Source organism: Pseudopodoces humilis, chromosome 14 (genome assembly GCF_049639895.1).
Source record: "Pseudopodoces humilis isolate 2021_Gansu_Grassland_sample_001 chromosome 14, ASM4963989v1, whole genome shotgun sequence".
In the NCBI taxonomy this organism is placed as follows: domain Eukaryota; kingdom Metazoa; phylum Chordata; class Aves; order Passeriformes; family Paridae; genus Pseudopodoces; species Pseudopodoces humilis.
In genome coordinates, this window is record NC_142213.1 from 11587242 (window position 1) to 11659330 (window position 72089).

Genomic DNA, 72089 nt, shown 5'->3' on the forward strand with positions numbered 1-72089 from the left:
TGTTAAAATGGCTTCCCCAGCATCGAGGCAGAGAAGAGCTTCATTTCTGTCATTTACCTTCATTCCTCCTTATGGCTGTGCTTGCCAAGTCTCTAAAATGTCAGTCTACCATTACTGTATGTCCAGAATAAATAAGAAATAAGTTGTTGTGGAAAACAGATTTTTTTTTTCCTTTAAGTCAGTATGAGAATACAGAAACATTCACAGGAAGAAAGAGCAAAACTTTCGTGTCAGTGCCTTTCAATGTCCATTGCAGAAGGCTTTTGGCTTACTAGAATGTATCTAACTGTAAAATAGAGAAGAATACAGACATTTACAATCTGTCTTGGAGGTACAGATACAATTGGCTTGGAGATACAGTTAAAAATGTACAGTTCTTATATTTCCAGGCTTTAAAAATATCAGTGATCATATCAAGGAGAAGCCATTAGATGTCTTGGAAGAGGAGATTGCCATTCCCTCCTTCTTCCCACTCTGTCTAGTGTTGTTCGACTGTCATCTGCACTGCAAATACAGACTGAAGTGTACATGTTTCTGTTTCTGCTTGTATTTCTAGAACTTTTTGGCTCTATGAGTGTTCTGATATAAGCTTGGATTTGGACCACTAGATCTTGAAGACTTAGTGTTTAGAAATTTAGTTGCTCATCCTGATTCATTCAAACTGTAGTGTCATTTATCTGTAACAATTTTAATGCAGTGCCCTGTTATTGTGAGCATGCTTATTAGAACAAGAATGAGCTCTATTTGTCTTCAAATAGGAATCCTGCTGGTTTGTTCATGGAGTCTCTGAGGGGTCTCCTTTAATCCCAGTGATTTAAATGCATGTTCAAAATTGAGAACTCCAAATTCCTTCAAAATGGTGTACTTCTGATGTCCAGTTTATACGACAGGGGAGTTAAAAATACAGCTTCTCATGATTCTAGTCCTGAACTTCTCAACCTTGAGACCTGTCAGCTATGACAGGAAGGAACAAAAGCACTGCCTTGCAAATTCATGTTTTACTTGTGCCTCAATGTCATGCAATGGACTCTTTCTATTTTTTTTATATTTTTTCCCAGGAGATGCATCTAAGAAGTTTAGTGTGAGTCTGCAGTTTGGTGGTGGTGATCCCAGAAGTTATGAGTTGTGCCCTGGGAGTAGAATAAGGCATCAGGTATTTTTGGTGCTCTCTAGAGAGAAAAACTGACAATCTAATTATGCAGATTCAAAAAAAACCCGAATGCTTCCAGTCAGCATGGTGTGATGAAATGTCTGCAAATAGTCTGGACAATCACATACCTGAACACTGGAGATCCCAAAAGACAGATCAAGACTTTCTGATGTTACAGCCTATTTCATAGTTCCTGGAACCTTCCCTGGGATGTTACAGAGGTTGTGGCAATAAAAACTGCATTGCACAACAAGGAGAACAAAAACTCTGGTAGTATTTATAATTGTATCTGCATGCATGCATGCAAGGCAGCTGAAGTATGTGGAGACAGCTTTAATGCGGGTGTAGCCCACACTGTGTGCCCTACTTAGCATGCTTCAGAGTTTTTTTGGATAATTTCTTGTGTGCCTGTCTAGACTGTCTTGAGGCAACCTAAGTGGAGTATAAGATGTAACTTAACATAAACTTATTTATCTGCCAAAAGCACACTCTGCAAGTAGATTATTTTCTCTTCACTGGTTTTATCTGTCTCCTTTACCCACTCCTAAAACAAAATTCAAAGCATGCACAGGCTTAAAAAACAGAAAATGGTTCCATAAAGAGGCTGGAGATGTGACAATGGCTGAAGGATGGTTATTTAAACACTATTCTTTACCTCCTTTAAACTTATTCAGTATCTGTGCTCCTAAAATATTTATTGAACGCAATTCTTAGAGACTGTCAGGAAGAATTATCTGTAGGAACCTTTCTATTTGCAAAAATACTGATAGCAGGCAAACAAAAATCCAAGAATGAGAGGAAAGAAGTATAAAATTGCATAAACACCTAGTACTTTTTCAGGCAGCTCAAGTTTTTCCACAGAAATTCTTCATGTATTTTAGGAACAGTCTAGAAAAGTGGACAGGGCACACTGATGGCATGGAAAATCATCATGGTTGAGATCGGGGTTGTTTGGTTTTGTTTTTCATTTAGAATGTGGTGTTTCTAAAATTTTGATGAATATCTCTGATCTCATCTCTCTGTTGAGACAGAGAGATGTCGTACTTTCTGAAAATTTTTTCATGGTAAATGACAGCAGTTATTAGTTTTGTTTCTCATTAAAAAGTAGCATAATTCAAAGTCTCAATTTTTCATGAAACAGATGCTTTGTCCCCCACTGAGCCCTGCTGTTAGAGAGGAGTGCTTCTTTCATGAGTTCCACTAGCATCCAAATGTCTCTTTTTGGGTCTCTCTAATTTCTGACATAACCTAATGGTTTTGTGTTTTGAAGAACTCCAGTGGATATACACAAAATTAACAAACTCCTTAGGTATTTCTTAAATTCATGTGATTTTGACACATTTTAGAAGTTTTTCGGGTATTTCCTTTGTAATCCATTTCAATGTACAGAAACTTGCAGAAAATGGTGCAGTGTAAGGGATGTAAGGATCTCTTCAGCTTCAGCTAGAGAGCTGAGAACGTGGAATAACCACAAGCTGGAATTTTGTGTTCCAATTTCTCCAGCTCTATAGATAAAAAAAAATAATTAAACCATAGCTCTAAACCATATTTCACAGTCCTGGTGTAGCACTGGGAACCAGCCTCACAAATGCCCAGAAATGCTGTCTGCTGTTTTAACTTTGTGGATTTTGTGCCTGTCCCCTGGCACTCCGTGCACACCGGGAGGTGACTCGGTCACATCCATGGCAAACACAGATGGCTCTGCAGGGTGTTCTTCCCCACACTGTTTCTGTGTGATGCTTGTGGGGATGGATACTCAGGTTGGCAGCAGGAAAGTCTGGTTTTCCATTTTAAAGATGAAAAGCTACTTTCAGGGTTTATGATCATACTGTATTAGAATAATTCAGAAGTAGAATATAAATGTACTTGGCATTGTACAAGAGAAGGAAAAAAAAAAAGGGTTTGGAGATAAAGTGCTGAGCCAAACCAAAAACTCCATCTCCTTTTACTGAAAAGCACTAAGCATACAGAAAATGTGACAGCCTCAAGTTTCCACTGGTGAGAGAACTTTTAGGTGTTTGCTTAGCTCTATGGAAATTATTCTAAAACAATGCCAAATATGCACTTATATTCAGAAGTGTAATTTCATATTTCCCTGCATTACATCTTAAGAGCATTTTTATGGGAACATTTTCTTGGTTTTTTTCCTCTCTCTGCTTTAAAGAGGATAAAGCAAATACATGAAACAAATGTTTAAATAATATATTTTTTCTACCAAAGATGAGAATCTTTATGCAGAATCTTTATGCAAGAATTGCTCAAGAATGTTTCTGATAAATAATGTCATAGTGGCTTGTAGTAGATATAAAGTAGCTGACAATGGACTGAATGTTAGGATTTGGCCAATAAAATTCCAGGCATGAGTCTTCTAGCTGAGGAATTGCGGCTTTCACTTCAGCAATCTTTTTGTTTTGGGGGTTTTTTTCTAAAAAGTTAGGAGGGAAACTAAAAAATAGTTAACAGTGATAAGAATCTCACCCTCTGTGTTTAAGCAGGAGTCTGAACCTTAGAGCAGACTCAAAAAGTTGATAGTTTTAAGTTTGTCCAAGGAAACAAACTTCTTACCTGCAATTTTTTTATATATTTCAATATCTATCAACTATTTTACTTTGTAAGTGCAAAGCAATTCTTACAGAAGCTTTGTTATAGTATTATTTATAAATATTCTTCTTGTTAAAGCAACATAATCTAGGACTAGAAGAAATAAAATGTCACATATTTACACATACCAACCAGTGTCAAGGATCTTAAATGAGGATGTATTTGGTCTGTATTTTTTTCTACTGCTGTAGTAATTCTGCAAAAACCTCTGAAGCATGACATTCAAAACTAAGTTACATTAAAATTATTATATTTTCCATAAGATTTGAAACAATTTAACCCTTTGAAACAAATGGTATAAGAGTATCAGGATGAACATATTCCAGACTATTTTGGTGTGATACATTATCTAAATGAGTGAAGACATTTCTGATGTCTAGGTATTTAGCACCTTACAAAAGTGTAGCAATATCCATTGGTTGAATATTCATCTAAACTGAAATTAAATGAAGATTGCCTGCAATTTTTTTTTTTTTTTTATCATAAAGATGAACTGCTGAAGCAATTTTAGCTGTTGACACAGCAGGTGTCAACAAAGGTGTCACAGTTAGTTTTGGTAAGTCAGACATTGCAATTCTTTTTGTTAGTTTTGGTAAGTCAGACATTGCAATTCTTTTTCTGGTTTCTCATTTTCATATTGACCAGATCTTATCTGGGCACTGACGTGATTACACCGACACAGGGACCTTAAAGAAGTCATTCAGCATCACCAGTATTAAAGTGGGGAGGAATTAAACCATGACAAGTGAAACAACTTGCTTTGGTTGAGAAATCACTTAGCCTGTCATCATTTTACACAACCAAAAACAGTGCCGGCCATAATCTGCCTGCCTTTCAAGTTGAAAAAAATACATTACTTATGCAGAGAATGTTTCTAATGTAACAAAGAGAAGGAATAAAAATGCCTTACAACAGTTTTATTAAAAACGAATTCCCACAGTAAATACATATACACTCTAGTACCATGGTGAAACAGCCAAAGACATCACTGTTAAGTGCTATGGGAAGTACTTATAAATTACTTGAAATAAAAAACATTGTTGCCTGGACATCAGGGTTGAAATGCTGCAGTTTGTAATAAATTAACACAGAACTTCACTTCCCCTCCTCTAACAAAGCAGCCATTTGTCTGAATAACCCACATTCAGCTGTGAGTTATATTTTCACAACTGCAACTGCATTCATTTGCAAATCATTCTCCAGTTTTAATGCTGAAGTTTTAAATACCTTAAGAACTAATAAATAAAGCAAAGTAGAGCAAACAGTTGGCTTGTAGCCTAAAAACTGGCCTAATTTCTGGGGGGTTTTCTTTCTTCTTTTTCCTCTTTCACAGTAATTTTGTACATGTCTGACATTTATTTAAGCTGTGTTTTGTTTTTAGTCTGAATGTTTTTTCACAATATTTAAATTTAGTGAGAACATTTCATATTAGCAGCAAAAATAAAGACTATAGTTATTCAGGTTTGAATATTAAAAAGCTTGTAAGGATTTAATTCCTTGGCAAGTTGCAAATAATCTTTGAGTTACCTTGAGATTTTTCTGTTGTAAATCGCTTTTATCTCTAGAAAAGAGTTTTCTATTTGTATTGATTCTAAGCTTTATGCAGAAATTTTACTCTAGAGTATGAGTCCCTCATTTTCCCAGATTAATTTTAAATATACATCAGAGAACCATTCCAATATAAGGGAATCTGCTTTCAGTACTTACTGGGTAAAAATAAAATGCAATACTTTATGGATATTTAAAATAAACTTAAATAAATAAATAAATAAATAAATAATTTTAACTCTATTTAAATAAACTTAAATGAAGTATTAAGATAGAAGCATTTATTTACAAAAGTTGTGTTCTGAGGATATTTTCCTGGCATTATTGATGGCTGGTTTCTATAGATAGAATCTTAGGCTTTGTTCCACTTACTCGTTTTGTTTTGAATAAATTCCTGTGGGCATGCCTGAAAGGGTTGGTAGTCATTTTCAGGAAGTGAAATTTAGGAAACAAAGTTCTTTGCCGGGACTACTTGGGTTTAGAATTGATCAAGTTTTCATAAAAGAGGATTTGAAACACTTCTAAAATCTCTTTTCTCCTTTTGTGAGAGTAGCCGATCTGTATGGTGAAGTGTTTCTTAGTGTAAACTGTGTTCCATGAAAAGAAAAATATAACTTTAATGCAAAACCTCTATTTACAAAAATATCTTGTGTTCATCGGTTAGCATTGTACCCACTACTTCAGAACTAAGAGTATCAAGGTCAATTATTTGAAACTATTTCTTTCAAGAGTAACTGCTTATTTTTAAAAGTTTACAGCAGTTTTTGAAGAAAAAGCATTCTGGTCTGAGTTCTTTTCTGTATATCCTGTCCCCAGCCCCCCATTCCCCCAGTTAAATGCGTGTAAATCAACTGTACACAAACCAAACATCTGTGTGCTCAAAACTGAAATCATCTCATCTCTTTGCAGATTGAAGCAGATAAGTTTCAGTGTTTTTCTTCACAAAACATCTATGCTAATGTGAGAGTAAAGAAGGCAGTTCTAAAAACCCCTTCCCTCTCACCCTCCATTTAATTTAGATGTAAACAGGTCTTCTTGCTGATTTGATTTAAAGCTATTCTATTTTTTCTATCAGCAATTGAAAATTTTCTATATTTTGCTGAGCCAAATGGAAAAGGAAAAAATGAAAGTACCTATCTGACACGATGGGAAAGGAAGAGACTGTCCCTTTTGAGATTAAATTACACAGAGTGCTTTAGCTGTGGCACAAAACTGCTCCCTGTAAGATCCATTGTGGAACTGAAGATGGGGTGAGAAAGTGAGCTCATCTTTGAAACTGGGTTTATAGGTGTAATGCTACAACTTCTCAGGCATTTCTGTAACCCCTCCTTTGAGGAAATTGTCTGCAACTCTTCAGCTAAGAGATTATTTATTTACTTATTTATTTATTTATTTGGGAAATTAAATCCATTAATCATCCATTTTTTGGCCTTGACTCTGGTAATTTCCAGTTATATCCAAGGCTATCTTAAGCAGGCAGCATTTTTTTCCTAAAGAGAGTGAAGGATCTGCAGGTAGCCTCCCACCTCCACAGAGCACAGATCTCTGTGAAGTGGGGTAACCTGCCATGTGTAGTGAGCAACATTTTAACGTGTGCAGCAGCAATGTGTGGTACAATTATCAGGCACAGACTACAGAGCCAAGCCTTGCTTACTTATAGATCCAAGTAATTCCATCAATTAAAAGGTTTTTTTGAAAATAAATAAAGGCTTGCCTATGAAATTTGAAAGAAGTTTTCCTATTGCTTACTGACAATTAACAGAGATGAATACAGCCCTTGATGTACACCTTTCATAAATTCTTAAAATCAATAAGGTAGAGTTACTAAATCACATGTACATTTTCCTTATGCATATAAATGTTCATAACAAGCAAAAATTGAGTTCCTTTTATTTGTGAAAGATTTGTATGAGGATAAAAAAGATTGGGGTTAAGATTAAGAGGTAATGATGTGACAGGCTTTAGCTAAGACAAAATCACTTCTCTAGTTAGCAGAGTAATTTCAGCAATACATCTTCTGTAATTTTTTTAATCACTTAGTGATTACTTGTGTGGTGCTATTTGATTCATTGGCCATCAGTACCTGATTAAGATTCTATGCTTAGGCCATCATTACTTTTCAACAGGCCACCCATATGGTGTTAGTGTTGAGCCAGTGCAAATCCCCCAGCTTAGCACTGTATATTCTGTTAAAGAAGACTACGTGAAATGCTGACATTAGCATATGTTCTCCTCTTATTCTGTTGACCTTTATCCATGGCATTACACTAACACTGGATCTTTGGAATTGGTCCAGTAAGAAATTGGGTTGAAATGATAAAATTAGCCATCTGTCTATTAAAAACTTTACTGAGCCAACAAGTTGGAACAAACGAGCACAATGATGCAATGAAATGTAACTATCAGATATAAGCTTTACTTTGGGGTTGATTTTCTGTGTGTTTTTTTCTCTCAGCTATAAATGGACTTTCTTCCCCTATCCATGGTAGATATGAATTTTTGTGTTCAAACTTCAAACTTATTAGGAAATCTCCCTCTGATCATTAATAACAAAAGTATTTTTAAAAATTAAATTAATTACATGCACTTGATATTGCTGATATTTTTCTTAAGTTATTTTCCTTTTCAGTGTAGTTACTGTGATTTTGATTTTAGAAGTACTGATAAAATACTTAGCTTAAAACATGATTGGAATAGTGATAATTAGTAGTTCAAGAGCTACAATCTCCAAGAGTTTGAACATTTTCCCCCTTTGATTGCAAATTCTCTGTTAAAAATAGGAACTACAGTAGCTTGGACTATAAAGAGCCTAGTGGAGCATTTTTGAAAAATAATTCATTTACTAATTAACAAAATGGTGTTTGTTTATTTACAGTACATAAAATGTTTCTATCAGGAAATAGCCTGCTAATACTCTGCCTCTACCCCGCTGTGCTGACAGCAGAACATCTGCAGTTTAATTTAATACATTTACTAAATGAAGTGGGTAAATAAGGGGATGCTAAACAGCTACTTCCCAGCCTCTGATATTTTTGCTTTTCTCTGGAGGTCAGAAGCGCTGATGAATGATTCCTCATCTTCCCCTTTGCTGCTGTTCCAAGAGGTTCCCACGTGCTGGTGCTGTTCCAAAGGGTGCCATGTTCCAATTGTGATTGATGAAATTACATTGGCCCATAATACCTCACTTTATCTGCTCATCAGTCTCTTTAAATGCTCTCTATGTTACTGTCAGGGATTATTTTACTCAGAATATTGCTTTATGCATTTTCAAATGTGTATTTTTGAGTCACTCTTGGTTCTGCATCCTGTTCCAGGCTGTAGGAGGGTAGATGATAAACCCAGCATAAGAAAAATGTTTGGATTAGTACCATACCCAAAGGTGGATATTTTATCAAATATAGCACTTGAAACAGAGGTGTCTTTCAAATGTTCATCTTTGCCTCATTATTTTTAGCTCAAATTCAGTTTGCCAGGTGAATATCAGAAACAGCAGTAAGAGAAGCACTGAATTGAGTAATAAGTGCTTAAGCCACTGCTTCTTGCTAGAAAAACTCAGGAATTTATGGTTTGAATCAAAGATTTATAGAACATTATTCATGAGCTCTAGGACAAAGCATAGAGGAGAATGAAATTTTCCTCCTTTTTAGTCAGATATCTTAACAAAATTCCATTCCTATTAAGTACTCAAATATTTTTCATGGAACAGTTGAAATGCCAATTTATCTAAGGCTGGTCTCTTTCTGTTATACCTTACAATAACCCTGTAATTCATTCTAATGATTATTTGTAAACTTTGTCCTTGTTCTATATGAAATTCAATTCTATACCCACAGGTTTTGCAGGGTAAACCCCAGTTCTTCCCTTAGAGCTGGTAATGGAGTGGAGGGTACCAGAATGATGCTCAGATGAGCTCCTGGTAACAGATTCCTTCAGCCACTGCATGGCTCTCCTATGTGGATTTTGAGTTTAGGATTTAGGGAAGAGCCCTTGCCTTACATTCTACTTTCTCTGTCCTGGGCTGAATCATGGTATCCTGATGTTAATTCCATGTTTTACTGGCAGCATACCTTAAATGGATACTGAAAATACTTTTCTGTTGATACTAAGTGCATTAAGCCAATAATACACAGGTTTGTAATAACTGTGACAAAAAAAAAATCTATTGGAACACACAAAATCTAATTTTGAAGAGTGAGTTAACATGTTAACACCTCCTTCCCCTCCCTCCCTTTAAACAAGGAATTTAGCAGGTTTGCAAAAGGGGTCTCTGTTTTTGATAGATGGTGAGAGGGTTAAAGGAAGTATGTTTTCATCAGCTAATGTTAACCTATTTCAATGTCATAAGTAGTACTGGAATAATTAAAGATATATTATATAAAAAATACATTGGTTGTTGCCAACAGCTCACAATTAATCCTTGTGTGCCTCCAGAGGTGTGGGAGTTTCACTGTTGAGAAGAGACAACAGCAACATTTCACAGCTGCTTCTTTGAGTTTCCACCACAAGAACTTACCTTTACATTTAATGTGTAAGGATGTCATGAACAGTTGTTTTCTGGGGGGCAGAGACTCAGATCCCCCACAAGCACGGTCTTTCCCCTGGTTTCCACCACCTGCTCCAGGCAGTTTGGTCCCTTGGGACAGAGGAGTGGTTCCATCAAGTTTGCTACTAGGGCAGTTTCTTATATTGACTTCTGACATATGGAACTTCCCAGAAAATGAACAGCACCGTGACTCAAGTAGAGAGTAAAGGTATCTATTGCTGCAGCATCTGTTTGTCAGAGCAAAAATAAAAGTTGTTTATTTAGCAAAGCCTGACTTTTGCATATTCATACCAAGGAAACTATTTAATTCAGACTCAGTTGTGTGCACACACATACCTATATCAAAGATTCTCCAAACATGCATATGCATTCTTTTTTATTTTAAAGGAGTGCATAAAAGTTTTCTAACCATGCTTTGAACTTATTCATAAGATTTTATGTGTCTACCTGGAGCAGATTTGAAATTGCTTTTTATAAAATATGCTGTATTTATAAAATGTTTTTTTGGATGCCTTTTTATTTTTCGGTGTTTTTATCAGCCCCAACTCTAGATTTCATAGAGTCTGGGGAATTTACAAAGGAGCCAACTTGGAGTAAACTTAAGTCACAGATATTGTACATACAATAGTCTGTCTGCAGACGCCAAGCCTCACTTTCCTCCTCCACTAATAAAAGCCAGTAACAGTTGTCTGATCTTTTGCATCAAAGACAGTGTTTATGAAGTGGCCTGTATCGTTATCTTAAAATATACATATAATTCCTGCATTGAAAGCTTGAGAAGAATTATGAATCAACATTTCATAGTAAATTGTACACAGATTTGAGGACTGAAATAATATGTTTCATTCATAAATACTGAGCCTTCAAAATAGGAGCACCCATGAAACAGACTTCCCCTGACTAATGGTATTTACTTGCCTGATTGACCTTTTGTGTGCATGTGTGTGTGTGGACTGTGTATCCAGTATTTTAAGGTACTGGACTGTGTATCCAGTATTTTAGTGTACTGGACTGTGTATCCAGTATTTTAAAGATTTAATTAATAATATTCCTTAGTTTTCCTGTTCACTGATTTTGGAATATTGGATTCTGATTTAAGTTGGGTCCAGCTCTTTGCATAAACATCTTGCAGCTTGGAGTCTTCTGATGGTCAATGGAGAAATACAGAGCAGAATGCAGGAGGGTTATTCCAGCAGTGTTTTTGCAAGGCTTAGGGGTCACTTGACTGCACCTCAAAGGAGAGATGTTGTGGCCAGTTGGGACTGTTTGGTCTGGCTGGCAATTTACTCCACCATGAAGTTCTCTAGAGTGTGGGCTGTGGTCTGGGCAAACTCTCATGGTTGGACTCAACTGCAGCTGAACTCAGAGCCCTCCTGCCCCTTATTGATGTGGACTGTGAGCATGGTCCAAGCTTGCCATGCTTGGAACTTTGGGAAGAGACTGCTGGGGAGCAGCCAGGCAGCTGCAGCAGCCCGAGGGGAAGGGATCCCAGTCTGCCCAGCAGCACTGGCCCTGTCTATCCCCATTCCATGGGCACTGCCTGTGTGGGAGCAGCGAGGATCAGGATCAGAAGGGACACAGGAAAGCCTCAGCTGGGACCTGTGTGTTTCAGGAGCTTTCTGCACATGCAGGTGGTTTGCCTGTGGCTATGGAACACATCAGCTCCAGAAAAGGTGAAGAAATGTAGCTCATTTCAAATATTATTTTGGTTCTTTTGTGATGTATCTTTAAAACACACAATCCAAAGGGAATTACGCTCTGGATACTTTGTTACAGTAATTATCTGGGTACACCTAAAAGCAACAATGAATTCAGGTTAAATTTGATGAACATACACAAGTAAAAAAGACATGTTGAAATATCAAAATAAAGTTTTTGTATATATTCTTGAATTTCCAGCCTGCAAATGCCTTTACTTTTTATAAGTAGTTAAAATGCTCTAAAGAAGACATTTCATTTTTTACCAAACAGAAATTTTTATTTTGGCTTCTTTTTGTTTAGTTTGTTGGAAAAGAAACTTTTTTTAAGAGTAAAAAAATATTACACAAATCCTTAACTTCTTTTCCGGATTTCTTTTTCTTTTTTTTTTTCTTTTTTTAAATGTTAAGCAGGACATCTGCAGCTAAAAGAATTCAAAATTTATTTGAAATTATAGGTTGATTTGAAGGTGGAATAGAACAAATGTTTTGGAAAGCTTGACCTTTATTTACTTTGATAATCTCTATTATTTATGAATAGGCTTCAATGTAGATCTATTATGAAATTATATACTCACTTATAGTCACAAATATGGTAAGTGCTGAACAAGTTTGGCAGTCATTTCAGAAAAACCTTCCAGAAACTTTGATATTTTTGCCAAAGTTCTGCAAGACCTCCAAGCACTTTCCTTAGCCAGAAGGGTGCATCAAGAAGCACAGGGCAAATCAAATTAAGAGAAACTAATGTTCATGAGAAACAGAAATCTATCTTTTACATTTCTGTTCGTAAAATGTTGAATTGGGAATATTTTATGAACAAGGGATAATGGTTAGCAGAGGGATGAATCTAGGAAATGTATGTTGATCCCTGAAGTATAGCAAAACAGCAATGCTAGAGTGTATTTCCCAGCTAATTTCTAGGCTCCAGAGTTTGTGGGCTATCAGCATTTACTGAAATGATCCAGTATGTCATTAACTGTTTCAGTGTATGAACTTAGTTCTTTCACTTTCATCGTGGCAAATGCAATATTTTTCCTTTGAATGATTTAAAAAATATACCTATGGTTAGAGAGGATGACTTTGATCACTTACTGGTATATATTTAATATAAAAATTCACAAAGTACTTAAATTAGCATGCATCTGGTGTTCCTGTTTCATAGCTCGTGTTATAGTTTACTTATGTCTCAGTCATTTGCATCAATTAAATTGAATTGGAATATTTTTCTCCTCCTACTTTAGCCCTTCATCTTCAGCTGTCAACATGCATATGCCAGTCAGCAGTGTAGCTGTCAAAGCTGACATCAACATCTGTACTTGTATTTTTCTGGTGTCTGTATCTGTCTTAATTCTGAGTATTTCTTAATGTTTTTCTTGCTGCTGATAAAAGGATTTGCAGAGTTAAGTTTCTACTATTCTTGTCTTTAGGGGCCGGTGGAAATTTCACTGTAGAAACCTGACTTCAGCAGAGTCACTGTATTCCCATAATTAGGATCAGAATCTGGAGGGTTATAAGCTTTCAGCAGTTTTTTTCTTGCTATCAAGAAATCCTGCCTTCACTGAGGTTAATAAAAAAATGCTTATTTCAATTTAACCAGTTATTCCATAATTTCATAATCTCCATAATTCAGCTAACACAAAAGCTGTGATATTTCTTCTGAAAAGTAAAATTGGAGAGTATGAGGATAGGCAAATGTGTTTACAGAAATCTTCATAGTAGTTGTTCAACCAAGTTGTGAGAACATTATTGCTTAAAATACTTCCAAGTGAAATTCTGTGACTGAAATTAAAATCTTCCTCATTTGCTTCAATGGATGCAGTATTTGTATGTTCCAGATCACTGAATAAAAAATGAAACATTTTAAACTTAAAATTCTTCATGTAGAGATTAGGACAATGTACAAATTAGGAGGAAACAGTGGAAGCAGCTCAGCAATAAAGCTTTTATAAATAAATAAAAAGCACCTAATTTTCAGAGCAAATGAGAGCATACGATGAGTGATGTGCTCCTAACGAGTCCTGAAAAGCTTCCAGTGTAAATAAACAGATGGTAAAAATACTTAAGTTACAAATTTTTCAAACCACAAATACCTAAGTCACAGGTCTGTGCTGCAGACTTCAAAGAAAAATATTGCATCCAGCTTTTCCAGGGTGTAAACATTTCCTTCCTCTTCAGAGGGAGATAATAAATTGGTACTTCCTCCGCACGGGAAGGTTGTGAAGCTTATTGAGCAGCTCAGGATTTGAAACCTGATGGGTGCTCTGGCTCAGCAGGTGCTAGTAATGCTGGAAGAGAGGAGGATTGGTGTGAGGATTTGCCAGAAGTAACTTCAAATGAAATAACTGCAAAATCAAGTTGTGTTCACATGAGCACTCAGCTCGGGGATTATCTTATTGGCCTTCAGAGACATTTGGTTGGTGTAGAAATGAGTTGGGAGACAGGCATTAGTGTGAAATACATCTCACTGTGTGTATTAATCTCTGAGTTACTGCACAGTTTTATTCTAAGGTAGCTCATAGAAAAGTCAGACACCCTTCAGAAAATAAAGGTAAGATCTGGGAGACATGGATACATTTTGTTGAATAGTTAAGTCTATATTGAGCATCAACACAAACAGAAAATGGAAAAGATTTTTTGTTGTTATTTAGGAATCACACAGAATTATTTCTAAACATCAGGGTAGCTCAAATAGTGCTCAAATCAATATTTCACTTATGCCTTTCAGGAGTAAGCTGATAAACTCATGTCCATATGTTCCAGTGTGCCTATCATGCTTACATAATAATATCATATGCTCTGAGATGGTCTTTGTGGGGTTTAACATGTTCCATATTTTGATGAAAAAATAAATATGGGGAAGTCAAATGGGATTTTGTTTCCGTTTCCAGGACTGAGCCCTCAGTCTTATGACCTGGTGGATCAGCAAACACTGGTTTACTCCTTTTCCTGGTAGAAACTGGTGTCTCTCTCAATTCAGGGAAATGACTGAGTCCTTAATTTGTGCTTAGCCAAAGATGGTATCTCAAGAAATCTTTCTCTCATATTTTTTCCAAGATCTTGAGTTTGACATTTCCACTAGAAAAAAAAATGGGAGTAGGAAGCAGTTTCAGGCACTCAGTAGTTGTTTAGATTGTTTTGACTCAGTTGTTTTATATACCAGCTTAATCTTGTACCTAGTGCTTTAGCCAAAATCAGAAATGAGTGGCGTGCATCTAAGAAACTTGCTGTTTGTCTTGATTTGTTGAGCTAATCTTAGTGATGCTTAGTTTCAGAAGAGTTAGAATAACTCCCAGGGCATAAAAGCAAATTCCTTTCATGGTGACTAGGACATGACTATGTTTTTTTCTCTTCTCAGGAGGCCGGTATGTGAATTTAAGGAACTTTTCCTAGTTTCATGGAAATGGCAGAGTTTAGCTACTTTGAGTTTACATGTTGGGTATCCTGAGTGGGTCAGATCCTGTCCACTTCTAAATCCTATTCCAGACTTTCTGATCTTGTCTTGGTGCTGATGGATTCCCTCCAGTGCACTTCAGACGCATTTGTGCATCACTTCTCTCACAACCAGATACCCCACACAGCCTGCTGTAAATAATTCTGCAGCTCCCAGCAGGAAAACTCTGAATTGCTCCTGGTAATTGCTTCAAATCTGCAGCCCCGACAGGTATTTTTAGGTCTGTCTTGAAGAGATATCAGCTCCCATACACTTGAGCTTCTTTGTCTGGAGTCAGTGCAGCTCCAGACATATCACTGGAATGGGGTGTAATTGTGGTCTCATGCCTTCTCTATCCACCCACCAATCTCAATTGCCTTAAAGCAGCCTCCTGCTGTGCTACAGGGAGCATTCAGAGCTTTCTGAGCAAAGCAAACTTGAACTGTGGGCTGTGCCTGAATTTAAAGGCTGCCTTGGAGGAGGAGGAGTGGAGATGTGTTGTGAAATCCCTCCTTTAGAACAACATGAATTATAACAGTGGAACACTTCAAGCTATGAATTTCATTGGAATTGTATGATTTACACTGCTCATCCTCCTGAAATGTTGATTTCTCAGTATTTTCTGTCATTATAGTACAAGTGGTAAGATGTTATAAAGCTGATTAACAGGATAATGGAGGTTTAAAGTGAGTAGGATTGGGTGAGAAGTAGGGAAAGAATCTGGTAGCACGTAAATATTCAAAGAGATTTTACCAAAAAGGACAAGAGAGAGGAGAAGAAAAACCCTTTCCACTGTTCCATATAGATCAGGTTATGTCCATGCTTGAACACCAGAACATTTATTCCCAGAAATTATTCCTTTGAACTCAGCAGAGCTAGTAATTGAAGTTTTGTGTACAGACTCCATGCAGCTTCACTGGGCAGCTGCTGGTTTGTTCATGCAGCTTCAGGTTTTTTCTTTTCAACAGCTTCTAGATGCTTTATAGATGATTCCCAATAAAATGGGAAAGGAGGTGGAAGGAAGGACTAATAAGAGAAGTCTAGAAAGGAGGCTAAGATAGGAAGGAGGGTTTTTTTTCTTATTTTTACTACTTTTATGCAACCCAAAGGATAAAATTAGCAAGACTGGAAACTTTTTCAACTGGTGCTGTATCCTCGCATTTAAAATACTACTTTTAATCTTCTGTAGCTGTTGAAAGATGTGTCTCTGGCTGGCTCCTTGCTTCTAATCAGTGAATAAGGTACAAATACCACCAAGTCTGTCTTTCATCAAGCACGTGAGAAATCTGTATGGTCACTCTAACACATCTTACCAGCTGGGATATGCTCCGTGCTTTGGCAAACAGAAGTTTTTTTTAACTGCTGGAATAGAGTTGATTGAATTGTTGGCTTTTTGCAATACAAGTTTTTATGACTTCTCCTAATATAAAACAGAAGATAAAGGGGAAACAGCACAAAACAATATATCGATCACAGATAATGTTAACCTGATAGTGTATTCTATTGCATAGCTTCAAGAAATATTTCAGACTATTCAAAATGCCTTCCCATCAATTCATATTATATTTGAAGAAAGCAATATTAAAGTCAGGAAAGTATCAACTATAAGTCAGTGCACTTAATACAGACAGCAAATGGATAATAATGTGGATAAATATTTCTGAAGAATGTAATGTATAGGAATCCATCTCCTAATTTATATCAACTCCATGTCAATCAAATAAGTCTGATCACTTTTTGGAACAGTATATTAAGAGGGAAAATGCACAAACATTAAGATAAGCCAGTAAATTAAAGTGGTAAAAGGACGATGTTTATTTTTCCAGTATGGAAAATGTAATACATTTATCTCTTCAGTTATTTTTAGAACTACAGCCACAAAAAAAAAAAAATAAAAGCAAACAACAGCAGCATGTTTTACATAGAGTCTTACATAGAGTGGAAATACTCTGTTACAACTAAAGCTGGACTATTTTTCTCAGGAAGCATTCTGTAGAAACAAAAACATACAAAAACAATTCAAAGAAAATATTTGCTCTGGTAAATGTGTTCATACTCATTGCAAGAACAATTGAGTTATTTAGCTTAATTGGCACAAGTACACATAGAGAAATACAATTATGTCTATCAAAATTTTCAGCAGAAATAGCAGCACATGAGCAAAACTGGGAAAAAAAAAATCAAGTAATTTCAGTGTCAAAGAATATTTTCAGCAATAGAAATACCTAAACAGAAAAATTATTTTCTTATTTGAAGATAAGTAACATCTACTTCCTGTTGAGGTAAATTGCCTCTGTGCAGGAGCCCACTGTGTTTAATGTTAATTTTTCCATATGTTTCTAGGGGCTTTAATCAGGCTTGAGTTTTCAGTTTGTCTGTCTGCATCTGTTTGGCTGTCAGCAACGGCCTTTGTAGCTCCTTCTGGGCTCACTTTCTAAAGGTTTTACAAATCTGAACTGGGAAGAAGGCACTTGTTTAATGGCAGTTCAGCTCAAAACAGACTCAGCTGTCAGTCTGAACTTCCCCAGTCCCTGCAGGGCTCTTTGCTGGGTTAGGGCAGCCAAGGCTCCAGCTTTGATCTACTGTGGCTTCAGCTGGACTAGTCCCAACTTGGGCCGGGACATAAATGGGAAGAAACCCTCTCAGGGAAGCTGCATTTAAAGGGTAACAAAAATGTCACCATCACATCAGTGAGAATATGTCTTGTTCTTCATGGTTTGTCCCCTCAATATCTTCACTCTGGAAGATCTCCTAGGCAGTGATTGCTTCTTTGTGTGGGTCTATGTGAGATTTGAAAGGGTACTCATTGCACTAATGCAAATAATATTAATGCAAAATTTAAAGTGGAAAACTATGCTGTGATATGAATTTGGGGAATTTAAAAACAAATATGCCAAAAGAATAGCTTTAAATTACTCCTATAATAATACATCTGTGTTTACATGCAGTATAGTCTGTGTAAATGCACATTCTATTCTCCCTTGCATGAATTTAAGTCAATGCAAAATTGACAGATCCATTCATGTCTATGAAATTAAATCCAAAAAGGTTAGTATAAGCACTAGGTTTAATGATCACTGCACAATATAATTAAAAGATGATGTTACTTGAATATCAGATTTTCTGTATGTATGCATGTTTATTTGGAGATTTTAATTGAAAATAAACAAAATCAGAAGTGCAAAAAAAAAAAGTAGAAAAGATGTGTGAAATGTAATGATAATGGTTGACTTCTAAACAGCCAAGGAAATTATAGTCATCTTATGTGTGGGACAGGAACAAACACCTCTTAATTGCACTTCATTATAACGTACCTTTCTCTTCTCAGTTGTATATATTAATTATAAAAATCATGTTTCAGAGACGAAAAGCTGTACAATAGTTTTTTTTTCCTTTCCCTCCCTCCCTTGTGCTGTCTGCAGCAGGATGGAAGAACAATATCAACTGTCATCCACAGGAAGAGCTTAAGAGCTTTCAAAGACAAATCATAAAAAGAATGAAAGGCTATTATAAAAAAAGGAGGAAAATGCTTTGATTTCACAGATTTGCTACTTATTAATGTTTAAGGTTCTCTCTTCTTCTTAAAAATATCTTCTCATATTGTTTTGTATGTGTTATGTGCAGGTACATCACTTTTTGATGACTATATCACATGACACGTGGATTACGTAGATCATTATTAACGGATGGAGGTTGAGGGATAAGACGGGAAAAGGCACAGTAGCAGCCCTCCAGGGCTTGTATCACTTCTCCAGGTAAATGTAGAAAACATGGGCATGGATTTTGTGACACAAGGTGACACTGAATTTTGGGGTTTGGGGCTTTTTCCCTTTCCAGTTCCACCCATGTGTTCCACTGGAGCAGTACTTAGAGACCTTTGAAAGTAAGGACATGATGCTCTCAACACTTTTGTGGTCACCTGGGACCAAACTTTCCTGTGAGTGCAGATTGCCTTCTTGGTTTGGATTTTCAGTTCTGCTGTTTCCTATGTGATTAGCCCAGATGTTTCCTTAAAGCCTGCCTGCCTGCTTACAAAGCTGAGTATTCTCACTGGTTTTGTTAAATTTGGGAACTTCCTTGCTGAGGAAGCTTTTGTGACTGCTGGATGTCACCTTACAGCATAACTAACCACTGCATGACATTTGGTGTGCAATACCTGGGTGAGAAAGCAGTGAGCAATTACCTGGTTATACTGGCTTTTATTATCCATCCTCTTGAAGCTTTTCCCATTTATTCCATTATTTTCTATTTCCCTCTATGCCTTTCCTGAAACAGGAGTCTGTGGTGCTGGGTGCTTCCTCAGGCTGATGTTTTGTTTCTCCTGAGCCTGACAGCATCTCCTGCAGCCTCTGAAGTTCTTACAGATGCAATGTCTCTGTCAGAGTTAGACACAACCCATGGCTCTTTGTTGCATGCATGGCCTATTGATAGCAGGTGCAGACCTTCTGCTGCATGTATGTTATATATAACATATATATCCTTGCAGGGAAAAAAAATAATCAATGAACAATATTTCATTAGAAGGTATGTCTGTCAGGGTTTCCTGAAAGGTTTAGTGCTCACAGAGATACAGGTGCTGAGATTACACTCCGTGGTTTTCTGTATGTGCCTTCCAAAATTTTAAACTCCATCTCCTCCGGAGAATAAAGAAAAGGAAAGACATTCCTATCCAAATGGCAGGTTTGTTAATTCAGTACATTCCTGGGGGTGGATGCTGGCTTCTGGCAGTTGAAGTTTTCCTGCTAATGTATTCACATTTCAGGTGTTGTTTTTCCAGGTAGATGAGGGAACTCTTCCCAAAGCTGCCACATACTTTTCTAGACCTTATGCTTGTTCTGGTGGGAGGGAAATCCTCCAAGTGTGAGAACTTGAAGCTTATTAAATTTAAAGTGGATGTAAAATAGGTATGAAGGAGATAGGTACTATCAATAGCTACTGTTCTCAGAATGCAAACTTTTACTTTACTGATTAATTCTTTTTTTTTTTTTCTGCCCCCTGCAAAAAAACCTACCAGTTATTACTGAAAATGGAGATAACTGTCAAAGGTAAAACTCCTTTCCCTCTCTCATGAATAGTTACAGCTCAAATATTTTTCTCAGTAGATTGCTAAATTTATTAAAAGTAGATTAAACAGTAAAAAAGAAAGATGATTTAGTTACAGAATGACTCTAAATTGTGAGCAGGAACTAGACTGGCTAATAGACCATCCTGAGAGAACAGCAATTAGTTCTCTTTTTTTCTTCTCTGTTATGTGCAGTTCCAAAAAGCAGCGTATGCTTCTCTGAATTAATTTTCTTCATTCTTCCTATTATGTACTTTGGTCTGTATTATTTGTCAGAGTAATTCAAAGACACAACAGAATCAGTGGAAACTCTCTGCACTCCTCTCTGGTTTAGTGTCATTTCTGAAGTAGTTTAACCATTAACAAGTATAAAGCCACCTAACTACATGGAGAATAATCACATGATACAGTTTTTTCCTAAGGAAATATTAACTTTAAGCTGGGATAACCAACTTCCAAGAATTCACATAAAAACATAATGAAGTTAATATTAAATAAAAGGCTTGTGCAAGCTTTTAGTTTTACAATATGTGCTGATGTGTCTCTGATTTAATCATGTTTTGTTTATGATTAATGAATGATTCACCTTGAAGATCAAAGTTTTATTCATATCTCATTAAGAATTGGAAGAAATCATCTGTTTAGAAAATAAATCTGCTTTGTGTCTTACCCAGTACTACAAATTTAGCCAAATACTGAGAATTGAAGCTAAGAGCAAATGGGGAAGACTTGTTATCAGACCTCAGACTGTTCAGGAAATCTTCATGTATAAATTGTGATAATTCAAAGCATGAAAAATTATCTTTTTTCTCTACTGTGTTTTATCATAAATGTTGACTTATGCAACTGAACTAAAAATTTAAACATGTGGAATTTTTCAGTTTATTTTCAGTGTATTTATAAGGCAAAATGAAATACATTCATAAAGAAAAACAGCTAGAAATGTGACCAAGTTTCTTTTGAAAGAGAAAATGCACAATTGTGCAAGTTTCAGTTTATTTTTCACTAGGGGTATAGCCATTGCTGTGACACTTCACCTACATAAAATATAACTAGGTAACAGATCTTAGGAAGGATCTGAAGAAAGCTGCAACACTAAGGAATATATATCTATTTAAATCCAGAGCACAAAGTTATTTGTCTCTATGTTATAAGTTTATCTGTCTTAATGTGTTGGGATTTTTCTGCTCACACAACAAGGATTATTTTGTAAAGATCCATATTGGAGTGTGAATATGTAAATTTTCAGAAAGTATTATTTATAAAAAAACCTGATATAATGGGAAAGTTTTCATGTGCCAGTGACCTGAGATCTACTACGTTGTATCTTTTAATTTTTAGAGGAGAAACACAGTCTGAAGGTTGTCTGGGGTGGATAGATAATGGTTAATTTGATAGCCTAGAATTCATTGTATCTAACAACCTTTTCTGACAAAATGGTTTTATTACAATGATAGACAGATGACCATTCTGCTGTTATCACTGAATGACAGAAAATTGTTTGTGCTCTAGAATAGTGATATAGCAGAATTATTGTCCAAGTATTAATGCAAAATTCATGGCAAAATTCAACTCTCAACTCATATTTATCTCTAGTTTTCTAACGAAGAGTGAGTGAGCAGGTTTTACATGTTAGTTCTGGCCTGTACTGCATTTAACTTATAATAATTCTTCAGTGGTAATGATGCATGAGCTACAGGATGACCAGTTGAAAAACACAATGCAAAACCAGACTGTATGAGTGGGAGTTTATGCAATAGCTCAAAATGTGTCTCTCCAGAGAAAAGTGTTGCTGTTTTCCTGGCAGAGGAAATATTTCTGTCTCTTGCTTTCTTCATCTACTGATAGAAAAGTGAACAATTAATTACTTATTTTAGGTAAAGTCTTGCAAGCAGAGGATTAGATAATTCAAGTTGTTTCTAGTGGCATTAACATATTACAGTAACATAAGAACATAATAGATAATTTGTTTTCTTGTGAAATTTTCTGGATTATTTGATGTATAACTTTGCACTATACTTTCCAGCTTAAAGAAGTATGAGAACTTTTGGAAAAAATGTCCATTTTCTGGTTCAGTGAGTTCACTGCTGCTCATGTAAACTCCACATGCTTTACTTGGATTTTACATTTCATAACTCTTTGTGGCACGTTTCATTCAGGCTGGTTCACCTTGATATTGACATCACAGAGTTCAATGACTTCTGTATAGTTTGTCTCCCCACTTAAAAATAATATAGCTCTGAGAATTGAGTGATCTTTGTCCTGTGGTTTGCTTAATATTGTGGGTTTATGTTTTTTCTATTTGTTCAGAACTATTTGTACTTGGATTATTAATCTATAACTAAATGTTGTCCTTTGTGTTCATCCTGCTGACGATATCTGGAATCAGACCAAAGCTCTTTTCCTTAAAATTGTGCAAAGCATGTTTATTGTCACTTCTTCACTTATGATATTTTGGGGATCATGTCAAAATGGGAAATATTAGACAGAGTAGTATAGTGTGCAGGCTTGTTCCATCTTTTTACAGCCAGAAGCGTTGGATATCCTGCCTAAAGCAAGCCTTAATGGGAATTCTGTCCATCTCTCTCAATGGCAGTGTATCAGGCAGAGGATCTGAACTGTCACTTCAACAATTGTGGTTTGATAGGAGCTATGGCCAGTCACTGTCTGAACTCACTGTGTAAATACCAACAAACATTGCTAAGGAAATATCCTGTCTCACAAGGAGCTGCTGGGAAAGTGGACCCAAAGGCACTGTGCCATGTCCAGGACTCTCAGAGGAAGCACTTCAGTGCAGTCACACAGCCTTAAGCGCTTCTCATTCCAGTGTCTCTGCCAATGGCTTGGCTGGGGGGGGCAAAATCCTTCTTCCAGGGACAATTTCCCTCAGAGACACTGCTAGAGTCCAAGTTGTGCACAGTCAGGATCACAGGTTTGATCCACTCGAGTTGTACAAAAAATTTCAGTCTTAGGAGCTGTTTGATAGTTTGTACCACCTTAACCTATAAAGGAAACAAACCAAACTTGAGGCCATAAGGAAACTTTGGTTTGTATAAAAACTTCAGATTTAGATTGTTTAGATTAGTGTTGTCCACTGTTCTGAAAGATTTAACAAAGGAAAATTAAAAAAATTCTTACTTACCCTAGGTGGATTGAGTTCCCTATCAGCTTCAATGGCATGAGGGCTGCATAGCTTCTCTGTCATTGCAGGTACTGTCATTGCAACCTGTGCTGTTGTTAAAAGCAGCCTTTAATGAGACAGATACAGGATGGATTTTTGTGTACAGGTAGAGATCTATATGACAAAAAAATATGAGATCCTTAATGAGCATGTAATAGTTTGATGTTAGCCACATAGCGTGTTTCCCTTCTCTTTTTCACTATGATAGTGTGTGACAGATGGTATAAAACAGAGCACCTCAGCTTCCTAAAAAATTAACCCAGTTTTGGACATCTGGAAACATAGAATGCTGAAAAAATAGAGGCTTTGTGCAGAGTTTTCAAACAGTTGTGGGGGCACACACATCCATGTAATTCTGCTTCATTGGCTGCAAGGGTGCCATGCTATTGGTAAGCTTTTTAATTTGAGCAAAATTTTACCTGCCAGCAAACAGAGTTTTTCTGAGTAATCTGTGTTACCTGATCTTTAAAGGTATTACACTGAAGGAAAGTGAGGAATTTCTGATGCTACAGTTCAGATACCCATCTTAGAAATTAACTATAATAAGCATTAATCTATGCCAATGCAAATGCTGAAGGTTCTCTATGGGTAAAAATTCTGCACATACTTTTTTCCCAATCGTTATCATTATGAAAGACTGTGGACCAATTCTCTTTGGATAAATCTTTCTATCCATGTATTTATCTTCAAGTGTATAAGTAATCAATTCTAAAAACATGTTCCCATTTACATCCTATCACAAATTTGAGGGAAAATGAAAAAAATTTACTTGCTCACATTAAAGTTAATGAAGTTAAAGACTTCCATCATTCTAAGTTACCAAGAAAATAACTTGAAGTGAGAAAGTTTAATGACTATATCAAAATCTTCCTAATCATATTTTAAAGAGTGGACTCCTTCTAGATGGTATGCACAGCACTATAAATATGCAAAAGAACAAGAAATAAAAATGCCAGAGTTTCTCTTCCTCTCCCTTTTCATATTTGAGTAATGTGTAAGTAAGGTTTGGTTCTGAAACTCATTAAAGACAAATAAGTTCAGCAGTTTTTAAGAACCCTGCATTTGATGTCTGGCAAAATGTGTCTTTACACTAATATTCACCAGTGTGTACACATCAGGTCAAATCCTTAAGTCTTACAAAACATTATATGAATGGCAATTTTTATTTCAGTAACAGAATTACAAATTATTCCAAAGATGTTGCTGGGCAGAAGCGAGTAAGAGTGTAAAAAGAGAGGAAGGTTTAGTTAGTAACTTTTACAATAAAATTTTTAATGAAAGCTTAAAAATTTCATCAGAGAGTTAAACAGAATCTCACAATTTTAGATTGACTTACGACAGATTTATAAATTAATGGCATGCATAAATAGGTGGGAGATAGCACCCAGAAGTAAGAGGGCTATTTTATATGGTGATTATATATCTATGCTTACCTGGACCAAGTATATTTCCATCTGCTTACAGTTCTACAAACTATTTGGTCCTGTTCTTGAAGCAAATGCAGCCTGATAGCTCTAGAAGAAATACACCAGATTTGAGTGCATAAATATAGTTCAGAATGTGGCTTGTTATGTAATAATGCAATAACAAGCAAGGAGATGAATGAATATGCATCAAAAATATTACAAAAGCGCTTATTTTTGCAAACAGAAGTAGTTGCCTTAAATTGCACTGAAAATAGGACGGCACAAACCTTTTGAATTCATTTAGTTTCCCTGAAAGAGTTAATTTCTAATTATTTTATTAGCAATGCACAAGTTAATAAAAATGGAAGCTTGTGCTGCTTCACAGCCGAGGCCTTCCTGACGTGCTCAGAGCCCTTTAGTTCTGCTGTTGTTCCTGTGCAAGAATCAATACCACAGGCAGCAATTATGTGGTGTTGTTTTTTGGCTAAAATTCCCACACATCTGGGATAAACAGATATTCTATTCGAACTTCCTCTGTTAACTCCACCAGTTTCCATGGAATGACTCTCTATATGCTTGTTAAGTAAATGATTGTTATAAGACTATGGAGACATGGTCGATCAAATTAACCCCTTTTGTCCAGCCTCCAAAATGGTTCCCTTCATTTGCCTAAATTCAGCTGCTTTGGAGAATTTTTTCAAGCTTGAAGGACTCTCTGGATTCATCACATTAGCAAACTGTAACCTGAGAAGAGGGTCTTTGGAACAGCAGGACTTCTTTGGCCCCCAATTGTTTTGCTAATCAAGATTATTGCCACTATTGAGATGTGGAAAGATAGCCTGGCTGACAAAATTTGTCAGCTTCCCATGAAATAGTTCTGTCAGTTTAGTCAGGGTGCCGGCTAATATTAACATATAAATGAAGTCTCTCCCCCTCACCCCTTAATAGATGCAGAGAAAATATAAACACACACACAAAAAACCCCTCTGTGCTTAAATCAAACAAGCTTCTTTTCTCAGCTCTAGCCCATGTCCCTGGAAATCCTGTGAGTAGTGGAGCTAAAGGGAGGGGGGAGGGAAGCAGAATTTGCACAAAACTACTTTTAAGCCATAAAGCAGCAAAGCCCCACTCCCTGCTGATAGCAACAGGAGATTGATTACGCCTGCAAAAGTACAAATGGTTGCCTGAATGCAAGTGGCAGACCTCCAAAGCAGTGTGCTCTATGTGCTGGTTTTACATTTTATAGCGGAGGGCTTGGATACAAAGTGGAAGAGTGGAACAGGGCTATGAAAGAGTTATCTTTGCCCGGAGGTCACAGCCCCGAGCGGGGCCCGGCCCGGCCCGGCCGCGGCAGCGAGCGCGGCCCCTGCGCTGCCATCGGCGCCCCAAAGCCATCCCCAGCACCTGTTCTCTGCCTTTCACTCCGTTTTCTCATAATCAGAATACATATTGTATTTTCCAGCTGACCTGCGAGGTGATATAATCTAATGCTCTTTCACCCACTTACACAAATTTTGCATTACTTTTTTCAAAGGCATCATTCTGGCGGCAACTCTTTCAAACCCCAGCTGTACCCAGATCATAAAAAAGTAATTCAAACTTGCCCTCATTTTAATTGTAAATGGATCTACTGAAAGTTCTCTTAATCTTTTAGCCTGATTTAAATATAAATAAATTAATATCTCGTGATATTTGTAATCTGCAAATAAGCAATATTGGCCTTTTGGTGCTAAATTAGCCCTTGAATGGCAACTGTGCAGCAGCTTTGTGTAGTTAGTGTAGGCATCGGAGATGACTCTTCTAGCAAGTTCAATAGGCTTTGCAAAGCATAGCTTTAAATAGAAGAAATCCTTCAATCATGATTTGTTCTTGCTTTATGAGAAACAATCAGATTATTCCTTTGTGCTGGACTGTGACAATACTCTAAAGCATGAATGAAAACTGGAATATATGTTCCCCCAGTGGATTACATCACCCTTCTTGATCATTGGACTAACATGAAAAATAGATTTAATGTGTAAAATATCTGTCATTGAAGAGAATATTAAGAAAATTACTTGGGAGCAGTTTGTGAAAACATCAGAAGCAATGAGTTAATGACAAAGCACAGCATTAGTTAAGAAGTTCAAGGCAGATCATTCCTAAAGAGTCCCAGGCAAGCTAAGCTCTCTGCTTCATGATTTCAGAAGATGTCATACAGAATGGATTTTAACTTCTCCAAAGTAAAATAACTGTGTAAAATATTGCATTAGTTGCCCAGAATGTGGAGCCAAAGAAGCATAATCTAAACAGTTCCACTGGTACATCTTGCCCTGAGTAAATGCAGTATTTGTGCACATGCCTTTGATCTGAGCCTTCTGAAAAAAATAACTGGGAGGCAAAATATTAAGCATTGTTGGCAACAAGAAAGAGTTCACAATAATCATAATAAAATAAGAAATCTTCTGGTTAAAGTCACAGTCTACCTAAAATTCTGATCTGAGAATCTTTGTGAATTTCCTGGATTTCACTTCGAGCTCAGTAAAATTCGCCTACATTGAATCCTGCTCCCTCCTGTGACCTGAGTCCTCTGCTGGAGTGTGAGATGGGGGAAAGCTGAGGGATATCTTACACACCATGCTGAGTGTGGATGTTCTTATACAAGCAAAAGCAGTAGTCTTTGTCCCAGGGAGTTTACAGTCTGGAACAGCTTTTAATTGTCTGTTACAGTATCAGTTCATCAAAACATAGATATTCTAAACTTTAAGTTATCCAGCTCTAGAACCTCTTGCAGTCTGGCTTCTGTAACAAGCATCAAGTCTAAAACTTCATAAATACCTTTAAATAGTTAAAGGAGTAATACTGGCAGAAAGAAGTCAGTGTTCTGCTGAACAGCTGTCTTTCAGGCCAGTGCTATCCAGAACTCATGTAAAGTTTCCAGGAGTCAGCAAGACACGCTTGGCCATATGCTTTGAAACCTCAATTTACAGTGCATGACTTTTTTCATGTTTGTTTCTGATCACTCTCCTTCATTTTACACCTGCATGACTGGTAAGGTGTACAGTTCCTCTAAGTCCCTCCCAAAGGCCAGGGTGTGGAGCTTTCTCCTCTGCAGCAATTGCCCAGCTTTCAAAGTTGCCTTGGAAAGAGAGCAGGATGGTGCTCATAATGGAGCCCTTCATACCTCGAGAGAACAGCTGCCTCACACTCCAGTGCACACAAACAAAACACCTGCTTGAACCAGAAAAACCAGTAAGCACTGAGACTGGATATGTGCTGGATGGTGTTCAGGCTTTCTCTTTTATCTCTTCTGAGATATTATAACACATTTTTCAGCATTGTGGTCATTTGGAAAAATTGTGCAGTTTTGTTTCTAGAACCATTTTTTCTTCTGTTTTTGAGATGTTAAAAACCAGTGCTAATATTTTGCTTTTTGTCATAAGTAAAGACAAATCTCCTTATAGTTGTTTTGGGTAAGTGTCCAGCAAGTCTGGCTACCCAACTTTCAGACTTACTTCAAGATATATCACTTTAACTTGAGTACAGGCAGCCTTCCATTCTCCCTTTTTTGAGGTATTGGACAGGTGCTGAATTCTGCTTATTTTGGTATTTTCCTCTTGCATGTTGTAAATATATAGGTATATTTCTTTCATGCAGTAACAGCATTTCATCTGTCCTACTGAAGTGTAACTTCAAGAGTGTAACATCAGGGATCTTTGTAAGGCAAATGACATTTTGACATTCTAATTTTAGTTATCCCTTTCAACGCATCAGGCTGGGTGACAGAAATGGCTCTCCAGGAATGGCAGAAATATAAGTAATTCCACTGAAAATAAGTATGCAACACTGATTAAAAGATGATGAACTTATATCTCAAGATGTCCAACAAAATTCCGTAACCTCTCACTTTCTGTTTTCCTCAGATTCGTCCTCGTTTCTGAGATTTCCCTTGGTTCCAGCTGAAATGCCCATCAGTGCAGGGAAGCTCTCCATAATGGCTGCTGTCATATGGCAGCTGTTATCATTTGCACTTTGTTATACAAATTTATCATCTCCATCACTTCATAATAAGCCTGACTGATACCATAAAGCCCTATAATTCCAGCAACAATAATTGTCATTCTCCTTGGATGTTGTAGAAGAGAGATTAAGGATTTAATGTTTAAATTTTAAATTAAATATTCTCTCACCATTATGGGTGGTCTCCTTCTGAAACCTTGGTAGAACAGTATAGTAACACTGCCCAACACTTCTGCCTGAACTAAGCATTAAAAAATATATCCTCGGTGCTGTCAGCCTTTAAATGTTCCAAGCTGAATATGCACATAGGGTATACATTAATCAAAATAAATTTCAACTTCCCTTTTTTATTTTTAGTTTTGCCCTAAATTTTATTGGACTGACTAACTCTATGTAATAAGCATAACTATTTTATTTAACCAGGGGAAATGAGTGGGAACAAGTTCCGACTGACAATGGCTCTCTGCTGGAACCCAGAGAAGCAAATGCAAGCAATGCAGTAAGGAAGATCAAACTTGTTACACTGCTGATATTCTAAGAGTTTGAACTCGGACTCCCTGCTGACCTCAATTTTACAATGATAATCATTTCCTAAAATGTCTTCATTTTGTAAATGAAGCTGTACCTCCCTCTGAAGCAGGGGTTTGCAAAGATTAAATCATTTACATTTCAAAGGGTTCATTTTTTTTTGCCAGTGTGAGAAATACTCAAGCAGGAAAATGAGTGCTCCTTTTAATTTTTGAAAGCTGGGAGAGCATTCATAGTGAAAATAATCACAGCCTATTACAGCAGCCTTGCTTGCCCATTCCCACTTCAAAAGGATGAGCCTATCTTTTCCCCGCCCAGCACTGAATGACCACTTAAATGAGTGATGGCTTATTAATACTATGACTCAGCCACTTCTCGATAAGGAGAACAATAAGGGGTCAAAGCTTGAGCATCCCTTACAGGAATTAATGAGAACATGTTGCTGGTAATTTGGTCTTTTGGAGATTACATTTAAATTAAAAGGTTCTTGTGTCAGGCTTAATGATGAGACTGGTGTTGTCACTATTTGAAATCCAGCAACTACATTTTTGTCCTTTCTACCTGTATAATTTCATTGACTTTACCAAAGTTGCCTTGGGGGTTGGATACCATTTAAAGAACAAAATCAGAGAAACTGGGAAAACAAAACCTTAAGGAAGTTCTTCAAAAGTAACCCCCCAAAACTGCACACATTTTTTTGGGCATGGTGTTGTTTTCAGTGTTAGGACATATAATTACAAAAACAATTAAATGCACATATCTGAGATACGTTGCATTAACATTTCTGCATAAGACCTGGAACTAATTCATTGCCAAAGAATGTTTACTCTGAAGTTGTGTGAAAAACCATTTACCAAGCAGTTTTTGTGCAAATGTGGGGGCCTTTGGTTCCTCATCCTTCTTTCCATTAAAGACTTAGCACTTGGATGTCTGGTTTTATTCTTAACTTTTATTTTTACATTTTATTATTGATATTGAAACTTTTGTTGTCACTTTTTAACGAAGGCATGAAACACAATGGTGGGATCAAAGTTGACTAAAGGAGTTAAATTGCTTATATTGTTGTGTGTGTTATTAACTTCAGCAGAGAAATCCAACCTACAGCTTTTCTATTATCTGTTTCTTGCAGTTATGGAAATACTGTATTTAGCATATTTTCTGACCCGAAACTAATGCAAAGTTGGATTCTAGGTAGGATTACAAACACAAGCCATCGTTCATTGTGCTAATTAGTGCATTGTGTGCTAACTAATGCACATTGCATTTTCAAGGAACTTTGAAAGGTGGGAATCAACTACATATAAACATTTCAGATGTAAATCTAAGGGAAAGTTACAATTCAGTTTTTTTCTCATTGTGCAATGGTATTTAAATATAGAAATTTTGACATATTTTTATAAAAATAGGCAAATCAAAACCATGAGAATTTTGATGGTTATATGTTTTTTTTTCTGATGTATCTAGAAGCCATATAATAATTTTCCTTTTTTTATCTTTGTATCTATAGTAAGATGATCTTCCTATATCTGATGGAGAACTACAAATCTTAAAAGATATAAAACTGATATTATGCTATAAGAAAAGCAAATATGGTTGTTCTGAGATTAGTTGAAACACTTATGAAGTATTAATGGAAAAATACTCACTTACAATGCCAATCCACAGAAAAGATTCTCTGTTCCATGCAAAAAAAAAATATATTTTCACTGGAAAATAACAGGTTCTAGTGCAAGCATAAAAAAATGTTGAATAAAGTCACAAAGAACCTTCCTTATCAGGCATTAGTTCAACTATTGTGTGATTCTTGGGGAAATAGAATGTCATTTTGAGCTTCACCAGATTAAGAATTAAGAAGGCGAGGCTAAATCTTGATGGTAGTACCATGGTAACAAATGACACAATGGGAAAGACAAGGGACAAGGGAATCCTTCCCTTGTCTTTAAAGATGTCTAAAAAAATATTAAAGAAATGTGTACTGCAAATGATCTCTTCCTGTATCTTGTTCCCGTATTTTTCATTAAAACAGAGTTTCTGGGTGGCTGAGATGTCTCTGTTTTGCCAGGCTGAGAAGACCCCTTGATTTTGTGGCCAGCCTTTGCTGACATCTGTGGGATGTGCAAAATGCACTTGTTGAGTCTTACAAGGACTGTGCAACTCACTTTTCAGAGGACTTCTGTGCCTTCTAGGCTCTTAAGGAATCAGAAACCTTCCAGATCCTTTTATCATGACCCTTGCTGGGGCCCCAGTGATAGCTTTTGTCCTTTATTTGGCCAGTTAACCATTGATTACTGAGCCTACTCATGAGGCAGTGGGCTTGTACATATTGCTCTTGCCAGAGGCAATGAAACTCGTCCCATTTGGAAATATAGAATGTGACTACTCCTTAATCAGGAGAATATTTCATGGCTTGGAGTCTTAAACAGCCTCTCTTTGCTATGCAATAATAATATGCATAGCCTCTCTTTGCTATGCAGTAAAAAGTGTGATCCAGAGCGATGAAGAAGAGTTGTAAAGAGAGGGAATGAAGGGGGAGCCCAGTTTAGCTGGTGCTGAGGGGCTGGCAGCCCCCAGCACTGGGCACTGGGAAGCTGGAGCTGCCTGGAACTGCTGCCAGCCAGAGCCTCCCTGGGGGTCGCTGGCTTGATGCAGGGGACTCTTGTTTTGTGACTAGAGACTGACTTATTGTTCCTGAGAAAAGTGGCAACAAGCCAAGTAAAAGCCCTTTTTGTCCTTTACTCCCAACAGGGGACTTGGAAATGGTTTGTCATGTGCCTGGGCATAATCCAGGCAAAGTCCCCATATGCAATTAAAATAGATTTTGCTACTGTATGTGTTCCTTAGGAAGTGGCACTCCAAGTTACGGGCACTGCTCATTCTTTTATGTAATGTTTTTTTCTGATTTCAATGCTTAATTTTCTTGGGGATTGTTTTTGTCTTTTAATCAATACTCATTTTTCAGTATTAGCACTCCTTTAAATAATTCCAGTAGTTTGTATATTACATAAAAGAGATATGATTTATAAACAGCAAAGTCTATGAGTAGCCATCTCTCCTTAATGTAAATTCTGATATATGTCATGATCAGAAATCTCCAAAATATAGGTTTACCATTTAACAAAAGTATTAGTAACATATACTTAAATCTCACAAATAAATTATATCCCTCTTGAACTGTCCTCACAGTAGTCTGTCATCGCTGGTTTTTATGCCCCTGTAGCCTTGGTTAGATTTTTATTTGTAATTTTAAAAATTATTATTATTTTTCACTTTTAACATACTTGAATGTAATAGACCTAATGGTACTAGAAAATCAATCTTAGTTGTTTTTTGTAGCTGTTGTGTAGTTTTACGCCATTTTCCACAGTTTAAATACTGTGGACTATAGCTGTCTTAGATGATCATGATAGATACGTGGCAGGCAGAGTCTCACAATTATTCACTTTCAGCAGTAGTTCTCCAGTAGATTATTTCTATGAAATTCAGTGGAACATTACGGGAAACAAGGGGCTGTGCAATGCACTTTAGCTACCTTTTCTCATGACAAATCTATGTTTTGTAAGGCAATATTAAAAATAATTTGAGAAAAGAAATGTTTTTTGACAGAAAATACAATTTCATTAAGAACAGAAAGCTTCATAGAACACTCTTAATGTCTAAAAACAAACTTTTCTTGAAAAAAAAGATAATTGCATCCAGATTACAGTGATTAGTCTACGGGAGCTGCCTCTGGACTATGCTGGGATTATGCCCTCCTATGTGAAAGCACATTTTGAATTTCAGCTTCAGTAAATATTTCCAAGGTACTGTAGAAATATTTCTGCAATAATTCTACATTATCTCTGCATAACTGTAGAAATTCTACATTAAAATCTTAAGAGGAGTAGTTGAAAAAATTGCTGCAGAAGGTGTCTAGGAGGGATTTAGGATCTTCACTGGGAATCTGCAAGGCAGGAGGATGCTGCCACATCTCTATGACTGATTAGGCCATATTAGATGCCTGGTTTTTCATTAAAACCTTAAACCATTCCTGTTTTTCTTGTGCAGGTATAAGGGCAGAACAGGATGGATGTGAGACGCAGTGGATAAAAGGGAAGTAGCACTCAATTCTGCCTTTTAAAGAGTATCCTAATTGTAAGTATCCTCAGTAGCTGTTAATTTCTTATAATTTTAATAGATCAAGTGGCCTTATCTTGCTGTGTAATACCATTGCTATGCACCTGATGCAAGGTATTGCCGGAGGGATCTTTTATTCTGTGGGGGAAACACTCTGGATCTTACCCTGATTGCTAAACAGAACACTTTTATTAATGAAACAGCGCTGGCCGCCACAAAGTCAGCTAAATTTATGTGTTAATTATTGTAGCTCTCACGTTTATTCAGGATTGGCTCTTTCCTAATGATACTAGAAGTAACATAGTTCCCAAAAGCATGTCTTAGCATTTCTTTTATGAGTAACTCAAATACTTTGTTTATTCAGTTTTGTATCTCATAGGTCCTGATTCCTCAGCTGAAATATTTAAAAGGGAAACACCAGGGAGTGGTTTATTAATGAAATGTAATTAGTCTAGCAGGTAGTGCACTCTTGCCAGATTCAGTGGCAATCCCAGTCTGACCTGGGGCTCTGTAAAAGCTGCCCCAAGAAGTGCTCTGAGAGCACAGCCCAGCACAAAGTGGAATAATTTAGGCTCACTTGCCCATGTAAAATTCCTGCATAAATGATTATATTTCTCTTGAAGAAAAATTCAATGTACTCTCACAGTTGTCACTTGACAGTGAACCATCTTCTGGAGCACACACCACTTCCATTTGGGACACTTAGTCCAGGTGGAATTTCTCCAACTTGATGGAGTTAAACTGTTGCCAGGGTTGTGTCCTGTATGTAAATAGAGGACAGCGATATCCTGCTGGAGACTTTATTCTCAAAATTTATTTTTATTTTTAAACAAATGGCATTTCTGAGAAATTGTATAAAATGTTTCAAGATAAAAGAATGTTTGAAAAATTGAGTAAAATGTTTCAAGATAAAAGAATGTTAAATATAGCTAGAATTAGGAAAGCCATATGTTGAAAGCATATCAGCTTTGAAACCGTGCACTTAACCCTGGAACTCAACAAGATTTCACATTTTAAATAAAAAATTTAACTTCCTGGAAAGATAAAGTTCATTTATCTTGAGGGTAGCCTAGGAATAAATAGGGGAACCTGATCCATGGAGAAGCCCTTCACTAAGATAAGTATCTTTGACATTTGAAAAAAAAAAATATAATGTGCAAAAATAAGATGGGTCTTATCCCTTGCTGAAAACACTGTTGTTATAGTTGTACATCAAAGTAGGAGTAGGGTTATTTTCTGAGTGGATTTTTTGGCTAACAAGTACATTATCTTACAAAACCATTGCCAAAAACATAAAATCTTTGTTCAATGGGAAAGAAATGTACCATTTTAGCACTCCTATTCGAAACATTATGCAGAACACAGTCTGTTCTAAGTTCAACACAAGTATTACACAAATATACTGTTAAAAGTTTGGTCCACTAGAAGAAATTTATCTTGTTGATTCTAAATCATATTGATGATTTTCAACATTTTTGTTTAACACAATATACACACGTTTGTGCAACCATAATCTCTGTTCAATTGAATTGATTTTATTTCTTGCACAAACTGAGCTTTCATCCTGGGAAATGTTTTCCAGTAACACAAGGGCAGATCAGGAAATGTGTAGAATGGATCAGTGCCCAAAAGACTAAGTTATACATCTATTCTTGGAAAAACATGAGGACATGTTGTCTTAAAAAGAAAGGCATAAATTACAGAACATTAAGTTCATTTGATAGCATATTGAGCTACACCATCAATGTGAATCCTCAGGATGTCACTCACTGCCACATGAAGGGTCTGTTCTGAAGGCAGCTACTGAGACGTGCACACGATGGGGGCCAGAGAGTGCCCATGGAATAGAGCTGTCAGCTTCCCCAGGGATTTTGCTGATTTTCATGGAAAGCTCCCTGAATAGTCTCTGTGTCAGCACAAGAGGGTGTTTAATCTTCACTGGAACTTGCTTTCTTTCAAGAGGCATTCAAGTTCTTGCCATTTTGCACTGTATTTGAAAATGGTTTCTAGGCTGAAGTCTTACAGGTGTCATTGGAGGTCCCCAAATTTCAGAGCCCCTTGAGGCCCTGGTCCATGGCCCCACCACAGCTCTGCCTGCTCAAGGCCTCGTTCACCTTCTTCTAGGGCCCTCCAGATGTGTGTGTAGCCTGCTTAGACCCTTTTTGCTAAGAGAAATGCATTTGGTGTCCCACCCATCAGCTGTACCCCATGAACCTGTTGAGTTTACATTCCTTTTCAAGGAAGCCCACAGCCAAGCTGTTGACACTGACAGTGGCTGCACACAAACTAGTCTGAAGTCCATTTAAAAATCAGGTTTAGCTTTCCCCATTTGTACAGGGCCCTCTATAAACCCCAGTAAAATTGCTGTCACAGTGGAGACACAGCTTCTTTCCACAGGGGAAATGTGGAGCCATTTGTGACAGCCTCTGAGAAACAAGGAAAATGTAGGGAATTGAGGGTACAACAGTCTTCAGTAAAACCTGCCCACCTGTTTAGTATCATAAATGCCTTTTGGAACAGTGACATGTTTATTTTATACCTTAAGAGAATCAAACACATCTTGGATTTTCTCAATAAGAGAAAAAGTAATATTTTTCAATGGTATTTGTTTCAAACTGTTGGAGAATCATTGATTAAATAACTGCAATGTTTTTATATGAATGCTTTCTGTAGATGATGCCCTACCTTTTGATGAGACTAACCCTCTTTAACCACTTTGACAAGATTATTGCCTGAAGTAACTTTTTTAATTAGCATTCTTGTTTGTTTACATCTAGAGATTGAGGGGGGAAATAACTAAAAGCTTTGGAACAACTATTGAGTCTGCACTTGCTCTAAGCTGGAGGAAAATAATTTTTAGTATATGTTTAAAATTATATAACACGTTTCAGATGTTGGTTCAAATTACTGTTAAAATGACATTCAAATCTGGGAGTGTTTCTCGCTGGTTTTATCCTTTTAAAAATTTCCACTGCGCTTTTTTTCATCTTTAATTAAATTTCAATTCATTTTATAATAGTAATTAAAGTATTTACAGCAAGAAATTCTATCCATTTGCAAAACAGAAATAAATTGTAAAATTTTCACAAACAAACAAACTTTTTAGAAGTCTTGCAAAGTCTTTATCCTGCATTGAAGGGTAGATTATCAGCTGGTATAAGTCACTGTCATTCACTGGAGTCAGAATAGTAATTTTGATTTACAACAGTTTAGAATTTGGCCAATAATGTCATTAATATAATCAAAACCATGTACAGACACCAGAATAAACAATACCAAACTGTAAGGCAAGTAACCTATCTTACAATGAAAATAAAATAAATGTCCCAGGCTTCTTAAATCACTGTTTCATTACATAGCTTTGCTTTCTATCATCTTTGATCTCCTTCATTTCATTAGAGCAAACTTCTTGTTAGAGGCATGACTGTCTTCCTATGAAACTGATCTCACATTCAGCACTGATATCTAGTGACTTGTTCCAGTTTCATCTTTAGTCTTTTTATACAGTACTTAAAAAAAAAAAAATAAACACAAATTATTACATCATCAGTAGAGGAACATATGGCACATCCAAAAGTGACTACACAATAAATATGTTTCTAATAAATACTTTGGTGCTGAGTAAATTTCAGAAGACAGCAGACAATAAACCACCATTCTGCTATTAATGCCTTTTCTTAGCATGGTAGCAGTTATTACATTAGTTTAATCATAGCCAAGCAGTTGAGGTGCAGTAGCATTGCTTATTACACCAGCCATTATCATCTCACTGGTTGTTACCTTGGGCTTTCCTCATCTGTTTTGCATCCACTGTATCACTCAGATGCATGCTTGCAAGCTTTCCTATGTTGCATAAAAAATGGGTGTGTTTACATGTCACAACTGGGCCTTGATATATGATTATGGCCTTCCAATTTTTTCAGGACTAAGTACTGATTACAATAATTTCAGGGCAATGGGGGAAAAAATCATTCAGGATAGAACATTCTGTAAAAATTTTACCTTGTTTAGCTTGCATTGATTCACAGCTGCATAGAGAAACACAACAGAGAAAGCTTAGAAGAACATGGCTACTACACACCAATTTTAGCAACTGTTGTCTCCAAAGTAAATTCTAAGATGTTATGTTCATGAAGTGATGCCAGTTAATTTGTGGTGTTTGTGAATTCTGAGTACCAGGAAAAATTAGGATATTTTCAGTGGGCTCCCTTATCTGTAATAAAAATAATGGAAGACCAGCATTTTGATAAAGTCTGTGTTTAGGAACAGGTTCTTATACGTGGAGTCTGGGCAAATGAGGCTTCTGCAAATACACTGTCCCATTAGAGCTTTCTAATTAAAGATCAGCTGCAGGAAAGAGTAAATTCAAAACAGTGATGACAACACTAAAACTTCCCAGGGAAAAAGGACAGCATTGGAGATAAGGATGCAAATATCCTAATAGAAGAAATAGCACTAAATGCTTCTGGTAACTCTAAGGCATTGTGCAACTATTCACAGTGAGCTGTAGATGAGAATATGAAAAAGATGAGTGTTCTAACATCAAGGGGTATGAATGACAAACAGATGCTAAACAGACAAATGAGCTATGGCTGAAGGAGGCCAGTGCTGTTGTATGCTGAGGGAAGAGAGAGGAGAGGAAGAGGTGGATAAAAAAAAATATAGCCCCAGAGAAAGCTGAAAACCATGCTGAGAAGTAGTCTGGAGAAGATCACAGGAAACAGCTTATGGAATTAAAAACATTTGGGAAATTACAGCACTTAGGAGGAATTAAATATAAGAAAGTAATGGTCATCTATGAAAATAGAAACTTCAAAAAGGAAGGGACTGCAGCACAGAACCTGGAGGAGAAGAGCTAGAAAATCAGTAGGAATGATCTCAGCATGAATAAAGAGATTTAAGCTAAGGATCCCTTGCAGTACATCAGTCTCTAGGAAGACCTTTCATGAACAGTTAACAAGCAACTTTGGCAAGAGAGAGCAAGGAAATGTCTGAGAGACAGGAATATCTGACTGAAGTGATGGTCTTACATCAGTCCCATCATGACTGGGAAGAATGTGTATCAGATATAAATAGCAGCTTCATTTATTGCAAGTGGATATAACTTGTTTTTCACTGATACGTTTTATTGTTAATTTGTTAAAGATGCTGGGATTATATAGATAATTATAAGCATAATTTACAAAGTAATGAAAATTTGCATTTACAGTAAAGTAAGAGAAGTACTAAAGGAAGAGATGTATTAAAATTGTGCAAATGTATTTTTTATTTCCTGATTAATTAACCATATTGAAAGTATTATTTTCAGACTCAATTACCCATGTAAGCCAGTGGAAATATTTGTCCTGTGTTCAGATTTAAGAAATGGACCCAAGCACAGATAAGAGAATGAGTTCATAATGAGAACAGATGCCACAGAGACAAAAGTTATCTTTAAAAATCGTTTATTACTTAATACCACAGCCATTTTCTGTGCATTTGGAGCCTAGCTTTTAAAAGTATTTGACAACTGTTCTTCTCAGCAGTGCAACATGTCTGATGCAGAAGCTGCAGAATTAATGCTCACCTCCCTGCCTGTGGCAGTCAGGTGTCTTTACCTGGGTGTTTGCCAAACCATTCCAGTACCAAACATGACATGAAATTTCATGAGAAACTGATTTTCATCTCATTTCCTTTGTGAAAGAATCTCTAAGGTGCAGGCCATGGGAATTAAGTACCAGAATCTCATTGAATGGGACTGGGATCAGCCACCTTGGTTCCTTTGTACCCAATTTTAAATGCTTATTTATCTGAACAAAACTTGCTTGTTACTTTACTCTGTGACACAATCCCAACGTTACTTAGGCTAATGTAGAGTAACCTCAGTAGAAGACAATTTTTCGTTTCAAAATTATGCAGAAGATAGAAAAAATATGTTAAAATTAGTTTAGGAATGGGTTCCAGCTCCCTCATATACTGGGCAAAAGAGGTGAAGCCACTGAAGAAAAGGAGTGACCAGCTGTGCTCGGGGAATGCAAGTTCATTCAAACCATGGGGTGCAGAGGATTCTGGAACTGTGGGTTCTGTGAATGATTGTCCAAGTGTGCCCAAGAACAGAACTCCAAATTCTGAGTGAAAACCTTTTGTTGAGTATGTGTGTGATTGGACTTCTACGTGCCTCTGAGGATGAATACCCTGAGAGAGCTTCTGACCTTTTGGTTTTGTACATTCTTGTATGACTGAATTGTCTTGCCATAACAGCTTGTTTTAAAGTTACAAAATCATCAAATGCTTCTGTGACCATAGTAATGGTTGCATTTTTCAGTTGTATTGCAGAATGGTTGTGCAAGCTGAGCATCAGTATGATATACATGAATGAATTCAAGAAATGAAACAAACAGAGTAATGAGAGAATTTGGATAAAAATAGAAAATCTCATGAGCTACTTGACTCCCATAAGTCTCCATTTTCAATAGCAAATGTGTAGCAAGTTTGTCAGGAAGACTCTTACAGTAATGGATTAGAAGTTGATATAGATATACTGCTGCAACAGTAAGCACAGTTTGGAAATGGGCATTAAACACAGTTGATAGTGGAAATAGTAGGATCAGAATAGGAAAGAGAGAAGAAACCAGAGTCAAAGGCTGCTCTAAATTCCATATGGCAACAGCAAGTGCAAGGCGAGCTAAGATTACCTCACCAAAAGAAGTCTCAAGAATTGAATGCCAAGTTATAGCCCCAAAATAACAGTTTTTCCTCACTCACTTTTGCAGAAATTTAGTAACTGTGCAGCTGGAGAACAAGAGGAAATTAAACATTGCTCAGAAAATTTAAAGATAAGATACACGCATGTTAATCAGGCAGTGTTTATATCCTCCTCCTTTGTTCTTCTCTGTCCACTTTCCCAAATTAGAAGGGTACCCTCAGCGTTCTGGCAGCAGGAGTGTTCAAAAAAGAAGTATAACTGCTTTTGTTAGAAGTTCAGCCAAGTTTAGTGCAGCCAGAGCCCTCAGAAAGCAGCATCTACCTACCCTAAAGAGGCTGAAGGTTGTTTTACTCCCAGAACAACACATTATTCCACTTCATGTTTCTTCAGGATTTTTCTTAAACCATTGCTACTTACAACTTTGCTTCTGGGTAATAAAATCTCATTACAGTCCTTTTGCCTTCATAATTCAGAAATCTGAAATGAAAATAACATGGGTTCTAGGACTGGTTGTGCTGAGCTTGTGGCTCTTACTATTAAAGGTCTCCTCAAGCCAGCAATATTTAATTAAAGTTCTCTACATGCTCCAGTTTTGGGAGACCTAGAAGTCATCTTGACCTGGAGCTCTAACACTATGAACAATCTTATCTCTAGTTAACCTGCAAAATCGTCAGATATTTTAAGGCAGAGAAGACAAGTCTCCATGGGCCAGCAAAGTGGCAAATGGCACAATATCTTAATTACATCAGCATAATACAATCCCATTGTGTTCCTGGGTAGCCTTTTTGACTCTGATTACCTCAAGGTGTGCACTGAACGTTTGTGCAACCTGCAGCTTAATTCTGTATTGATAATATTGAAAGTATCACTTTTACAAATTTTACAGAAAGGTTCTTATGTTCTATATGCTTAAGTAGAAAATAGGTAAAGAATGAGGATTTCTAAGCCTTTTGAATGTAGCTTATTGTGGTGCAATGTAGCTGCATTTAATGATGATATTTTTCTGTATGGATTTAATATTATTTAAATACTCCATGGTGATGGTTTCTGTGCAAGTGATACAGGAGTGTTTCTAAAAGTAGTTGTCATTGTGGTCCATTAGAGTCTAGCTAATGCAATATCTATCCCATAAAGTCTGGGATTCACAAGACTACAAAATAATTATTAAGATAATAGTGTAAAAAATGGGCAAAACCAAATTATGTCACATTAGCTTTGATCAATTTTTGTTCCATAAAATTAGTTTTTGAAGTAGAAATTTACTAGGTTGAGCCTAGAAGTATCTGCTCTGCAGTAGCATATTTTCTGAAATTAAAAATATTATTCTTACAGCATTGGCTACAAGTGTCTTATCTCTTATTGTTTTCAGTACTATGTAAATTCATAGCTCAGAGGAATGGTGTAATTCTACATAATGAGTTGCATGATATACTGAGCCAGTTTTAATGTATCTTAGTTTGAGAGAGGATTTTATTACTTTTCCCAAATATTATTTTGTTGTTTCAACATTATCATAAAACCTCATTCAGATAACTCTAAATATCTTCTTTAAAGCTTACATAGGCACCAGAACTGAGGGGACATGGACACAATGCAATCCTTAACTCACCCCTATTGTGCAGGAACAGAACAGGAGCCTCAGAGCCGCTGGGGGTCTTACATATCTCATATGTGCTGGAACAATGAAACAAATTACCAACAGGGCTTAAGGCTCAACTCTGAATTCTTGCCTTTGTGAGTTTGTGTCTCATGCATGGAGAGCATTGATTTTGCAAGGTACTCTGAGATGTGGCCTGTCTGTCTGTGAGTAGAAGCAGATGGATTCTTTTCTGAAGTTTGACATTCAGACAAGGATCTCTCCTTCTTTGGCCTGGCACTTTGATTTAAGTCTGCACATGGAGGTTTTATTTATTAATTCGTTCATTTCAATAATAATGTATTTATACTGATAAAAGCATAATTGCTAATCTCACAAATTGCAATGCTTTTCTGTTCTGATTTAAGATGTGCTAGGGTAAAAAATTCAATTACTTTAATGCACAGAATCTAAACCCACCCAATTTTAGACTGTGCTGAAGAAATTATTATAAGGTCAAAGATGCACATGCAGTCATTTCACAGAGAACATCTGAAGTAGTAGCTTCACATTTACAAAATGTTTCAGATGTGTTCAATTGGCCAGAAAAAGAAGTCTTTGGCTGATATAATGACAAAAGATGTGTGAGTGTTCACAGCCCCAGAGTCCCACCAGTGGGACAGAGCCAGGTTACACGAAATGCCATTCAGTTGAATCTGCTCTTGGATAACCTCCATGGGTTTACTCCAAGAGGAAAATACTATTCAGTGTGACAAGCTAAGCTTTTAGCTGTTCAGAAAACAAATGCTGTATTAAGTTTAATTACTTCAGCCACCTACTGATGATTTGAAAAATCTTTTTACAAACCAAGTGTTCTCAGCTCGGCTGTTGCCTTGGCCACATGTCTTTCACTGTTCATCTGTGTGGAAGTGCAGCACTCAGAGTTTAGATCATTCTTTTAGCAGGTCATGAAACAGAAGTAGTTTCTCTTTACCTTCCTACCTTAAATTTTGATTTGGTGACATCATTATCAGATTTATAAAGATGATCTGCATCTGCCAATACATAGAAGGGAACAGAGGGGGAAGATGTCATTACAAAAAAAAGATGTCAATAATTATGGGCCAAATCTTGCTTTAACTGAAATGACAGAAATGGCATGGCTTTCAAAAAAATTAGTCGTTGCAAATTACTGACAGTAAAACCTAATAAAATTTTATTTCTATCCATAAGATTGTTCACAGTTCAATATTTGTATGATGCAAAGCAAACTTGGAAAATCCTTAGCATATTTTATATTTTATAGGAATTACACTTTTTCAGACTACTGTGAGGAAAACATGGTATATGTAAAAGATCAACCACTGGCATTCCATTCCAGGTGTATATGTCATACAGGAGTGCCCCATCTTGGCATAAGTATCAGGAGCTGGATGCTACTCTTACAAAACTCAGTCTTATGTCTTATCCCTGATTCACAGTCCTGTGACTCTGAAATGCAAGTTTCTAAGAAAGTAAAAATATCAGTGTGGATACCTTGACCATCATCTTTCTGAAGCAGAAAGACTGAACATCAAGAAATTTAGTAAATGTGAATCTTAAAGACACCACAGCATTTCTAAGTAGGTGCAGGACACTTGAATATGGCTTAGGGAGCTGTCCTTCACTGTCTTCTTTTGATGTGCTCTATGCACATGGCTGGAACCCACTCAACAACCTTCAGAATGCAAGGTTTGTACAGTGGGATGTTATTAACTGGACAATTGGATTCTTTTCCGGTTTTAGAATAGCTACTGCATTTCAGAAAAGCAGAGGGAAGCTCTTGTAGTTTTGTTTTGGTTACAGCTACACGACAACGTTTTCTCAACTTCTTAATAGAGCTTGCTTTCTTACAAGAGGAGAAAAATCACTGGCCTGTTCACAAAAAAAATGTCTTTGGTCTCAAGGCTTATGTATTCACTAGGGAGGCTGGACTGTGCTCCAGCAAACAGAATTAATCAGCAAGTCATTGCCTTCCAGAAGTAATGTGTAACACCTTGTTTTGTTCCTTGGTTCAAAAGGCACTGTCACTGTTGTACACCAGTGTGGGTTTTTTTTAAAGGCTATAATTCATATGCAAACTAAGCAGAGATTCATGATTTCATAATAAAATGTTGAAACGCTTTGATCATGAGCTGGAAGGAGGTGTGAAACAGTGCTTCAGAAACAGACAGATATTTGTGTAATCAGCCTTTATGTATTGCCAGTTCAGAATAATAACATATAAAAAGCCCCAACTTACCTCATCTGCCTGGTACAGCCAAGGCATAAATAAAAGAGAACAATGGAATTACTATTACTCACTCACTGAGCCCCAGCTACATCACTGTATTCTTTATAATTGCTGGCAAGAAGATTAATGTTTTGTTAAATATCAGAATAAGGTCACAAGGGGGTTTGCAGGACTGTCTAAACATCTAGGTTTTTAAACTCCTTCCTTCTTTCGTTCCTTCCTTCCTTTTTTTCTTTTTCTTATTTTTTTTTAATTTTAATTTCACAGAGATGAACTTTCACCGTTTCCTTTAATTATTGTGACTTTTACATTTTTTTAAATTTTACACCTTAAGTTTTTGCATTTGAAAACTGGTGACAACACAAAAAATAAATAAGGACAACAATTTTTGTATGGCTGATAAAGCTTAATCACCATATTGATAGGATGATGGTAAGGGTTTTAGTGTGTTAGAAATAGACCCATTTCATTGTGCCTCTCATATCTCTGTTTTTTCATGTCTGTTAGTTCTGTATCTAAATTAGGATTTATTTTCTCATTGTATATTAATGCTAGTTATCCTAAATAACAATCTACTTGCTCTTCCTAAATGTATGTTAACTTATAGCTTGTGGTTACGACAGGAACAAAAGTGAAAAGGAGTTGAAGTGAAAAGCTCATAGTTTTGCAAACAGGAGATTTGCACCTTCTGCATGTTCAGGTATACTGAGGTTACTAGCTCCAATTTCAGATCTTTTGCAGCAAACAAGTATTGACATTTTCTCTTTGTACAGATAAAACCTTATGGTTACCAGTCTTCCCCATCATTCTATAGAAACAGTCAAAGAAATATTCCATTATAAAAGAACTGATTATTTTTTTCTTTTGAGAAAGTATAATATCTGTTCCATACGGTAGAAAAGCTTTAGTTAGAAATTAATGTTCCTATAAAAGATTTCTGGTAAATACAAACACAATTTTTTCTGGTGTAGGAGCAAAGAAATCATATAGTCATCTTAATCTCTTGTTTAGACTATTGCCAGTCATTAGCAAAATGAAAAGATCTTCCTCATTTGACCCACATTATCCTCCAAATTACACAGGAGTAGTCTGGGCAGCAGCAACCAGTCTCATACAGAAGTAGTGAATGTGTGTTTCAGGCTAGCCCCAGATCCATCCTTGGCAGAAGGTCTCTCTGAAACAGATGATTTTGGCCTGGAGGTGCTCGGTGCGGGGCCAGCTCGAGGACCTGAGTGCCACAGGCCATGCCATGAGATGCCCCTCTCTCCCTCCCATCTCTGTCACTGATGAGAACAGAGGGGGGCATTGATGGGACCAGCATGGCAGAGAAAGGTTTGTATTAAAGAATTCTAATTTCTTGGTGTCATTTGCACACTAACACTGAGAGGGTTCCTTAACAAAATTCCATCATTAGAGTCCATTGGTGTATTTTAGTGGAACAGGTCTTTTCTCAGAGGGGTAATTTTATGTGGTATTCCTGAATTTATGAATGTTATCTTCAGTTATCTTATATTAAACAAACATAAGGACTTCAGAGATCAATGTATGGGCAGCAGTGGTGAAAGTCATACATTTAAATCTTACCACTTTGCACAGAATTAGCAGAGCTGCCAAAAAGCAGAATAAGCAGTCCACAATACCTCAACAGTTCTGACTGGCGTCAGAAAAAAGGTTCAGCAATCTGATCTAAAGGAGATAACAGATCCAAGATTCCCTGCCCTTGGTCCCGTTTAATCCATGACTCTTGGAAAAAGTGTTTTATTCTGTCTTACTCAGTTTGCCTGTTGGAAATGAAAAATGAAAAATCTGTTCCTGTTTCTCTAGAGGTCAATCATGAAAATACTCTGTGAATAATTATATAGCAATAGGTGTTAAAGTGTTATAAGAATCCTATTCTCTACATTCTTCAATGTGGAACTGTGAAAATTAGCTGTAGAAAATAAAATTTGAGACTTAGATTGACTTCAGTTAATTTGTAGCTCTGCCCTGGACACATGAATGTTATTCCCATTTGTATCAGCCAAAGATCTGGTGCAGTTTTCTTTTCTTAGCAGCAAGTGTAGGGAAGAGTGTGGCCTCGGGGACTTATTAGTCTAATTTTGGTAAAGAAAAATTATTAAATATCAATCAATAAATTGAATTTAAACTTAAATCTGCCCCCTCTGACATTGCAGCCTCAGAGGGGCTTGCAAAAAGCCAGAGTGTCCAATGAGATATTTCAAGTTTTAGCACCCAGAGTGGTTGACACCAGGCTCTCTTCAGGGAACAGCTACAGGCTTGTACACTCCGCTGCTGCAAGTGCATGTTCCCACACCTATATTTGATATGGTTTATCTGAAGAGGGGAGCTGAAGCCCAAGCCCTTTGAAAGAAAATAAATAAAGTAGGAAAACAGCTACAGGGAGCAGGTCCGGTTCTTTAGTTTTCCTTAGTGCTAGAAACTGAGACTGAAAAGTTTTGTAGTCTCCTTTCCAAACATTCAGCTCACTACCACAAATCTCAAATAAGGGGTTTCTTGCAGAATCCTCTGTCAGAGATATCAGTGAGATTTACTCACCAGCTCTTGTCAGACCAGGTCGCATAAGCCTTAAAATTACCCTTTATTACTTGTATATGCTTGATCAAGAAGGTCATCTGTCAAAAGTCCTTTATCTTTCCTCACATCACATTTCCTTCCTTATCCATGCTGCTTTGGTGATGTTTCTGCAGCATTTGGGTCACTGAAATTGTTAATGAGGTTTGAAGAGGCAGAACCTAGGTTTTGCCAAAATTCAGGGTGGTTTTGAAATAAGCCAAACCTCTGGACAATCAACTGAGACCTACAACCTGGAGTTATTGCAGTTCTTTTAATCCTGGCTCTTGCCCAACTAACTCCTTAACCCAAACACTAGAAAATATGCTTCTTAGTTATCCTCAGTGGCTCTTTAACATAGAGTGGATACATTTCTTCTGCAGTTCCTCTGGAGCAGCAGGAGGCAAAGCACTCTGCCATTGTCACATCGCTGTGCTAAGGGTCCCTGAAGGGCAGCTTCAGTCCTTCACACATGGGAATCAAATACCGAGGAACTCTGAGCACCAAGTTTTAGCTGGATGTTTTTTATACAGTCAAGATTAAAAAAAAAAAGGTCTATAACCAAGTCAGGAATGGAACTTATTTTTCCAAACTCAGTTTCTCAGCTCTAAACATGATGCACACTAACAAAGTAAATGTTTTTATTGTACGTGTTAAAACTGAAATTATTGTTGTTCAGTCATGAGATTATTTCCATTGGTTGAATTCAAAGTATTTGCATGGTCAATGAATGAAAGCATTAATCAGTGAAATTAAACAAAACAGAGTAGAACTCTTTAATAGAGACAATCCTTTATAATTCGTAGAGAGGGAAGGCACAGCATTTGTATGAGTAGATGTATGGTATGCATAGAAGAAAAGCAAGGTGGAAGAAACAACACTAGAAGTTATTTATTAAAGACATATGATACATTAAAACATAAAAAGTTACATGACTGCTCAGCTTAAGTACCTATAAAAGGTATTAACATGTACAAAAAACAAGAATGTGAAATTAATTAGTCTTGCTTTAAAGGAGAATTTTCCAAAGGCTGGAGTTCTTGTGACTTACATTGGGAAGCTGTGGAAAAGAGTAGTTCTACTTATTTGTTGATCCATTCAGCTTAGTTGAACTAAGTGTAGTTGTTTGTAGCCTTGTTAATTCAGACAGATGTGATGTCATCTCTCACTGCTCCCATCCAGCCTCTCTCTGCTGTAGTTAAGTTAAACCACTGGAAAAGAGCAGTCAGGAGCAGAGAAGAGTTCCATATTGGAAAATAGGCGCATTTTTCAGTTGAACATTCTTGCAATTTGGAACTGAAACCTAAAGTGAATATGCAGCTTTGCGCCTGGGAGAACAAGAATGAGAATTATTCTCTACTTATGCCTGTTCTATGCAGTTCAAGACAGTGATCATATTTTAATAAGTACCGTCTCTCCATTATTTCTAATACTTCTAAGTACAACAATGTTACTATGTCAACTTTTTTCCTCCGGTGACTTGTGAGCAAATAATTTGTTAGAAGAGAGGGAGACACTATAAATATCAAAGGTAAGAATAAGAAAACTCAGAAATACAGTGTGCCACTGATAGACCTCAGGCTAGAATCTACAGAAATCATCTTAATCAGAAGACAACGCTGACTACTGGGATTCTGTTTTGCCAATCACTTTGGGATAGCTGCTGTAGTATATTTGTAAATAGCAAAGAAAACAAGCAAGACACTGAAAACCTGGAGAGGGTTCAGGAAAGGGCCACCATGAGTGGCTCAGGTGTTGGGTCTTGTCCAACTTGGAAAGGACAAGGCCTTAGTGGGAGCCCCAGGGGGGTTAGTGAATAGGGACCAGGTCACAATTCCAGAGTTAAAAGTAAGCTGAGTTTTACTTTTGAAAATACGTTAAAATATTTCAGCTTTCATTATATTCTAAACCAGTCAGAGAATCCAACTTCCTCTTTCAAAATATCATGTTAGGGCATGAATTAGCAACTAAGGTATTTTGATTAGAGATAATATCCAAGAAAATTGTGTAATTGAGAAATAGAGCCTTGAAGCTTATATGCCTATACATTTACAGTGATGGCTCTTACTTTATTGATTAATCTAAATGTGAAAGACATGCTGCAAAAACCTATTAGTAAGCTCCCAGGGAGTGTTTCCTTCTTATATTTTTTGTGTGGTTATATTGATTTTTGTATGGCCGATTTTCCTCCGGAGGCACCTGTGCATCCCTCAGATTCACCTGCAGGGCTGGATTTGGCTGTAAAGTGAGGTCAGCATCATTGTTCTTGATGAAGTAGATGGTTCAGGCTGCAAAGCAGCTGTATTACTTAAGGCTCTGTGCATCAAAACTATTCAGTAAAAAGTCATTTTTTCAGATTTCAGTTATCATAATGAAAGACTTTAGGTGCCAATTTTGCAAAAGTTGGGCACACAGATATCTTAGAAATTCTGGAGTATTCACTGCATGGTAGGATTAGTTGCAGCACATTGGGGGTGCTCCTGGCAAAGCATATAGTGATGAAAATCAGACATTTAAATGGCAAGTATATTCCCTTAATTATAAACAAATTTACTATAAAATCTATTATTTTAGATTGAAAGAGAAATTCTGAAATGGAAAAGATGGATGTGACCTTGGTTTTGCCAAGTCACAGCTGCCCTTAGAATCTGGCTCTGTGAACAGACTACTTGGAATAAACTTAAATTTTAGTTGCAAAACAGGTTAGACAGCTTTTATATTTGTGAGCAGCATTGAGAGGGGCACTGTGGCAGGCCCTAAAATCCCACAGACCTCAAACAGTTTAGTTTTGAACAGTCATCGCATTACTTCTTTCATAAAGTCAAACTTTACAACACAGTCACTACCTCTTGAGTTATTTTATCTGCCTCATCTTTCTTGTACATGAAAATGAGAACTACACTTGAAGAATTACAGTTTGGAAAAATCGATCATGTGAAATTTAATTTGTTAAAATGCCACAAAACATATTGTTCCATGGAGGCAAAAATCAATGAGAAGTGCAAATATTTTTTTTAAATTGTAAAAATAAATAAAAACCAATCTAGCTGCTAAGAAGAAAATAGTTATGATGGATAAATGAGAAAGAAAGAGTATTATAAACTTCTGCAGGATAAATAGTCTCAGCATTCTGAACATTATTTTTTTTTTTTGCTTGTCATTCCATGCACAGAAAATTAAAAAAAAAAGTAGCAAAATTGTATTGTAATAAGAAGCTCAGGATTAAATGTTCATGGGTTATATGGGACATAGACTTTTGAGTCTTACTGTACTCCGTACTCACATTTTTCTGTACTTGACCAGAGGGAAGTGTTTTTGTCCTTTTTTCCTCACAATTCACATATCAGGGAAGCTGTCTGCCTGCACGTGATGAAAGGCTGCAGGCTCTGTGACTCCCCAAGATAAAAAGGGTATGACAAAGTCCAAAGGAAAAGAATGAAGTGGGTTGTATTGATTCAAGGTGTTCTGAGACCTTCACTGATACAGAACTATTGAAAATGTGTAAGAAGCAGCAGGAGGGAGCTAGGGTAAGGACAGGAGACCTGGTAGGGTTAGAAAGGATGGATCAGCAGACAAGCCTCAAAATTTCACCGTATTTCTTGTGTGAATTATTCTCTTGGGATTACCAGCTGTCTCTGGACATGATTCCCTGAAGCCCAGCAGGAAGCAGCGCTGGTGTCAGTGGCAGCCTCCCCCAGCTCCCCCAGCCCTCGGCTCAGGATGGGCTCACCTGCCCGGGCATGGGGTGGCCGTTCCTGGGAGTACGGATGGATGTCCCTGGGAGTGTGGGTTCATGTTTCTGGGTGTGTGGATGCCTGTTTCTGGGTGTGTGGATGTTTCTGGGTGTGTGGATGTTCCTGGGTGTGTGGATGCCTGTTCCTGGGTGTGTGGATGTTCCTGGGTGTGTGGATGTTCCTGGGTGTGTGGATGCCTGTTCCTGGGTGTGTGGATGTTTCTGGGTGTGTGGATGTTTCTGGGTGTGTGGATGCTCCTGGATGTGTGGATGTTCCTGGATGTGTGGATGTTCCTGGGTGTGTGGATGTTCCTGGGTGTGTGGATGTTCCTGGGTGTGTGGATGCCTGTTTCTGGGTGTGTGGATGTTCCTGGGTGTGTGGATGCCTGTTTCTGGGTGTGTGGATGCCTGTTTCTGGGTGTGTGGATGCCTGTTTCTGGGTGTGTGGATGCTCCTGGATGTGTGGATGTTCCTGGATGTGTGGATGTTCCTGGGTGTGTGGATGTTCCTGGGTGTGTGGATGCCTGTTTCTGGGTGTGTGGATGTTCCTGGGTGTGTGGATATTCCTGGGTGTGCACACTGGAGGGTGCTCGCATTTAGAGAAGAGGGAGCTCATTGTGCTGGGGTCCTGTCACAGGCAGGGAGCGAGATGGAGGAGCTGAGCTTTTGGCATCTGGTTGCTGTCAGGGAGCAGGCGGTGACTCTGGGGCACTGCTCTGACTTCCCTTATCACCCAGGCTGGATGAACTTTAAGTAATTTTTTGTGCTAATTCAAAAATTTGGGCTCAGCTTATGATTTGCACTGCTTATATTACATATGCTTAATGTACCTATATGCAAGCTTGTACTTAAATGATTTTCCTTGTTAGTGTATTTCTCCTTGTTTATATGTGTATTTATTCATGTTTTCCTCAGGCTGTTGTGAATGCCACTGGGAGCTAAAGATGATGTACGACACATTTCAAAGAATTATAATAAAAGACAATGGAGCATATTTCTTTCATGCCTGAGTATATTAATTCTTGCTTATATTAGAAAATGCACCAAAAAATTGTAAACAAGAAATCAGTTGAAATCAGATTATGAATAATGATATGCAGCCTCATCTCAGATAGCAACAACAACAAAAAATCAGGTTTAACTGCTAATGGGCTTAGGAAACATTTTTCTTTTTCAAAGGAAATTACTCAATGGAATAAAAAACGTGCTTTCTAAAATAAATGGATTAATTTATCTTTTGTTCCAAGATAAATAAATAATCATAAATACTGTACTTAACATTAACTTTCTCTCATACTTGTGTTGGTGATGGAGCCTGACCTTGGCTTTATGACACCCATGTCTGCTTTTTTTAAAACTCTTTCTGGGTTTTATGACTGCTCCTTCACCTGCAATCCTGCAGTTTGCTGGTCACTGAATCTGATTCAAAGCATATCAATAGGAAAATTCTTTCCAGCTTCACTGGGTTCTTGTATCAGGCTCTGATTTCATCTGATCCTCTTGCCCATAAAGTCCTTGCAACACTTCTAGAGACTTCAGTGTCTCCCCTGGCTCTCCTTCTGTGTATCATTATGTACCTACACTCACAGTTCACTTTTTTTCATTGACTTTTCCAAGTCTGTTGCACCAGAAATTTTTTTCCACTTAATTTTTTTTTTTTTAAATGCAGTTTCCAAAAGGTTGTGGAGTTGTTTTCTTTTTTTAAACACCGGTAACATGTAATTTCTTTCCTGCCTGCATGTTTTTAACCTTAATGCCAGAGGATAAGAAAATAAATAGCACTGTATTTACATTTCAGATTCAGTTTAAGTGTGTGAGTATAGAAAGATAAATTTTCCTTTTGGTTACATGAATAAAGCTCCATAAGTGTTTGCAGGATTGAGGTTTTAATTTGTAACCCTGATCTGGCTGCACGAACAATTCTAATAAAGTTTAATGAACATTATTAAAAGTTTATATGCAGGCAAATAGGGTTGCACATTTGGAGTAGCCATTACTACTCTCCAAAAGAGAAGTGGCTTGAGGTAGCTCCAATTTTCCATTCACAGAAGTAGGGGCGTCAGGACAGTAAGGAGCAGAACAGGATCCCCTTATCTTCCAGACAAAACACAACAGAGCAGTGGGGCTTTTCACGGGCTCCAGAAGTGCTTCTTTAGTGAAGAACACACTTCCATAGAATAAGAGTTCACACCTGAGGTGTAATGCTCGTGCTGCTCCATCCAATCCTGCAGCCTCAGGGTGCAGACAGAGAGCTCTGGCCAGTTGTCCCTGAGAGCCAGCCGTGCCCCACTGGGGTGCACTAAGGAGGAACACAACAAACGTCCCATTTCCCTGGTGTGCACCAAGCCATGCTCTGGAGCTGTTTCTCAATCACTGACTAATTTTTCTGTCTCAGTTGAGAAAATATTACAGATACTAGTAAAAGACTTTCACTGAAGCAAACTTACCAGTAAAAAAACTGTTTAGTTTCTTACTTCTTTGCTTTGGCTTATCTTTATCATGGAAGGAAATCTTTACCTGGATCAAAATCCTGCTGTAAGGTTTGCTCAGTAGAAGTTAGCACGCAACTCAAGCAGTTATTCCAGTGAGCTGGGTTCTTCACCTGTGGCTTCAGACTGAATGTCTGAGATGAGAAGGTCTGACCTGGAAGAGATAATCATGTCAATAAATTGATTTTTTGAAAAATCTCATTGGTTCCAAGGGAGGTTAGCCCTGCAAATGAAGTTACTCATGTGCTTAACTCTTTGCTGGATCAGGTACTGTAAACTCTCTGGGGGAGGACCCATGTTTTCCTTTATTTGTCTGTAAAGTGCCATGTATACCTATGGCACTGTATAAATAAATAATAATAATAGATACAATAAAAACCATCTAGGGATTAAGTAGGCCTTTTAAAGAGGCCAACTGTTCTTCACATAAATCTTGGATCTAATTTGAGCTCTAATAAGCTCCATTTCCTGCTTTTCCAATATTTTTAAGCCGCATTGCAATAGCTATCTTTTTTTTTTTTTAACAGGTGTTTTAAGAGGGCCCTAAGGCAAGTATCTAATCAACCTAATGGAATTTTCCATGCAGTTAAGTGTTTTATTCAGCTCAAAACATTGTCTTTGATTAGACTTACCACCTTCCCTTTTGCCCTTTTACATTATTTTGGCAGGCTGTGCAGGTGGGAAAGCTCCATCCCCACTGCAGCTCCATCATGTGTAAAGCAGCCTCTTGGTGTGTGCCTGTCCAGTTGCCTTTGAGCCAAAGGAGAAAACTCTGGAGGCAGTTAGTTCTAACTCCCCAGCCTTGGATGTGCCTGTGCCACTTGGTGGCTGTAGGATGGCCTTTTGTAGAAGGTACTGAGTTTTTAATGAGCCAGCTCACATCCTGTGAGTGGACCCTGCAATCCAGACCAGCTATCCTGCAGGATTTGTCTGGATTCTGGGCTAGGCTGCAGAGTCCTCTGAATCCTGGCTGCTGAACCTGTGCTGAGCCTGAACTGGATTAATTAACGCTCACTCATCTATGCCTGTGAGAACCAGAGTCCTCTTAGGTGGTAGTGGAGGTTTTTCTGTAGAATGTGGCCAGCTCAGGTGCTTTAAACAAACTCTTTTAGCCTCCCAACCTTATTTTTAACTTGGCTTTCTAGAATGAAAATTGGTTTAAATTATATGAGGATATAACTTATTACATTATGCTTAATATTTTCCCACCTACTGAGGTGTTGTGAGGATTTTTAAAGTAATATTTATACAGCATTCCGAAGATAAAAGCATTGCATAACTGATAATTATTATCTACATTTATTTTCATGCCTCAGTTGAAACATCTTTTTCTCTTTGTCTAAGATACTTAATTTTTCTTCTGCTTTTTTTTTTTTTTTTTAATTACTGTGTTATTTAACTTTGAGATTTCGGGGTATAATTTCAGAGAAGAAAACTGCTGTACAGATTACATTGTACTGTATCAGATAGTTCTTCTCTTTTTTGTTTTTCATCCCATGATGAACTGATGCTTTCACCAATCCAATCTGCAACCAGAGGTTTATTCATGCCAGAACAGAAGAATAGTTTGATTGTTCAGGAAATCAGCCAAGACTCAGAAGGCCTAGATTTTCTCCATTCTGATGCAGGTTTCTTGTCTGACATTGAAAAAATCACTTAATTTCTTCATGTCTCAGCTGGCCATCTGCAAAGCAGAGATGGTGCTTCCCTACTGTGTACTCGGGTTTTAATATTACTTTTCTATATGAGGCAGTGCTCATAAGGGTGGTAGGAGAACCAATATACTTCAAAAGGCATTTTTGATCTCTTTGTCTGCAGATCACTTATAGATCCAGTGACTTACAGAATGGATATGGGGCCTACATTTCAGAAATACATACTAATGTAACTCTCAGTTATCTATTTGGGGGTTTTTTATTCATAATATTGTATTTATATTTTTGTTGAATTTATTATAGCTATATTTATTCATTAAATAAGGCAGTTTCTATATTATTTGGAAAGAATCGGTAAACAATCTTTTCAAGATAATTAATAGGCATATCTCTATGGTCCCTGACATTGTCTGCTTTCCCAAAAGAAGATATATGCAGTACTTAGTGACCACAAGAAAAATTACAATGAAGCTCTCTCTGTAAATTTTGCTTTGGATATGTATTTCTGTGATTTTGTGCCAGATACAAATAGCCATTTCATTTTGTTACCTGGAAATCATGTGTTCTTGCCATGACATGCAAAGACATATTTTCATCTTTCCTAATATCTTCATCCATTTGTGACATTGATTGCTGTTGGTGGACTGTATATTGGAAATTAGATATGGAAACATATATATTCATCCTCCTTTCTAGGAGGAAGCTGTTATACTCAAATTATTCTCTACTTCACGTAGTAGGGGGAAAGTATGAAGGTATTGTACAACATATGATCAGACAAAAGCTTCTAAACATAAACATTCATGGTTTCATTACTTTCTTGATCAGCATGCAGTGCTGAAAAGGTGGGTAAGATGGAGACAAAAATTTATCATATTTCAACTGAATTCAGTTATGCTTTTCAAATGGTTCTTCTATCCCAGTGGGAATGAACCATGGCAAGATAATGTTACTTAATAGTTTTATTTCTGAAATGCATCTTCTTTTCTCTATGCATGCAAGTGCTTTACAGCTTCAATAAAAACCATTGTGAAACAGACGCTAAAACATTATCCTAAATATCATTTCACTTTCTGCCTTAAATGTAGGCATTAAAGTAGTAAAAGGAGGTCTACTACAAAAGTAAAAATGAAAAACAGAAAAGTTTGCATGTGGTGATTGCAAATCATTCTAATGATCGTGTTGAAGTTTCTATCAGCTGCAGCTTCAGTATCTTGAAATTGTGCTGGATAGACTCAGGTCCAAATTTCACCCTTGAAATAAGGTTGGTTGCTTGAGATGTCAGATATATTCTAAATGTATTCCTAAGGAAGAATGAAGAAGTTACAACCCATGAAAAGCTTTGAACTCTTTATACTTTGGCAGTTGTTAATGTTCAAATAATTGGACTGACTCTGACTGGAAGCTGATCCCACAGTGCCGTGGCATTCCTGTCCAGTTCTGGTGCTCTTCCCCTGCACATCCAGGGCTGAAAGGGGAATGTGCCACGAAATGTGCCATGATCCTTTGCATTTGGGCAAACTCACAAAGGAACCTACTTGTAGCCAAAAACCACTTCAGAGAAATGTACCTCAGGAATGAACAATTCATTCAGGACTGTCTGAAATACACTTTGGCACTACATCTAGAATATCTGTATGTTTGACTTTCTCTTACAAAAAAAAAAACTGTATTGAAAAACAAATTCTACCTCACTAGGGAAGGTTTGTAAGCTGTGTCCTGCAATCACTATTGTCTTAGACAGAAATAATAGATTCTGTTAAAATGACCAGCACTTCGGGCAGTAGATATGTACATCAAGTGGTTTTCTCTTAGCTCTCTGTTCCTATTTGTGGTACAAACACCAGAGTATTTTATTGCATTTTGATGCCTACTGGCTTCTGACAGATGTACTTTTTAACCTGCACAATGCTATCATTGAGCTGCCTAAAGACTTGCTTTTCAACTGAGCTTCTGCAGAGCTGCCAAAGGTGAAAATGCATCAGAAATTAATTTATTTGCCTTTCACTAAGCGTGGTGATACAGGCAATAGAAGACAGTACTATTATTTCTTCAGAGACCAAAAGTAGCTATCTCCTATATAATTTTTTTGCCTTAAACTTGAAGCTAAAAATAGCAATAAAATCTCACTAAGAAGTGAATACTCAAACCTGAGGTGTTAAACAGAGCTCACATTAACTTAATTTTAATTATTTGTTTGGAAGTTATTAAGCTTTCAGAAAAGACATCTAGAAATGAAAAAGCAGGGCAGTAAAATATCAGTATTACAGAACAAAACATGTACTTACTAAAAAGGGCAGTAAATGTTATGATGCCAGGTAGATCTTAGAGTGAAAAGAATGTGTGTAACTCTGGACAGTTAACAGGAAACAAAATTATGAACAGAAATCTTTTCCTGTAGGTCAATGGTTGTGTGGTTAAGTTGCTCCATCACAGTACATTGATAGGTATTTTGATGAATTTACCAATCGTAAGTCCAGAATAGACATGTGGGACCCCTGATAAATCCCATTTTAGGCTGAGAACAAGCTGAAGTAATGAATCCACTGAAGAATCACTTACAGGAGCCCCCCAGGAGTTTTCTGTGGCCACTGCCTGGAGTGGTGTCTCACTTGAATGCTTTCCTTTCCTAGCGTAAAAAATCTTCACACACAACCCTAAATTTGTTTTCTCCCCTTCACTGAGGGAAGTCCTCCATTAGCTTCTGGTCTGTTTGTCACCTTGACATCAGTTGTGCTCATGATCTTTTTCTGCACGTATCATCAATTCATTACAGAAACACACTCTGCTCAAAGAATTCAGGTCAAGTGTTCCCAAACATTAAAGCTATTTGAAAGCCAAACCCAACTCTGCATCTAAATTCTGCAGTCCTTGGGGAATAAAAACAAAATGCATTACTGTGATGTTGGCTCAGTAACGTAATTAGCAAACTTGTAGTTGACTGCAGGAGAACAGGTTTGCATCCCAAACATCAATAGCTCCAGCCACCAGCAGGGTTTGAAATAAGAAGTTGGATGTGAGTCCTGCTTTATTAATTTCTGCTGAAAAGTGAATTTAACTCTACAAAGTGTTTTCTGCTTACATTTTATTTTGTTACTGTCCTAACCAAATTAAACTTTCCTAAAACAATCTGAGGATTTAAATGAATTTCCTGTCCATGCACACTTGTGATATTTTTTGTACCACTCATTTCTTTCTCGATAGCACATTGTTTTATTCTTTAGTCTTAAAAAAAAAAAGAGAGAGAAAAGAAAAACCTGACACAAAAGTGAATTTTTTTTTATTGCATTTCATTTTAAGTCGTCTTTTTAAAGATCTGTCATTTATACAATGACAAGAAAACTTTCTAAATTGGAACTAATTTATGAATTCCTTCTTTTTGGCATAATGTCACTTTGCAAGTTAAAATGATAATGACTAGAAAGATCAAATATGTTTATCTAAAAAAAGAAGAGGGGTTTTAAGAGTTTGTGCTCATTAGAAATCTTTGCAAACTCTGTACACAGCAGGCATTATAGATTTTTTGAGTGCAAAAATCCTTTTGGTTAAGAAAAAGATGTAGCTCAGAAAGGTTGAAGAAAGTTCAGAATCCCTTTGTCTAGCAACTATAAATGGGTGAAATACCTGTTTTTCACTTATGTGATTTTTAGAATGAGATTTGATTTTGTCACCAAACCAATCTTTCATACTCCATGTATGTGATTAGATTCTTCCCATTCAACTTTCCATTCATGAGCAATCCTTCAACTGCACAAATATTCACAAGCCAGTGTGTTACCTGTTGTTTTTTAATAACTTCTCCTTTGTAAGAGTGATTTAGGAATGTGCATCCAAATGGCTTACAGTGGACCTGCAGTACACTGGAAAACTTTCTGACCTCTCTCCTTTCATTATGAGGATTTTGATGCAAAGGAAACAACTAAGCTGTAGCAAATGAAGTAGAATTAATACCATTATGCTCACAATATGCCCACTGCCTGGGGGAATGCTGTCGACTGATCTAATAATACCAGAATCGCATCCTCACACCATTGTAAAAAGCATCCATATGTTTCTTATCAAGACCACTGGTGGCACAAGTCCTTGATCCAGGCAAGTAATAGTCTTTAAAGCTGCACAGAAGAAAAGTTTCATTTGGTGCTGTTCCTGTGCACTGCATTGTTGCTTCCTCTTAGACTTCTGAATTTCTTGTTCCTACCAGTAATGTTGGCATGTCACCATCTGTTCCTTCCTCCAACATGTCAGTTTGTGTCATTATCCTGTGTTTTAATCTCTCACCATGGACTCTTCACCAATAAAGTCTTTAAAAGTGGTGTGAAGAAGGTATTAGTCTCCGATATAGAAAGGAAGAAACCTGTTTCTCCCACTCATTTTCTTTCAGTGAAGATGAGCAGATTTTTAAAGCTTAAAAATAATAATTCAAGTATTATGAGATTTTCTAATGCTTTGTGCAGGAACAACTGGATTCAGGCAGATTTCAGATTGCAAGTGAATAAGGAAGCAATTTCTGCCTCATATTACCAAAAATGGATGGGCTTGTAGTTTCACTTTAATGTCATTTTAGATGTAGCTTTCACACAAAAAATAATCCTTCTAATATCTGATGCAAAAGCATGCAAAGATTAGAAACAAAAATAGGAACATGAATAAGATAAAAAGTTTTCAGACTACATTGTTTCATTTTTAAATCACACTGAGGATTGTTTTCTCCCTCGAGATCATAAAGGAAGTTCCTATCCAGGGTTTTACTTTGGCACTTGTCACTGAGGATAGTCTCTCAGCTAAGTGGTGATCTCTGATTTGTCTTATCCTCTGAAGCTTCCACTGTCATGCCCTGATGATGCTACTTTTTTTGACTAAACACAGCTTCTGAGGATCAGTTGTTTTGGATATGCCGAAAAAAAGAAAAATTAGTAAATTAGTATGTATGACATTACCCAGGAAGAAATAAGTATGATTTGTCTTTTTCTTTATAGAATAATTTGTTGGGGTTTTTCCATCTTTTCTATGCAGAATTTCTAAGGCAGTTCCAGAGTGATATGGGACTAAAGCCCTCCTATATGTGTAGTACTCTCACTGATACTCCTGAGCAGAGGATTCAGTACCATTCTCCATTTTATAATCAGTGCCGTGAAGATGAAAGCTTAAGTAAAAAGACTACAATTAGTTAATGTGCCCTGCTATACAAAGCTTCAAATCCCGAGTGAAATATGAAAAGTGAACACAAGAGTAGGTGCTACAGCTGGCTGGCATTAAAAAAAAGGTTTCATTGCTGTCACGTATTTGAAGCACAAGAAGATGGGAGTGTCTATGATCAACATCATATTAAAATCCTTTTCAAAGAAAATAAGTGATCCCAAACTATTTGGATGCCATCCAGATTTCTTTGGAAGCACTCTAATATGAGAATAATTGAAAGCAAATCTCTTGATAAAGATTTAATATTTATCTTTATTCTGAGATCAGAAATTTATGTTACTACTTTACAGTGCTCAAAAGGGGTGTGAATGTGGCACTTGGGAATATAGTTTAGGGTTAAACGTGGTGCTGGGTTTACAGTTAGACTCAATGATCTTACAGGTCTTTTATAACCTTAAGGATTCTATATTTAGCTGTCACATTTATAGGATCATGTTCTTGACTTATATTCTTTATTTCAAAGATAGTTTGAGAAACAGTGAAATGCACTGAGGTGCATCCTGCTAAGGATCCATAGCATTTGTGAATCCACAAACTTTTCATAGAGCAGTAAGACAGTAAAAGATGATTATGCAAAATATTCCTGAACTGTGTCTGGATATTATTTAAATATCAATTCTTCAGATTTAGCATGAGTACAATTTCTTTCTGCAGTACCAGTGCATATGTGCCAACAGTAGTCAAGTGCTGGTTTGAATGGATATCCAAAGGAAACTCTGCCAAGATCATTGTTGTTGGATGCAGTTATAATAACTCCAATGGAATCCCCAGCTGCTTAGAGGTTAAAGCCAGTCAAACTGCTTACAGCCAGTCAAACTGCCAAACCCCAAGACTTAACAACAGAAATTTTTAAGTTTGTCTACTGTTTCTTTTTGCTTTTAAAGAAATTTGGCTTAGAAAAAATCTGTCATAGGCTGGAAGGTTTGTGCAGACAGAAGGTAGTTAACAAATAGAATTATGTGCAGAAAGGCTTTAATCCCTGCAGCCCCTATATAAGAACATCTGCTTGAATTACAGGCCATACATAAATTGTGTGTGCTTGTTTTTGTCACAGATCCTTCCACCCTCTGCTCCCCACATCTTATATGATACACTGCAAAAAAAACCCCACCCAAAAAAAAGCTAATTAGTGCCTCCAGCCCCCCCAGTAGTGAAACTTGATATGTTTACTAAAAAAATAACTGCAACATTCCATTCATAAATCTTTAGCAATGTCAGCATTATACTGATGGAATTATGATGTCCCAGTACAAATTGTCTGACCTGCTTTATGTTCCCCAGCACATAATTAAGGTGGCGGTGTGTTAAAGGAAGTAATTTTGTTCAAAGCTTTGGCACCAGCAGTGCAATGTCTTTTGCTCGTATTACTAACAGTTACCAGTCAAGGTAGGAGCTGCACCATGTTTGACTCTGAGATTAGACATATTTCTGTAGCTCTGAGCACAAGGCTTTGAGCAGCACATGCAAAATTTAAAATAATGTTTGGTGTAGTTACTTGGTCAGGATTTGAGTTTTACTCTCTTGAGGATTTGAATGTGCAAATAAGTTAATGAATGATGACAAGAAAACCTTAAAACCAGCAAGCTTTAAATTTCCTTCACAGGTAGTTTGAAATATAACTTGTTTCCTTTCTTTGTAATCTTTGAACTTTCTTGTTCTCTTCTTTGAATATAGAAACTAGGAGAGTGTCTAACAGGCCCTTGAAACTTGTTAGCAAATTGAATATTTTTTTCAAAGTGCATATTCTGAATAACGATTTTAGAGTAATAACAGTGTAAATTTTGGGAGAAAATGCCAGTGGCAATGTCAGATTAATACCATTAACACACAACTAAGACTGTGTGCCTCACTGAAGTTCTGGAGTAATCACATTGATCTTGGTTATCACAGTGTTTCTGTACAATTCAGTCACACAAATATCTTCCTTGTCATTTGCAGTCCCTGGTGAGGTCTCCAAGGCTGTTGACTGTAACTTGAGGCTGAGCCTTTGTAGAATCAGATTTTATGAGTCTTTCTCATGTATTCTTCAGTGACTTCCAGGCAAAACTCATATTTGCAATATTTCCTTACAGGATAGATCATAGGATTTGAGCATAAAAAAGTCAATAAAATGCATAGTAACTAACCAAGTAAATGTGATTAAATGTATTTTTCTTACCCCTGTGAAGCACTCAGGCTTAGGCAGTTGATAGGGAAATTGCTTCTGTTACTTTAGTTTAGTATTTAAAATACCCAGTGCTTTGAACACTGTGAAATTGCCTTTTGATTTCACTAGGCTTTAGCACACACCAGTAATGATGACCTTTTCTTTGTTATTATTGATTTTATTCCCTAGAAAAACAGTTTTTGGTTTAAAATTTTCATATTTTACATAGCTCATGTCTTTAAAGGGCTATTAATGCCATTTCTGTTTACAAGTAAAAAATACGTGCACTTTTGTTTCTACTGCAGTTAGTACATGGTATAATGCTTATATTTAGCAAAAGGCAGAAATACTCAGCTCTGTGTTTAGAAGCAGGTGTTCACATTTGAGCTTTGCCAAATCTTTCCCCTTAAATCAGGAGAACATTTAAGTCAGGATAAGTTTTAATTTGTCTTTCCAGCTAGTTATATGACCTAAATATATACACTCCTATGTCATCATTTATATTGAGTCTGCCTTTTTTTTTTTTTTTTTACAAAGCATTCTAATATTTCAGTAAAGCTTGGAAGATATATTTTGATATCATTGCATCTTCAGCACAGGATAATAACCCAAAATATACATGGTAGAGCAATTTGCCTGCTGTGATAATGGTACAACACTGGCCTTCCTTCTCTGTCTCTGAATAAAAACATGGACTAAAAGATCACATAGATTCCTTGAAACTTGTGCTGTCCATTTCAGTGGGTCTAAATGACCCAGGTATTTCTTTTCTGCATGCTTTTGTACAGTCCACTGAAACCTACAGCTTAAGGCTCATATATATAACAAATCTAAACATATAGAAATGAGTTATTAAAAATTCTGGCTTTTAGTCATCTTATACTAGTGTAAACCTGTCTTTTTATGTCTCTTTTTTCTGACGTCTAGGAAATATGTCATTAGACAAATTGTCTTGTGAGGCCAAAATTAGCTGCAGCTCTTTCCTTTAAAATATTAACTGCTTAATAATTTCTATGCAAATACACTAGCAATTAATAATTGCATTGCAATGACTTGGCTGTTTATAGCCTGTAAATTGAAGTATTAGGTGTATGTAAATATCTCGACTTCAGTGGGAAATGGAAAGACGCTGCTTAGTAATAAAAGCTGTCTTATTCAATTAGCAGAATGTTACATATCCTGTTTCCTTCTAAACACTATAGGGTCTCCTAAACATTCACAGGGTTGGTGTTGACTAAGCAGGCTGTTGCATTGCAGATTACAGGAAGCCTTGTACTTAAAATTACCATTTGAAATAGAACAGAACAAAAATTTTACCAAGCATCAGTAGGGCTGTGACTTAGCCATTAGAAAAGCAAAGCTAAGGAGTGGGGTAAAATCATGGTAATGTTTATTGCTGAGAAAAGGTTCAGAGTGGTTGAAATTATTTGATAAATAGTCTGAGTAGAAACAAAACTCACAAATATTTTCAACACAGTGTTGAAATGCTTAATTTTGAAAATGTCAAATGAACTGGTTTGATATTTCAAAATGTTTTGGGGTTCTGCAATGGAAGCCAAGGAAATAAAAGGCTAAGTTCATCCAACTACTTGAGGACTGTCTCCTCTTTCCAAATAAATACCATGAGATGACTTGGCTCAAGCACATCTCAGTCCTCCTGCCTTCCAAGGGTGCCCTCAGCCTTCCACCAGATGATGTGTGCTTTGATCCTTACCCTTACAAATGTTTCACTTCGCATGGTCAACTTGTATGTTGAGTAGAGAGGGAATCCTCACTTCACAGGAGTTCAACCATACGATGGAAAAGCCAAAATTTCTGCCCATGCACTGAATTCAGCAGAGTCTGGACTAAGGACTCTGATGTCTCAAGGAACTGTGTTACCCCACAGCATCAGCTACTTTATGGTGAAACATCCTTAGGCTTCCCTTTTGTGTGAAGTATTTAAATGTTATTTGCTGAAGAGAACAAAAGCAGTCGTAAACTAAGATTAACTTTCTTAATTTCTTCAAAATAAACTTTCTTTATATGGAGAATATTTTTGCAACTTATTTCACTTCTGTGTTTTGAACAAGTCATCTGGCAAGAAAAAATAATCAGTATTTTCACATTTCTCCTCCAAATGGTTAAATTTTCAGAAATTGCAGTATGACAAGGTTTCATAGCTGGAATGATGGAAGTTGCTAGAATGTGTCAAGGCCCTCTACATCTCTTGGGTTACTGTGTCAGTAGGTGTAAGTCAGCATAGCTCCATTCACATCAGTAAGGTGTGCTGTTTTATACTGAGCAGGGGGTTGACTCACAGTATTTTGACTTCTATTAGGTAAATTAAGATTAGACGTGCTACTGGGTTTGGAGTTCCCCCACTGATTTTAATAAGTCCTTACTTACTCCTATGTATCTTCTTTTTTAAAAAAGATATAACTACTTTCATTGACTAAGTGACATATTCATGAACGTAAGGTAATTAAGGTTGTAAGTTTCTGGAAGTCTGAGATCTAGGATTGTAATCTGGTACATTTTGAAAAACAATATTTCTTCCATATACACTTGTGTGTAAGCTGTGTGTGGTTTTGTGCAAGTATTATTGTTAAAAAGCATGTTTTCTTTCCATGTTTTCTTTCAATTGAGAAATTGAAGATAAAAAAAACAAGCAAACTTAATAAATTATATTACTCTCCATTCAAACAATGATATAATCATGTCACTAGTTCCTGTGAACATAAGACTGTTATAATAATATTATTTAATTCCTTTTTACAGGTATTGTCATCTACATCTGCATAGCTGAAGTCAAAACTTTTGCCATCAATATTTTATGGACTTCATAAAAATTGAGGTATTTGTGTATGTGGCAGATTATTTCACAATATAGTGAATATGCCATGTCCTCCTGTACTCTTTTAAGAAAATTCCCCCATTGCAAAGCACATTCTCACTTTTATGAAAACAAAAAGAGTGCATATTTATTTTCCAAAATGTTCTTCAAGATTTTCATAAGATTACTTCATTAAATGTTAGACTGTGTCCTTTGTCTTTTCTTCTCATCATTTCCATCTGCTAAAGAACTATGTGTGAAATACCACTAAATCAGAGTAACCATGGTGCATCAGGCTGTGAAGAGCAGGTCACACCACTAAGAGTCCGAAATCTTCCTATTTTCAACTCCATTGATGGTAGCATTGTACTCTTGCCTGACTAAAGTTTAAATATGTATCATGGTTCAAATTAAGATTAAAATGGGCTTTTCTAAATCAGGACCTCTTAACTGCTCTTCCAAAGTCCAATAAATTCAGAATACTTTGGATTACTTTCAATGTAGTTAAAGGTCAAACCTCTGAAAGCCTGTTTAGGGCAAACTGGTTTTTATTAGCTAAAAGTATATAATTTTAGTTTTTTTGTGCTGAGACAGTCCTGATAAATTATGTCCCATTACAGGGTTGTACAATTAAGAATTTAAGAAATTAAGTCAAGCCTTTATTTTTAGTACAAATCTTTGTTTGACTCACTTTTGCATTGTACATATTATGCATAAATATATGTCAATTGTGACATTTTATGAGAAGGTAACATATGATTCATTAAAAAGTATTAATTTAAATTTCTCTAGTTTCTTCATTAATGACTATTGTTGCTTTTTAATGGGTTTTGTGACTTCTTTTATAAACTTCAACAATATCATGTGACAAATAAGCAGTAATGTTGAAATTAAGATATATCTAGAGGATCATGGCACTGCTTTCATAGTATTTCTTCCACTTGAAGTCAGAAGTCGGACTTTAAAAAGTCTTATAAACAATAATATAGCTAATAATAAAGTTGTGTTGGGGATGATGGAAGACAATATTCATTGTTTGGTTTGTGATGGATCAGGTATGGACATTGAGAAGCTCTGTGCAATTTGGGGGCTTTTTAACTCTTTTTCCATGGATCTTGGTGCACAATCTGCTACTGGCTGTTGCAGTGGTTGTGCAAAACCTGTTCACAGTGGCTGCTGCCTGTCATTGAGCCAGTCCTCACCCTCAGTTGGGAGCACAGGTCTCGTGTGGGTTGGCAGAATTTGGGCTACAGGGCTGGGACTCAGATCTGCTTGGGTTTAGTGCTGGGTCAGCCTGTGTGTCCATGGCAGGAAACTTCAGTGACTGTGAGCTTCCCACCACAGCACTGCACTTTCTTGCCTCTCAGCAGAGTTATGGAGACAAAAGTCACTTCAGGATAGCGTGATGTTTAATTTCTACTCTATTAAGAAACTCAAAAAAACATTTCACATAAGAAACTCAGCTTCGTCTTGCCTATCATAGGTACTGATAAGTTGGTACTCAAACTTTTCCCCTTTTCTCTGTGTTCAAATTTGGAAAAATACAGTAACAGCTTTGTATGCTGCCTGCTAACCTTAGGTCAACAACATCAACAGGATATGAAAACCAAAAATGTGTCTCAAATCCATGTGTTTTTAAGCCAGTGTCAGAGACAAACAGGCAAGATATTAGCTTTGTGTAGGCAGTTAATATTTAGTTTTAAACCAATCCAGATTAATATCCTCTATTGGTTTTTTTCCTGCATATAGGAAGAATCATATTTTCTATATTAACATCTTAAAATAAAAAGCATCTTTTGAATCACTTTGAACAAAAAAATCAGCACATTGACTCAGTCTTTCTCATCATTTTCCCTTGATTCCATATTCCAGAAAAACCCAACGGATACAAACCCTGTATTTATGGGAAAATATTAGACGCAGTTCTTCAGTCTCTGATTTTGGGGAATGCAGACCAGCTAATTAACATGGGTCTCTCAGAAAAATCTCTAAAGCTCATTACAGCTTAGTGTGTACCTTTGAAAAGGCAAGTGCTGCGTAAGCATCTTTCAGACACACATTCCATACAGGAGAGTTCGGAAATGTGTGAGCCATGGGAATCTTGCACTGCTTCTGCTTGCCTTTACTCCCAGGATTTGCCAGTGGGGCATTGTCCACAACCACTGCCTCTCTACAGTTTTGAGATAAACTTTAGCCCATTCCCCCCAGCCCCTAACCAGGTGCAGAATTTATATCCAACCTCCTGGCCTTGAGGCAGGAATGTTCTCTGGTGAGCTCTCCTGACACTATAGTACGTCCTGCCACGACTTTTAACATCACTAGAGACATTTTTTCCCCCAAAGGAAATAATGACTTGCAGTAACACAGCCTGTTGTGAGATCTTGTTGGAAATCCAAACATGTGGCAATTTACGAGTGTCAGCAGAATTTTTTAGACTTGTGTGGCAGTACATGCTGTGCGCTAGATGTTGGAATCTGACCCTTCGGCTTGCCACAGTGGTGTCCCAGGAAAACCATGGAGAGTTGCCTCTACTCTCTTTTCTATTTACTTCCTTTCCCTAATATTCTTCAATATAGTTTACCTATATTGCAATTTGTACGTGTTCTGCCTGAGGATTGTATTTCACAATCTGAAATCCTGCCTAAGACCTTTCTATTTTATCAATCAATTTTGATATTTTTGTTTTTCTTTGTACAATTCATGCTTTTTTTATGGAATTCTTGACTAACTGAAATAGAGTTGTAAAGGAAGAGGCAGAAAATGGTGAAGGCAATAAATGTATTTTTTCTTTCTCATCCCAATCTTGCAACAATTAGTATTCTTTAATAAGATTTTTTTTTTTTTTTTTGCCTACAAATGATAAAACCAATTTCTAAAATCCAATTTTAATACCTGTGTGTTGCCTAACTGGAGCAGAAAGCAATATAGATCTCAAGCTATTTCATGACAAAACAGACTTTGCATTCAGCCTTGAGCAAGTGAAACAGGGTTTCTGGTTATTCCTATTAAGAACAGCATAAATAAACCTGAGCACACTGCCATGTAATGTTCAAGTAGAAAATAGTCCTATTACAGACTGGCTTGTCTGAAACTTGGGTTTGGCATGTTTAACATGTTTTACATCACCAGTTTTTTTTACAGCTGTTGGCACTAGACTGCAAGATGATTGAGAGGTTTTGATGACCTCAGCTTCTGCAGTTTATTAAGTCATCCAAACAAATAAAGAGGTTCTGTCAAGTAGCTTGCTCACATCTGCCTTACCTGTATATTTTTATGGTCTAGTATAATTGTAATTTGAATTTTAAGTGTCTATCAGTGAGGGAAAGAGGGAGAAGAGAGAGCTCCTATTCTGTGGCTGAAAGGAAAGGGAAAAACCACCCTGGCTACTACCATCTCTATTGAATACATAATGAAGGGCTAAGAAAACAACCTTTTAATGGCCTGAAGAATTGGTCCAATTAATAAAATAAGCGTATTTTCATTCTGAAGATCAGTAGTAGTTAATTATTATGAATATAGGTATTGCTGAAATTTCACAGAGAGGCAGAAACAGTGAGAGTGTTGTATTCGTCTGAAGGAAGCAGATTGGTTTTATGAAAGTACTTTTCCCTAGGCCAGTGGCATATCCAGAGTCTCCTAATTCCCTGCTAGTATCCAGATGGTTCTGCATTGCAGAGAGAACAATGCCATTTTAACAACACTTGATTATTTCTTCAGAATTGGAGCTCTTTCAGAGAGCTTTTTCCTCAGTTCTCATCTGACATGAGACTGATAGGACACGTGATAAATGACAAAACTTGAAAACTCCAAGGTTTTATTTTTTCTAAATCAGATAAAACTCTTTGACTTTCACAAATCCTTGTGGTGTGGTGGTAAAACTGATGGTTTGAGCCAGGTTGAAATTAGAGAGAAAATAGCTTTCCTGTTGGCATTTCATCACATCTATCAGGCAAGTAGGCTTTGGCACAATGGGAAAAAGAGAAGACCAAAGCAACATTGAGCAGCTCTGGTGATCCCCAAACCTGTATTAAAGCAGAAGTCAGTAAGATTTAGCACAGTGGAAGGAGTGTATCACTTTCATTCCCACAGCCGGGTGATCCCCGGGCCTGGCCTGGGGCCTGGCTCTGCCCTCCGAGCTCAGGCAGTGCTGAGGATCACATTCAGAGGGCAGGAAAGTGTTTGGAGATGGAATGCTCCTATTTTCCTTTTCTTTTGGAAACTGTGACATAGCACACAATGTCTGTAGGTGTTAGAATCAGTTGTTTCTTGCGTTTTCAGAGGACCTGAAGCCAGCAGGAACTTGGTAAGGCCTATGGAGACCGGTGAGAGGTGTCTGGCTGTGTAACCCCTCTGTGCAGGGCTGCTGCCGAAAGAACATCGTGTCACCTCCTCTTGGAAACCATCCAGCTCACCCGGTTACCTGCTGCTGGCCCTAGGAGCTTATGGAAAATGTGTCTTCCTAGCAAGTAAAGGTATGACTAGATACCACAAATATGAGGTGCAGCTGAAGCTAACTGCATTTCCAGGTAACATCTTGTAACCCCTGTGCCATGCCTGGAGCTCATCCAGGCACTTTGCATTTGTGTGTGTGTAAATCCAAACAAACCATCCTGAATGGGCAATCAGGGGCTTTTTCAGTACCAGCACTCAACACATTGCAGGCTCCAGTGACACTTGATTAGATCACATTCTAGAGATCATGTATAGAAACCCAGCTTGCTCTTTTCTTACAGATCAAAAGGAAGGGTCAGAGTACTCTGAGTCATGAAATTTTCTCTTGGATTTGGAATTTGCTGTGTAGTAGTTCGGACTATTTTATCACCGTCAACAAAATACTGGCACGGGCCACTAAAATTACAGTCAGCTTGGCTGGATCTCAGTCTGGGGGAGTTTGCAGTGATGCCAACAACTCAGGAGTGCACCAGAAGTTGTTTTAAAGTACGGAAAAGCAACGTGTAAACAGTGAGCAAATACGTAAGTAAATGGAGAATGAAGTTGCCACCAGCTATCCTTCTGTGGAAGCAGGAAAATGCATGTTTTAAAATGTGGCTAGTAGCAGAACTCTCTTTTATTTGCTGCCTCAGTGAGTACCCAGCTTTCAGAAATCCAAAGCTGATAATTTTCAAGTCCACCTTCACAATATGTCTGTTTAAGCTGCTTCAGAAATAACCCTTATGGAAAATAACAGGAAAAAAAGTCCCACTGTCCTTCAAGTTAATATTTTCCTTGTGATTTTAATTCAGGTCCTGGTCAGAAGCTAATGGGATTTATTCTCCTTTGACTTCCACAATTTTTTAATTCAGTCTTTAGCATGCACAAATTCATGAAAAGCTGGGGATCATGTTTATTCCCAAAGTGAAGCAGTCTTACAGGCATTTCTCTTTTTTTTCTAAGGCTACCCTTTTCTCTTTGGAATAAAGGTGTGGGCAACAGGCCATGTTTCAATGTCTGAGACCATCTGCCAATGCAAACAGAAAAAAATTAATTATGAATGGTGTCTTCCCATGCTAAATCATTTATTGTAAAGGAGTTTTTCAGCTTGTTTGTAATGGCTGTAGCCTAAGGGTGCACACTGTATAAATTGCCTGATTACAGGATACAGAACACTTCTAAATAGGCCTCAGATGATTAGGAGAGGGGAAAGAAATTAAAAAGGCCATTTCCCTTTAGGTATGCAAATGGATTGCAGAACAATAGACAAAGATATGAAAGACCATGATAAAACATACCCTCTTTTCTTTTGCCTTAAATGATGTACTAGGCAAGTAGCAAGCTTCATTACGTGTGTCAGCTGAGATGTGAATTGTTTCATAATTGAAACAATGCTGTTTCCAGATAGTGCATGTTAGATTTCAAGATAAAATACCAGTTTTTGTGTCCTCAAGCAGTTTGGGGTTTGCTGCCTAAATCTGTCTTAGGAATGGTTACATTTTGACCTTGGTTTAATTTAATTCTGCCTACTTTAGCTTCTTTTGAGTTACCTCTTCAAGTAGAAAGGGCTAAATTTGCTTTTTTCACACTAGATCCTCCTCTCAAGTCACAGGTGATGTGTCTGCCTCTCCTGAACAGCCAGTGCTGGTATTTTACTGCCTGCTTGAAGGTAGCTGGGTGTTTTGACAGTTCAGTGAAGGGCAGGAGCCATCTCCTAGTCTGTCACACCCTTACACATATCTGCACTCCCCCTTTCCCATAGCTTTACACACATACACATCTGTGTGGGCCAAGCATCTGCTATTTCCTGGGAGCTTGAATATTTGGGGAGATAAAAATTTAAATTTCCTGGTACTAAAGTAACTCGAATGTCTTAATAGTCAGCAGCAGCTCCAAGGAAACTGAAAGGTGAGAGGTGATAGATAATATTGCCTGTAGGTATTGTTCTCCCTTGACACATAGGGTCTTTGGAGTTAAAGTAACTATGGAAATTTGTCAGAAGTGGGTGCTAAACACCTTTGAAAAATTACACCCCCATAACTCCACACTGCTGTGTCTCAAGTGTGCAGCAGACAGGACACTGAGAATCACCAGATGGAGTTTAAAATTTATCATTTTTTAAATAATTGATTTTTAAAAAACTTTTGAAATCTTATTAGTCTGCTATATTAAGCATTTGGGTTTAAGATTCTCCTTACAAGAATGATGTATCAAAAGTAGCAGGGATTAGGACCCCAAAGCCAGTGTAAACTGAATTTTTGGATAGCCAAATCTAGACTTCTCCTATATAAAAAGCCAGTAGCTGAACATAAAATCTGAAGCTTGTTCTAAACCTATCAGATTTGAAAACCTTCACTATTTAATCTCCCTGTATTTTTCTCTATTTCTCACAGCAAGTTTGCAAGCTTGCAAGTTTGGCCAGGGGTAACTTATGAAAACTGAATCATAACTGTATCACAGTTATGAGTAGCTCGGTTGCACATGAGAACCAGAGATATTTTGGTGTGTGTCCCAAAGAAAAAATCAAGATCATGATTTAGTTATTTATCAAGTCTACATTATTTTTGTAGATAAATATTTTATTTTTCATAAGACAAGTAAGCAAACAAGGAATTGAAAATATTCTCCACATATGTGCACTGTGTCTGTATGGTTCTTTCCATAGAAAAAGTCTGCCCTACTTTCTCTCTTCGGTCTTCCTCCAGAGGAAAAATATATCTGCAGGTGCACCTTACATGTAAAGCCCAATCCTCTGATCCAAATGCTGAGTCTAGGACTGTCCTTACTCGCATTTGGGATCTACTGATCATTATTATATCTTCCTCTGCTTAGGTCAGGCCACCAGGTCAGCCTTCAGCTCCAGCACTTCTTCTCTCAGTCAGATGCAAGGCAGAAAGGAGTGGAGAGGGGGAGGGAAAGGAGAATTTTATGATGCAGTCATCTGGGGCTTGCAAGTACTGTAAATTGGGATTTAGAGTGATATCACTATTCTTTCATTTATTTCACCAAGTAACAAGGGAAACAGCACTTTGAATGTAGTACTAATGAATAAATAATGCACTCATTTGAAAGCTGGAGTTGAGATTGAGAAATATATCCAGCATTTTTAGTAGGCCTGAAGTTCCATTAATGTGTCAGCTCAGAGGGAGGACCCATGCAGGGGGATGCACTTTGTGCCCATGTGGCCCTACAACCTGCCCCAGCCACAGGGAGGCAAGCCCAGTTGTTCCTCCCACATTTTTTCTGGCAAGTCCTGTGC

The 72089-nt window shown here is 37.1% G+C and overlaps 2 long non-coding RNA genes across 7 annotated transcripts in view; both read right to left on the minus strand.

Annotated features, from left to right (window-relative positions):
• Positions 1–13798, minus strand: part of LOC148183152 (uncharacterized) — a 19102-nt gene extending 5304 nt beyond the window's left edge. The window contains exons 1-2 of the long non-coding RNA XR_015773820.1: positions 13630–13798; positions 9813–10069 (exon numbers count right to left, since the gene is read on the minus strand). This is a non-coding gene — a long non-coding RNA (uncharacterized LOC148183152). The remainder of the gene's footprint in view (positions 1–9812; positions 10070–13629) is intronic.
• A 2990-nt stretch (positions 13799–16788) lies between these two features.
• Positions 16789–52717, minus strand: LOC106628351 (uncharacterized). 6 transcript variants are annotated; one of them, XR_015773822.1, is made up of 5 exons: positions 52613–52717; positions 47414–47690; positions 24646–24726; positions 23174–23326; positions 16789–23033 (listed from the first exon to the last, which is right to left on the minus strand). It is a non-coding gene; the product is annotated as an uncharacterized LOC106628351 (long non-coding RNA). The 6 variants fall into 6 exon arrangements; XR_015773824.1 differs by lacking the exon at positions 47414–47690 and having other exon boundaries at positions 23174–23262; XR_001331705.2 differs by lacking the exon at positions 47414–47690 and having other exon boundaries at positions 16789–19448.
• Positions 52718–72089: the final 19372 nt, after the last annotated feature.